The sequence below is a fragment of the Oncorhynchus masou genome, chromosome 3 (assembly GCF_036934945.1).
Source record: "Oncorhynchus masou masou isolate Uvic2021 chromosome 3, UVic_Omas_1.1, whole genome shotgun sequence".
Classification (NCBI taxonomy): domain Eukaryota; kingdom Metazoa; phylum Chordata; class Actinopteri; order Salmoniformes; family Salmonidae; genus Oncorhynchus; species Oncorhynchus masou.
This window is the reverse complement of record NC_088214.1, coordinates 48,817,028-48,889,116: the sequence shown is the minus strand read 5'-3', so window position 1 is coordinate 48,889,116 and position 72,089 is coordinate 48,817,028. Positions and strand designations below refer to the sequence as shown.

Below are 72,089 nucleotides of genomic sequence, written 5' to 3'. Positions count from 1 at the left end.
TTACGAATAATGAAAGAAAAGCATTGCAAGTTAGTGAGAGAGAGGTGGAAAATGTATTGCTATTGATCAATAATGACAAACCTTTGACCCCTGAGATGGAAAGATACTGAGGACGATAGCTGACTCAATAGCAACTCGTATCTGTCAAATCGTTAATCTGAGCCTAGAGGAAAGTCTTTGTCCTCAGGCCAGGTGGGAAGCCAAAGTCATCCCGCTGCCCAAGAGTGGTAAAGCAGCCTTTACTGGTTCTAACAGCAGACCTACTGCCAGCTCTCAGCAAACTGTTGGGAAAAAAATTGTGTTTGACCAAATACAATACTATTTCTTTGTAAACAAATTAACAGACTTTGAGCATGCTTGTTGAGAAGGGCACTCAACGTGTACTGTACTGACACAAATGACTAATGATTTGTTGAAAGAAAATGATAAGAAGAAGATTAGATTTCAGTGCAGCATTTTACAATATTGACCATAACCTGTTGTTTAGAAAACTATCTATCTAATAGAACTTTCTTTAATGGAAGCTTCTCTAATGTCAAACATGGAAAGTGGGGTGTACTGCAGAGCTGCCCCTTACTCTTTTCTATTTTTACCAATGACCTACCTGCCACTGGCATTAAACAAAGCACGTGTATGCTGATGATTCAACCATATATGCCTCAGCAACCACAGCTAATGAAGTCATTTAAACCCTTAACAAAGAGTTGCAGTCTGTTTTGGCATTCAGGTCAAATAATTCAATATTGGTTTCATCAGACCAGAGAATCTTGTAATAAACTGGTCCTGAACATCTCTAAAACTAAGAGCATTGTATTTGGTAAAAATCATTCCTTAAGAATCTGGTAATGAATGGTGTGGCTGTTGAACAAGTTGAGGAGACAAAATGACTTGGTGTTACCTTAGATTGTAACCTGTCATGGTCAAAACATATAGATTCAATGGTTGTAAAGATGGGGAGAGGTCTGTCCGTAATAAAGAGATGCTCTGCTTTTTTGACACCACACTACAAAAAGAAAGTCCTGCAGGTTCTAGTTTTGTTTTATCTTGATTATTTGTCCAGTCATGCCTAGTTATGCCTAGTTAAGCTGCTGGCCCGGAACAGAGCGACACTGATTACAATGAAAAGCAAGCAAGAGGGCTAATACAAATACTATGCATGCCAGTCTCCCTTGGCTAAGAGTTGAGGAGAGACTGAGTGCATCACTTTTTATAAGAAACGTGTTGAAAATTCAGAATTTTTGTATAGTCAACTTACACACAGCTTTGACGCACACATTTACCCCACCAGACATGCCACCAGGGGTCTTTTCACAGTCCCCAAATCCAGAACAAATTCAAGAAAGCGTACAGTATTATATAGAGCCATTATTGCATGGAACTCCCTTCCCTCTCATATTTCTCAAATGAACAGCAAATCTGGTTTCAAGAAAACATATAAAGCAACACCTCGCCGCACAACACCTCTCCCCTATTTGATTGAGATTTGTGTGTATTAATATGTAAGCTACGCCTTTTTAAAATGTATGTAGAGTTGTTCTGTCCTTGAGATGTTCTTGTCTATTAATGTTCTGTGCGATGTTATGTTTCGACCCCAGGAAGAGTAACTGCTGCTTTCGCAACAGCTAATGGGGATGCTAATACAATACCAAATAGTTAGCGTCAATTAATGGGCTACTAGTTCATTAGCTAGCTAGTTCTATTAAATCTTACAGCGAGCTGCAGACAGTGTGCTAGCAGTAGGCATGTTCTGGTTGAACTATCTCTACAGGGCATAGGGAACTGTATGCTATACTTTTTTTTAAACATTCAAATATGTCAAATATTTCTGGAGATATATTGCAATATTTCCTGTTTGTTTTCCTTTCAGACCCCCAGTAACTTACTCTCCCTGTCTAAAAAGGATGTTCCCTCTGAGCAGCACGGTGAGCAGGAATGTGGTCTTAGTCTGAGGCAGGAGGACCCAGAGAGCACACAGATTAAAGAGGAATATAAGGAGTTCAGGACCAGTAAGGGGAAAGAGCAGCTTCAAGGGCTGGAGCCTGATACTTGAGACTCCACATTTACTCAAAGTGACTGCAATGATCAGGACCCACCTCATCTCTCACATCCTTACCACACACATACTGTGGAGAACAGAGAGTGGGACTGTCTACCCACAAACACAACTGAAGAGGTCAAAACAGAACATGATGGACAGGGCTATAGAGTAACAGAACAAACTAATGACTCTAATCCCCTATCTGCAGTAAATCTGTGCTGTTCTGCAGCTCAATGGGGTGGAAAGTGGAGTACTATTTCCAGGATCTACACTACTTAAACAAAGTCATGGGGGGAAAAAAATCCCATACCAGGTGTGTGGAAAGACTTGTTTTTATGGGGCATTTTGTTTCATCCATCATGTGCAAGAAGTGTGGAGAAGACTTTGAGTCCACAGAACACATGATCAATCACCTGCAGAGTCACAATACAGAAATATATTCTTGTAATGTTTGTAGTAAACACTTCTCCTTTGAGTCTCATCTAAAACAACAGAGGCGTTATCAATGCAAAAAATGAGGCAAATGCTTCATCCATGTGGGACACCTGAATACACATATGAAGATTCACACAAGGGAGAAATTGTATCAGTGCAAAGAAATGTTTCCGCAGTAAGCATAACCTGGACAGACATATAGCGATTCAGACATATTCTAATTTGAAAATACATAAGACACAGGGGAGAAACAATATCAATGAAAAGAATTTTGGAAATGCTTCATTCACAAGGGACACCTGAATATGCATATGATGATTCACACAGGGGAGAAATCGTACCAGTGCAAAGAATGTGAGAAATGCTTCAGCTGGAAGGAAAACCTAACCTAACCTAACCTAAAACCTCACATATGAGGGTTCACACAGGGGTGGAATCATACATATACCCAGTATGTATAAAATGCTATAACACTGCACAGGTCCTAAAATTGCACACATTTCCCAGTCACCGTAAGGAATGTTCACAATAGTAAGAAGTAGGCCTACACATAAAAATTCCTTTTGAGTAAAATGCGTTAGTCCCAGAAGATGACTATCGTAAACCATCACGCTCTACAGGCCTTTTGTTTGGTGGGGCTTAGGACATAGAATCTAAAATCCAAAGATGATATTACTATTGGGGTACTTCATTTATTAATTTGTGTTTCTTTGAAGCAATAGTGACCTGCCCAAATGTTTCAACATGGTCCTTTCTTAACATCCTACTCATGGTTTACGCCAAAGTGGATATCTAGAGGAGATACAAATAAAAATGATTCCTTTAAACTTGCCAGTAAATGTCCCTCTGTTTTCCAAAAGCCATGAAGATCAGAATCACAGAAGTTCAAATTCCAAAAATTTGATTGTTGAAGTGTCATATGCTTTTCTCTAGAGTTGCAAAATTACCTGTAATTTAGCAAAGTTGCAAGGATTTTCAGAAACTGGTATTTAACACCCACTTTTGGAAACATATGGAAACTTTGGGAATTTATACTTACTTAGTTATTTGTCAGATTATTTATATCTGTGTCAAATGTTGTCCATGAGTTTCTATTGGATAGACCATATGGTTCAGGAGAAAATAGCCTATTAATGTAAAAAATAAACACTGAATCAAGAAAATGTAGCTATGTTCAAATCGGGGACACGCTGTATTTGGCACTTTTATTTTGAAGGCAACAAACCTCTAAAAACCGGTGTGATGTGTATGGAAACGGGAGGAGGCGCTTGTCGATTAAGCAGTAACTCTGTCAAAACAAAGTTGTGGAATCAAAAGTGCAAACACAGGATAGGTGTGCGAACTAAGTTGACGCACATTGACAGGCAACAGAATTGGAATGTGTCGAGTGGACGATGAGGGGGTTTCCAGAATGGACAGCCTATGGAAGGTGGATGGACGCAAGGACGATGGCACCCGATGAATACAAAGATGATTCTGACCCAATGGGAGTGACATTTTTGGAGAGAATGGATTCTTGCCTTCTGGCTGATCTATATGTGGTGTACGGCTGGGTGGAGAAGAAGTTGAGGACTGTTGAATCAGTGAAAGTAACTCGAAGTGGACTAGTGATGATTTTTTTTGTGTTTCAGTCATTCAGAAATAGAGGATGCTCCACACCACATGCCTCGGGACAAGAATTGTGATTTTCTTTGCTCTCCGGAGTAGGGCGCCATTGAAATGAGTGACAACTGGGAACATATTGAAACAGAAAAGACACTGTGTGTCCTGCTGAGTTTTAATGCAGACTTTACCCGACAAAGTCCCGTTAGGATGTGTCAGTTATCCCATGAGAACTTTTGTCCGGATCCATTATGGTGTTTTAGGTGCCAAGCTGATGGTCATGTTGCAGCAGTGTGTAGGAGGGAGATTCCTTAGATGAGAGAAGTGTGCAGGAGGACATGAGAGTATGTGTAGTATCTGTGGAAAAAGCTGTGTGTGTTAACTGTAGGGGTACCCATGGTGTTGGAGATCAGAAGTGTCCGGTGAGAGAAAAGCAGTTCGAGGTTGCCAGGGTCAGAGTAGTACAGATGGTGTTGTCTGAGGCAGTGAAGACAGAGTACTGGAAGATGGGTCCAGGGCAAGGGATCCTAAGAGGCTCCCTTGTGAGTAGGCCAAGGCCAATAGAGAATGATAGGAATAACATGTGGTTCAGTAAGGGTTCGTTCAGAAGTGGAACATAAATCACAGAAAATAGATGTTGTGGTGGCAGCTGCAGAGAAGTACTTGGGTGTACGATATTTTACTGCAGAAGAGTTACAAGTTGTGTTGAATGATAATGTCCCGCCCTCCCTGGCTTCCGGCTTGGTGTAGGATCAGATAGGGCCAAGTAGTGGACTAGTGGTGAGGTTTTAATGGGTGTAGCGCAGTGTTTCCCAAACCCGGTCCTGGGGACCCCAAGGGGTGCACGTTTAGTTTTTTTTCTTAGCACTACATCGCTAATTCAAATCATCAAAGCATGATGATGAGTTCATTCTTTGAATCAGCTGTGTAGTGGTAAGGCAAAAAACAAAACGTTCCGCAATTGGGGTCCCCAATTGCCCTATACCAATTAGTTCTACATCACATTAGTCATCTAACAGATTCCCATCCAGAGCAACACTCAGAAGCAACCAGGGTCATCGCAACGCTCAAGGGCATGTTGACAGATCTCCCACAAGGTCAAAAACGGGTAATCGAACCAGCGACCCATCAGCCACCAGCCCCCAACCGCCAGGTCACCAGCCCCCAACCGCCAGGCCACCAGCCCCCAACCGCCAGGCCACCTGCCCTCTAAGACCACCCCCCACAGTTCCCCAAGAGCTGCCCCTCAACCATCTGAGAACCCCCCCCCCTAATCTGTAGCCTAATAAACTGCATGCTTTCCCTAGTCATAGTGGGAGGACCACACAACATATTATATTTAACTTGGCAAGTCAGTTAAGAACAAATTCAGATTTACAATGATGCCTACACCGGCCTAACCCGACGCTGGGCCAATTGTGCACCACCCTATGGGACTCCCATTCACGGCCGGTTGTGATACAGCCCGGGATCAAACCAGGGTCTGTAGTGATGCCTCTAGCACTGTGATGCAGTGCCTTAGCCGGAACCCAAACCGGCTGCGCGCGTGCGCCATCGTGCGCTATAGTGCATACATTTATTTTGTCCCCCTTCACCAAACGCGATCACGACACGCAGGTTAAAATATCAAAACAAACTCTGAACCAATGACATTAATTTGGGGACAGGTCGAAAAGCATTTAACATGTATGGCAATTTAGCCAATTAACTTGTACTTGCCGGCTAATTTGTCCTATTTAGCTAGCTTGCTGTTGCTAGCTAATTTGTCCTGGGATATAAACATTGAGTTGTTATTTTACCTGAAATGCACAAGGTCCGCTACTCCGACAAATTAATCCACACATAAAACGGCCAAATGAATCATTTCTAGTCATCTCTCCTCCTTCCAGACTTTTCATCTTTGAACTTATATGGTGATTGGCATCTTTCATAGTATTACCATGAAGACAGACAAAACAGTTTGTATTTCAATCACCCACGTGGGTATAACCAATGAGGAGATGGCAAGTGGATACCTGCTTCTATAAACCAATGAGGAGATGGGAGGGGCTGGACTTTCAGCACGATCTGCGTCAGAAATAGGAATGACTTCTATTTTAGCCCTTGGCATCGCAGACGCTCGTTGACCCGCACCAGCAGTGTGGGTGCAATAATTAAATAACATGGATTTCTAAATTTATTTTGCTATGCTCACGCACACGACATGTGCGGTCTGGTCAGCATGTTAGACCCTGCTCCACTTGCGTGACACCCAAGTTTACTTTGATATGATGGTTATTACATCAATATTTGCTCATAACATGGTGAGTGAGTGGGCTGCATAATAATTTATCGCACAATTCAATTTACCGACACAAAAAAAATCCCACAATATTGAAAGAACAAATTGTCTGTCGGCATTTATAAAGTTGTAACGTCATTTCATATTTCCATCAACCCGGTCGTGACATTTTTCATGCGTCAGGTAATTCATCTGCATGATAAGTTTGGATGGAAACGTGGTTAGTGAAGAAAAATTCACACCCCAGAAACGTTGGCGCACACAGCCCATACAGTAGACAGCGGCGTGGACCTCTAACGAACGTTTGCGGATCGCCATAATACCATAGAAGGAAACCGGAAAAGGTAAAGAACAGAGGATTGTGGGAAATGTAGCAAATTGTTAGCATATGCAGCATCCAGTTGTAAGGGTAGTAGCTAGACACGTTAGCTGTATCACAGAATAATTTATCTATATATATTTCGCGGTGCAATATTACCGCCAACATTGTCAAAGCCTCATAATGACCCCAGCTTCATTGGGCCTCTCGTTTATTCTTGCCGTCAGTATTTTTATTGCAAACCCAAGTCCCTCTCATGCCTGGGATTCAGACCTTGAGCTGTTCGACCTGGTGGAGGAAATTCAACAAAACTTTTACGAATTCCTGTCTGTTGAACAGGTAACGTTAAGTCATCGTTAAGTTAGTTCTTTTGTAACCTATAAACGTTGGCTAGCTAGTAAATGTTTGTCTAACCTGAAGGGCTAAGTAGGTAGCTTGCCGGCTTGCCATTGTGCCATTCAGGGATCTGTTTCGATATCGGGGCCTGCTGTAGTTTTTTTTTTTTTTAGCTAACTAGCTAACGTTTACTAGTTACGTGTACCGGGAGAGGAGCAAAACCATGCCGTGTCAGGTTGCTTGTTTCTTTTCACATTTTCAGTTGTCCATTCCTCCCTCCACTCAAGTGAGGTACTGATTTAAAAATGGGTAAATATCGTTAGTTCTTCATCTTGCAAGGAACACTTGCAGGATCTCTGTTGCTTCACCAGCCAAAGTGTGCAGCACTGGAGCATGTTTTTGGTCCAGCCCTACTCTATCATATCCGATTCAACTACTCCGTTTCAGCTGTGCATCAGCACCTTGATTAGCTGAAAGAGGTGTGTTGAAGCAGGGCTGGAACAACAGTCTGCATGCCCAGCATCTCTCGAGGCAGAGGGTTGGCCACCGTATGGACATCCTTCAATGCTCCAGTCAGACCCATCAGAATGCCATGTCCTTGTGGAAAGTGTTAGCCCCGGGGGTGGTTACTGTCCACTGGATAGGATTGGGAAGCTTAGACCCTGGTGCCGTGGGGGTTGTCAGTCACCACATTGGAGGCAGAATGAGAGCATACATACTGATTTATTGCCATAAACCGGTGATTGTGTGATATCTCACCACACAATACCCTCTGAAAGGTGTCATGAACGTGTAGTTTTACTGTTCATCTCTCCTGACTCCAGGATGCCTCGTCAGTGGACATCAGAAAGGCCTATCGCAGGCTGTCGCTCACTTTGCATCCCGACAAGAACAAAGACGAGAATGCTGAAACCCAATTCAGACAGGTCAGCCCACTCACTCACCTTCTGAACACTCCCTAGTCCCCCATGTTTTTGGGGTGGACTGAACTTCACTCCACGGTGAAGGAAGTTTCTGTAGACTCCACCAATGGGGGGGAAAAGCAGAGACGAGGCTTTGTGGAATCTAGGTCAATACTTCAAAACATGTAAATTATGAAACGCCTATTGTGTACCTATGTTTGTCCTCTGAAGTTGCATGCCTTTGTTTGTTGAAATCCATACTTCAATAAATTCAATCAAATACTACCACTGACTGTTTACTCATTGCTGTTGCTCTAAGATGGCAACTCTGCGCCATGTGCCAGTTAAATCTCAACAGTGACACACTTGGTGGTTGTATTTGATTAACGTTTATTGAAGTATGGATTACAGCAAACAAAGGCACGTAACTACAGAGGAATAACATGGTTGCAAGGTAGGCGTTTCATAATTTGCATCTCTTGAAGTATTGACCTCGGGAGAATCAATGTAGTCGGCACTCGTTTCCACAAAGCCTGTGCTCCACTCCACTGGTGTAGTCATCAGACACCCTAAACCATGGAGTGTGGTTTCATCCCTTAGAGTTTAAGCCCAACTTTAACTTGTTTGATCTACATCTTGGAAGTAAGCTGTGGACACCTTACAGAGAGATTCTGCCATTAGAAAAGGTATTTAAGTGAAACACTTATATGCAGTGTTTCATGGCAGTAAAATTAGTTGGTGAGGTATAGTCCTTTTCATACACTGCAATCTTAAACTGATTGATTAGTTGATTGTAATTTGTCTATTGCCTTACTGATCATATTTTCTCCCATAGTTGGTGGCCATCTATGAAGTACTGAAAGATGATGAGAGGAGAGAGAGGTCTGTTTTACAACTTCTTCCTGCTTTGGGTTGTCCCTTTGGGTTGTCCCTTCTGAAAGTGGGAGGAGTCTGTCAAATTCATATTATCATACACAATTTTGTTGAGAACATTAGTATTCTGTTTTTATTATGTATACTATATTCTCACCATGTTATTCCCCATAGTCCACTTTGTATGTATTTCCTATGTATGGTTTGGGTCGGCACCCCTAAAATGTACTATCAGGGAAATCCTCAAACCACTCATCACCACCTATTGCTTTGGGTCCTCCCAACCACAGGTATAATGATGTCCTGGTCAACGGGCTACCGGACTGGAGGCAGCCAGTGTTTTACTACAGGCGGGTGAGGAAGATGAGCAATGGGGAGCTGGGCTTCCTGCTCTTCCTCATCCTCACTGTGTGCCACTACGCAGTCATCTGGTCCATCTACCTGGAGAAGCAGCTGGTGAGGGGACCGTGCATGACCTTTGACCCTTCTCTTAGTTCTTTACTGAATAGCTGTTATTGAAGGTGGTTTTTAACCATTCCACAGCTTTCATTCAAGTCATTTCACTTGTTTTTCCCCCTGGGGTAGTTATTGCTGGGAATAAAAGCCTTTTTCTGTGTAGGACAGCAGAAATGTACAGGTGCAATTTAGGACAGGGTTTCTTAGCTTTGGCCACTGCATTAACTCATGTGTCCTATTCACAATGCTCATTTAAATAGTCCAAAATGCAACTTATTGAATTATTCCATATTTCTCTATCTGCCATAGAATAAATGTAAGTTATTTGCAGTAAAATGGTTTCCTTCAATCAAGTACACTGCAAACAAAACTGAGTGTTTGAGTGAGCAAAGTAGGCTACTGATAACCTGACCTCTTTATCCCATATGGTGCTTCTCTTACTAGGATGAACTTCTGAGCAAGAAGAAAAAGGAGAAGAAAAAAAAGATGAGTAGCAAGAGTGCTGAAGAATCACGGTTTGTTGGACAGGATAAAATTGAGAAGTGAGTTGAGCTTTTGTCACTACACATTTCTAATTTCACATGTAAATAGACAATTGGTGAATAATTTGCTGTTCCAATGAAGGCCTGACTTTTGAAACGGCGGAACTGAATGTTGTAGAAATCCAGTGCTATTTACATGTGAAAATATCATGGAAAACACATTGGAATGTTGGTCATTTATCCTGTTCATGTGTTTGTATGTAATAATAAACATGGCCACAGTTCCTAATATGTCCATTTCCTGTCAGGTCACATGACAAACCTCATTGGCAGGATATCCTGCCACTCAAGCTGAGCATCTGGCTGTATCTCTCTGTCAAGTCCCTGCCCCATGTCATCCAGGTAATCCTACAACTCATTCAACCAAACTACTTAACCTCGGGATTTTTTTATTTCACCTGTATTTAACCAGGTAAGCTAGTTGAACAAGTTCTCATTTGCAACTACGACCTGGCCAAGATAAAGCATAGCAGTTCGACACATACAACAACACAGTTACACATGGAATGAACAAAACATAGTCAATAATACAGTAGGAAAAAAGTCTATATACAGTGAGTGCAAATAAGGGAGTTAAGGCAATAAATAGGCCATGGTGGCGAAGTAATTACAATATGGCAATTAAACACTGGAATGGTAGATGTGCAGAAGATGGATGTGCAAGTAGAGATACTGTGGTGCAAAAGGAGCTAAATAAATAAATACAGTATGGGGATGAGGTAGATAGATGGGCTGTATACAGATGGGCTATGAACAGGTGCAGTGATCTGTGAGCTGCTCTGACAGCTGGTTCTTAAAGCTAGTGAGGGAGATGGGAATCTCCAGCTGGATGTTGATTTTGACCTGAAATATACAGTGCCTAGTGAATGTATTCCCTTGCACAGTTTCTATAACTTTATTAATGTAAAATAAATGATGCAATTTCATAAGATCTTATCCATATCACCAGTGACAATTGTCATCCATTTTGCCTGTGTTACAGGATGCCAAACAGTATTACGAAGATTATAAGGAGATGAAAATCAGAGAGAAAGAGGAAGCGGAAGCCATGGCACTGGAGGAACAGGAAGCTACAACAATAAGTAAGGACTTGTAGTATTTTATTGCGTCCAGTAGACCATTTCTGCTGAATTGTGACTTTAATTGTTCACTTTTGCCTGGTCTTTATTGAAAAAATGTTTATTTTTTACATTTATTAACCTGCCTGGTAAAATAAAGGTTAGATGCATCAAATGAAATAGGAAATAATGACATTTAATTTCTATAGCGAAATACTTTTCCTGTAATCATTCAGGAACTACAATACATCAGTTGCATTTACCCTCGCCATGTTTTGTAGATGTGCTTGTCTTATCCCAATCCTCACTTGTCATTCCACAGAAGAGAAACGACCCAAAGTGAAGAAGCCGAAGTTTGAGTTCCCCGTTTATGAGCCTTCGCTCAAGGTCGCAGACAGTGCCTACTCACCAGTATACGACCAGGGAACGTCCATCGAGGAGATCGAAGACCAGATGGATGACTGGCTAGAGGATAAGAAGTCTCAGAAGAAAAAGGTGGGTCCGTAATATTTTCCTGCTGCGAAAGGATTTGTTCCACGACATTACCAAAGCTCTGCACTTTTAATTCAGGCAAAATGGATTATAAAGATCACGTTTTATTTGCCATTTGTAGGTGTAACTGGGAAGTTACCATAGTTTGATATGTCAAATAGATTCTAGTTCTATGATCAAGTGAGGCAAATTGCATGAGGCAACATGCCAAATGGAATAGATTTTAGATGGTCATTGTTAAAGAATGTTCAACAAAAATGGGTTTTCCTCCAACAGAGATTGCTGAAAAATCAGAATTTTGGTCAAGTTTCTGGAGTTTTTCAGCCTTAGACCACCGTAAGCCACAATGGCCTTATTTGGAATTTATATGATCTAGTCTTGTTTGTTGTTTCCTCAGGCACCTGAGTGGTCAGAAGAGGACATCACTCTTCTGACAAGGAGTATGGCCAAGTTCCCTGGGGGTACACCTGGTCGCTGGGAGAAGATCGCACACGAACTAGGAAGATCGGTGACAGATGTCAGTCTACATTGGGAATGGGTGGTGCATGGAAAACTCAGATGGATGTGAATGTTTTGTCAGTCCTAGGCAAATATATGGCAAAATTAACATTTGTGTTTGGAAATTTAGGAGACTACTAGCTTGCGCTCATCATAGAGTATCAATGAAATATGCTAAATATTGTGATCCTTTGCAGGTTACTGCAAAAGTCAAACAAGTTAAAGACGGTCAAACCAACACATCAGGTAAATGGGCTTATTATTTTTACTTGATTTTTCACAGTATAAACAGTGCATTCAGAAAGTGTTCAGACCCCTCGACTTTTTCCACATTTTGTTACGTTACAGCCTTATTCTAATATGGATTAAATAGTATTTTTTTCCTCAAGCTACACACAATAAATACGCCATAATGACAAAGCAAAAACAGGTTTTTAGATTTTTCTAAACTGAAATACCACATTTACATAAGTATTCAGACCTTTTACTCAGTACTTTGTTGAAGCACCTTTTGGCAGCGATTACAGCTGATGACGCTATAAGCTTGGCACACCTGTATTTGGGGAGTTTCTCCCATTCTTCTCTGCAGATCCTCTCAAGCTCTGTCAGGTTGGATGGGGAGCGACGCTGCACAGTTATTTTCAAATCAAATCCCCTTTTGAATTGAATAACATTTTCAGGTCTCTCTAGAGATGTTCAATTGGATTCAAGTCCGGGCCCTGCCTGGGCCACTCAAGGACATTCTTCTCAATATGCATCAAATTAATCACCTGATCGGATTGTCATGGAAAGAGCAGGTGTATATGGGACTATCCAAATACCATTTGCTCACATGAATCTGTTGGAGTGAAAGCCACTCCTGCGTTGTCTTGACTGTGTGCTTAGGGTCGTTGTCCTGTTGGAAGGTGAACCTTCGCCCTAGTCTGAGGTCCTGAGTGCTCTGGAGCAGATTTTCATCAAGGATCTCTCTGTAATTTGCTCTGTCCATTCCCTCGATCCTGACTAGTCTCCAGGTCCATGCCGCTGAAACGCATCCCCACAGCACAATGCTGCCACCACCATGCTTCACCGTAGAGATGGTGCCAGGTTTCCTCCAGATGTGACGCTTTGCATTATCCTAACCTCAATTCTAAACCTAATCATTCCAAGCAGTTGCTTATCAACAGATAGTTTGTTGTTAGTATGATCATCTACACATGTATAAAACATTAAGAACAACTTCCTAATATTGAGCTGCACCCCCCTTTTGCCCTCTGAACAGCCTCAATTCGTCAGGGCGTGGACTCTACAAGGTATCGAAAGCGTTCCACAGGGATGCTGGCCCATGTTGACTCTAATGCTTTCTACAGTTTTGCCATGTTGGACTGGATGGCCTTTGGGTGATGGACCATTCTTGATACACACAGGAAACAGTTGAGCATGAAAAACCCAGCAGCGTTGCAATTCTTGACACAATCCGGTGCGCCTGGCACCTACTACCACCATACCCTGTTCAAAGGCACTTAAATCTTTTGTCTTGCCCATTCACTGTTTAAATGGTACACAATCCATGTCTCAATTGTCTCCAGGCTTAAAAATCCTTCTTTACCCTCCACCTCTCCTTCATCTACACTGATTGAAGTGGATTTAACAACGATAATAAGGATTCTAGCTTTCACCTGGTTGGATTGTCATGGAAAGGTGTATATGGGACTATCCAAATACTGTAACCAACTTTATCTCCAGAGGGGCAGCATTTTAACTTCTACCTCTCTGATGCAGGGCTGGTGAAGCTCTCGGAGCTCAAGGCTCAGGGCAGCGCAGCACTCTCAGGAAAGGGATCCAAAGCTGGGGCCGGAGCTGTACCCGATAGCGTCATGACCCAGCGAGAACACCCGCAACCCCAGCCTCTGGCAGCAGCCACAGCAGAGTGGATGGAGCCCAGTGGAGGAGGGGATGAAGGAGAGGGCATCCAAGCAGGAGGTGTCAGGAGGAGAGGCAGAAAGACTGGGGGTGGAGGGGTGGGGGGCGAGGAGAAAGCCAAGGGGCGCAGACAGAGGGACTTCGACCCCACAGTTGCCACCGAGGACAGCGAGGAGGAGCAGAGTCCGCCCACCTCCTCGGTCCCACAACCCTCCAAGGAGAAGGCCGCGGCGGCTGACGACGTCTGGACCCAGAACCAGCAGAAGCTTCTGGAGCTGGCCCTGCAGCAGTACCCGCGAGGCACCACGGAACGCTGGGACAGGATTGCCAAGGTGGTGCCCGGGAAGAGCAAGGTGAGAGCTGGTCCCCCACAATGCAATATTGCAGGGTGTGTCAAAACATTTGGTCGACCCCAGTTTTTGTCGTGTGTGTGTACAGTTTATCTATCTATATAATCTATATTGTCTGTGGTGTTATGTCTAATTTCAAGACAAATTTTGATGAGATTTGTTAGCGGTAGGTAGGTAGAATTAACATGGAAAGAACCCAACTTAAATTGTCATGAATAGTTGAGATGGTAAACGTGATATAATTTTGGATGGTGACAGACCTATAACCTTTTCCCCTACTTATTTTTCAGGAGGAGTGTATGATACGTTACAAACTTTTGGCTGAGCTGGTGCTGAAAAGGAAGCAGGCCAAGAGCTGACTCCGCCAAGGACGGCCATCTTGAAATCACTTTCTGGCTCCTAGTCCCTTTCCTTAGCTACTATCCACTTCAATGTGATCTGAAAAGCCTGGATAGATGAAGGCAATATAGTGAAAAAATCCACATTGCATATTGTTGGGCCATATTGCTTTTACCTGTCCAGTTCCTTCAGATCTGTGAACAGGACAGGGAGAGGAGCAGGGGGAAGGGCCATCCTCATGTCTGTCATGTGCCTTAGCTCCACCCAAAGCATGCCATCCAGCCTCTGAACTGCTATGTGAGGATTCAAAGCACCAACAAAAAACGTCTATACTTTTTTTTGTACTTCAATATGTTTTGACTTCTGCTTTGCGCTGTCATTTGAATTCACACATGTACTGAATATAACTTCTTTGAGATGAGGAAATAAACTGTTTTATTTATTTACATGGATGACAATGTCTTTGAGACCCATTTTAGTGTAATGCGTCAATGTACTATGTTTGAACGAAAAGTAAGATATGAAAATGTAGAAATTTTTCGAAGACATATGAATATGGGGTTGAGTAAGTACCTAATGAAGGAGGCAAAAGTACAGAATAGGCCATTTTTATTGGGGTATTTAGACTTTACAGTATACTATTTATCTTTTTTTTAAATGTATACATTTACATTTAAGTCATTTAGCAGACGCTCTTATCCAGAGCGACTTACAAATTGGTGAATTCACCTTCTGTATAGGCATGTAGTCTGACCTGAATCATTGTACATCATGAAATTGGGCAGGTTTCAAGTGTGATTCAGAGGTAGTCTAGGCAGGGGGGAAATGTTATGTCCACCTCCCTCCCTACCGAGGCAGTGCTTTGATAATCCTCCAAGAGTCAACACCCACACTGCTACACAGCCTGTGTTTACTGTGTTAGTACTCCTTATCTTTTGAGTTTTGAAGTCAGACTAATTTGGTGAATATGAATCCTCATTGTGCGCGCTGTGGGAAAATTGTTTATGCCACAGAGAAAGTCAACTGCCTGGATAAGGTGAGACCTGCTGAACTGTCTGTGTTGTTGTCATTTTAGGACTACCTCTGATGAACGTACTAATGGGTGTCTTTTTGAGATATCTGATGGTTTTGCCTTTGTATTGACACTCTTATGCAGTATTGGCACAAAGGATGTTTCCACTGTGAGGTCTGCAGGATGACTCTCAACATGAAGAACTACAAAGGCTATGAAAAGAAGCCCTACTGTAATTCGTGAGTCGTGTTGTTCCCTTAGCCTCCAAATGGTATTTCCCTACTGAATTTTCACCAACTGCTGTCTTTGAGAAACCCTCTATGTACTTTTGTGCTGTATTGTAGTTTTAATAGGTGTGTTCTATTCAGGTCATTTGAATAATGTTGTTGGTAAATATTACAGGTGTAATTGGTTTACCCTAAAGTCGGTTTCCCAGACCCAGATTAAGGAACTAGTGTTGTCTGCAAACGGTTTGTTGCTCCCACAAGTGAAACTTTACAGAGCTTTTTAACGATAAATGGCAAACGATGTTTCAACCAACATGGTCTTCCTCTGTCGCTTTGTTAGGCTAAAAATCACTTGTGTGGGAGCCGAAAACAGTGCACGGATTCACTCATTCCCACTGTCCTTATAGAATAAAATACAATTGAATCACTTTAATTTTGAAGTAAATTCAGTTGTGGCAACTCGGATAAGATTTAAAGATATAGTAAACATATTTATAACATCCTTGCAGGCACTATCCAAAGCAGTCATTCACCATTGTTGCAGATACTCCTGAGAACCTTCGACTGAGACAGCAAAGTGAGCTTCAGAGTCAGGTATGCAGTATACACACCTTTGCCTTTTGAACCAGCATTATTCCCTCTTACATTTAAAATCTGTGTGCCAAAAAATATGACAATCAAAAACAATTGTGACCATAAAGTTGTTTTTCAATCAATATATTAATTCAATATAGTCGTGGAGTGGATTGAATGGAGGGGAGTGAAACTACGCAGTTTAATTTGCCTGCACATGTAACAAGGTGTGACGTTATGGGGGTGTATTCATTGGGTAGCTTAATGGGTTGCAACAAAAGGTAAACAAGCATTTCTTATTGGAAAAATGCAGGTAGGCCCTGCTCCGTTTGCTTCCGATTTGAAAACAGCCCAGGATGAGGGGGAATGAGCTAGCGCTCAACTCTGCTGGCTGCTGAAGGATCCCCCTGGCTTCTCCACCTGCCCATGCACTTTGTGCTGCCATCTCACACTTGAGGGTTCCTGGCACTATTCCCTACTCAAGACTCACTTCCACTATGCTTGACAAAAGCTGACCTCTAGATATTTTACATAGAAGGTTTCCCGTCCCTTCTATGGAGACAGCGCTTTATGTAACAGTGTCAAGAAGCATATTTTAGCATCGGGTGTTGGCTTCTGACTAACAGAGCATTTAATCAATAAGGTTGACTTATGTATCTATTGAATCTGTCTAGGGGACAATGCCCTTTAAATACCCTCAGGTTAAAGGCGCAATCTGCCACTCTTTTGGTAAACAGCTGAGATAAGCCTGGAGCAATGTAACCACTCTCAAATGTATAGACAGAGCTATGGATGCTCAGACTGACCATCCATGACATCAACATTATAGTTTTAACAATGTGTTGAGGCTATACAGTATTTGTTTACAAATACATTGTTTTCAAAGAATGGCTTAAAACAAGCTTATATTTGGGGGTTTTGATGGGGTATGATAATTCAACTAAGCTCATGAGGCATTTTTAAGTTATATTCTTCCAGAATAAATTGGTATATACAGTACATTGGGAAAGTATTCAGACCCCTTGTATTTTTCCACATTTTGTTACGTTACAGCCTTATTCTAAAATGGGTTAAAACTACACATAATACACCATAATGACAATGTGAAAAAAAAAACGTAATACTGTATTTACATAAGTATTCAGACCCTATAAGACTGGAAATTGAGTTCAGGTGCATCCTGTTTCCATTGATAATGCTCAAGATGTTTCTACAAGTTGGAGTCCACCTGTGGTAAATTCAATTGTTTGGATATAATTTGGAAAGGAACACACCTGTCTATATAAGGTCCCACAGTTGACAGTGCATATCAGAGCAAAAACCAGGCCATGAGGTCATAGAGCTCAGAGCATTGAAGGTCTCCAAGAACACAGTGACCTCCATCATTAAATGGAAGAAGAAACACCAAGACTCTTCCTAGAGCTGGCCGCCTGGCCAAATTGAGTAATCGGGGAGAAGGGCCTTGGTCACCTCAGGGGAGAAGGACCAAGAACCCAATGGTCACAGGGAGGTGACCAAGAACCCGATGGTCACTCTGCCAGAGCTCCAGAGTTCCTCTATGGAGATGGGGGAACCTTCCAGAAGAACCACCATCTCTGCAGCACTCCACCAATCAGGACGTTATGGTAGAGTGGCCAGACGGAAACCACTCAGTAAAAGACACATGACAGTTTACCAAAAGGCACCTAAAGACTCTCAGACCATGAGAAACTAGATTCTCTGGTCTGATGAAACCAAAATCGAACTCTTTGGCCTGAATGCCAAGCGTCACGTCTGGAGGAAACCTGGCACCATCCCTAAGGTGAAGCAAGGTGATGGCACATCATGCTGTGGGGATGTTTTTCAGCAGCAGGGAATGGGAGACTAGTCAGGATCGAGGGAAAGATGAACGGAGCAAATTACAGAGAGATCCTAGATGAAAATCTGCTCCAGAGCGCTCAGGACCTCAGACTAGGGTGAAGGTTCACCTGACAACGGGACAACAGGACAAAGGTTTTGAATACATGTGTGATGTTTCAGTTTTATAAATTTGTTTAAAAACAGATTTTTTACTTTGTCATTATGGGTTATTGTGTGTAGATTGATGAGGAAAAAAACGATTTAATCAATTTGAGTACGGCTGTAATGTGGAAAAGGTCAAGGGTCTGAATACTTTCCGAATGCACTGTATCCTGAACAGAAATATAAACACAATGTCAACGATTTTACTGAGTTACTGTTCATATAAGGAAATCAATCAATTGAAATACATTCATTAGGCCCTGATCTATGGATTTCACATTGCTGGGCAGGGCCGCAGCCATGGGTGGGCCTGGAAGGGCATAGGCCCATCCACTGGGGAGCCAGCCAATCAGAATGAGTTTTTTTTTTTCCCAGAGGGGTATTATTACAGACAGAGATTTCATCAGCTGTCTGGGTGGCTGGTCTCAGACATTCCACAGGCGAAGAAGCCGGATGTGGAGGTCCGGGGCCGGCGTGGTTACACGGTGGTCTGCGGTTGTGAGGCCAGTTAAACGTACTGCCAAATTTTCTAGAACGACTTTGGAGGCTGCTTATGGTAGAGAGTTTAACATTAGATTGACTGGATGCAGCGGTGGTGGACATTCCTGCATTCAGCATGACAATCCTTCAGACGTGGCAATATGTTGTGTGACAAAACTGCACATTTTAGAGTAGGCTTTTGTGTCCAGCACAAGGTGCACCTGTATAATGATCATTCTATTTAATCAGCTTCGTGCTATGCCACAATTGTCAAGTGGATAGATTATCTTGGCAAAGGAGTAACGCTCACTAACACTTTGGAGATTGTTGAGGACACAACAGTTCACCTGACAAGACTGAATCCAAAAATTGCAATGTTGATTTGATGTGCATTTGACATTTACTGTACTTTTTGACAACAAAATCTGAAAATACTCTGTTTACATACTGTAACATGATAATAATATGGGTGCAGCATAAGACAAAATGACAAGGGTTTGGGTGAGAGGACTAACTGGTATCTCGAAGTGGCCACACACCTCTCCAAAATGTGCACAGTTCCTAAGCCATTTCAATGCACAAGAGTCTTCTACTAAACTCATTAAAAAAAGAAACGTCCTCTCATTGCCCTCCGATCACTGGTCCGTTTCTTTTTTTTTGCTGAGTTTATAAGGTGCTTTTTGGAGTTCTCCTAGCTGTGCCATTGAGGAACTACAGGAACAAACTTGTAGCCTAGTTGTTTAGTTTGAAAAACAACCCGGCATCCCCGCCAATCACAGGATCATTATTGTTGTTTACAGCTGTCAGTCAAAACCCATACAGCGCTGTGAGCCTGAGCTCTGAGGTAATTTATAGGGTGTTAAGACAGCCACTGCGTTCCAATTTACGCACTGATAAGTGCCCAAATCTGCCATTTTCAACCTGTATACGAGTGTAAAGGACTACGGAAATGTACATAAATTACAGTAAATGGACAGCATGTATTCGTGCTTTTCTAGTTTTAGGACAACAAAGCGTGTTCGGGTTGAATTACGGCCATAGTCTCTCTTGGCATTGGTTTTGGAGACTGCATGGTTGAATAATAGTATAATTAATGGCCTTTGCCTAGGCTTGTTACAATCTACTGAAGTGCGTTAACCCAAAGATTTTGGGAAATACTTGTTACCAAGTGTGCCTATGGACTGGGATACTGGAGTTAGAGACAGGGGGTGTTGCACTGTCATTGTTTGATAGAATACCTTATTATTGACTTTCCATCCAAGAGTATAGTAACTGTATACTGGGATACTGGAGTTAGAGACAAGGGGTGTTGCACTGAGAGAGTATAGTAACTGTATACTGGGATACTGGAGTTAGAGACAAGGGGTGTTGCACTGCGAGAGTATAGTAACTGTATACTGGGATACTGGAGTTAGAGACAAGGGGTGTTGCACTGAGAGAGTATAGTAACTGTATACATTTCACAGCTAACCGCTCAAGCTCTCCCCAATCTGCAGGTGAAGTACAAGAAAGACTTTGAGGAGAGCAAAGGACGAGGCTTCAAATTTGTGCTGGACACTCCTGAGCTGCAGAGACTACGACGAGCCCAGGATCAGATCAGTAATGTAGGTTCAAGTGTCTCTTTGCCCATCCACCGGAGGGAGGAAATGAGTTGGGAGCTATACGTACAGTGCCTTCAGAAAGTATTCATACCCCTTGACATATGCCACATTTTGTTGTGTTACAGCCTGAATTCAAAAGGGTTTACATTTATATATTTTTCCCTCCCATCTACACACAATACCCCATAATGACTAAGTGAAAACATGTATTTAGGCATTTTTGCAAAAAATAAATAAATACAGAAATATAATTTACGTAAGAATCACCTTTGGCAATGATTACAGCTTTGAGTCTTTCTGGGTAAGTCAGAGCTTTGCACACCTGGAAATTTGCACATTATTCTTAAAATTATTCAAGATCTGTCAAGATGGTTGTTGGTCATTGCTAGACAGCCATTTCCAAGTCTTGCCATACTGTAGATTTTCAAGCCAAAATTGTAAATGTAACATTCAATGTTGTCTTGGTAAGCAACTCCAGTGTATATTTGGCCTTGTGTTTTAGGTTATTGGGCTTCTGAGTGGTACAGCGGTCTAAGGCACTGCATCTCAATGCTAGTGGCATCACTACAGACCCTGGTTCAATTCCAGGCTGTATCACAACCGGCTGTGATTGGGAGTCCCATAGGGCGGTGCACAATTGGCCTAGCGTCGTCCGGGTTAGACCGTCGTTGTAAATAAGAATTTGTTCTTAACTGATTTGCCTAGTTAAATAAATAACAAATATATTGTCCTGCTGAAAGGTGAATTTGTCTCCCAGTGTCTGTTGGAAAGCTGACTGAACCAGGTTTTACTCTAGGATTTTGCCTTTGCTCTATTCTGTTTCTTTTTATTATGCCGATGACGAGCATACCCATAACATGATTCAGCCACCACCATGCCTGAAAATATGAAGAGTGGTACTCTAGCCTACATCGCCTCCAGAAGGCATTCATACCCCTCTAGGCTGGCGTGTTTTTTTTTTAACCCACATGCACTAAAGTAGTTAGAAACAGTTTACTTAGGAAATATGTTGTCTGGATCCACACATTTGTCAGTGTTTCCTAAAAACAAAATGTGCATATTTAGCTGATGCATAATCTGACTGTTTCACACAGTTTCCTATTATACCAATAAAAATAATTAACCCTGGTTAATTTAATGTGTCCTCAGAATACACTGATAGCATGTAAACTTGTCTGTGTCTCTTGCAGGTGAAATACCACAAGGACTTTGAGGTGATGGGCCCACAAGGAGTCACACATGGTGTTCATGCACCTTACCTTGTGCGTGGCCAGTTGCGTCAAAACGTCCGAACAGAAAATACAGGGCACAAGGGTGTGCGCCAGTACATAGTGGAGATGGCCCGGAGGCCTGGTGTCATCGTAGGTGGGTTTTAATCTTGTATAGACATTTTATTTTTGATGTCTGGGTCTTGAGGTTTGGTCTGGGTTTTTTATTTTTTTATTTTCTGTAAGCAGGAAGTTGGCCTGCTATTTATGATGAGGTCATAATCCTGAGTCTAACTTTATATTTAATCTTTATTCATGCAGGGTGGAATCCCATTGAGTCCAAGGTCTCTTTTACAAGGGAGCCCTTCAACCATATCACGTTTTTAAGTTGTTGTCTTGGGTTCAAATTGTTCATGATGAATCACAGTAACAAACAAAATATTCAAATTTCCTTGGTATTTGTAGCCGCAGCAGCAGCCAACAGTTAGATAGCCATCAATATTGGGTTAGTCTTAGCATGCTGCTGGATAATGGAGTCAGCCCCGTGTTTAGGCAACAACTGAACCAATAGTGTCTACTGTAACAGACTGTCTGCGGTGTGTCTTTGCAGCTCCTGTGCTGCCAGGCGCGTACTACCCCAGTGGACACGTCCAGGGGCACAGCTACATGCACCAGACCAGTATGCACTCCTTACGGTCTCTGCAGGTGAATTAATCTATTAATATAGTAGTCATTTATCTAGCAATCAATCAAGTCTGTGACAGGCATCAGTGATACAAAGAGTGTTTGCTCTTGACAATAGAAATCAGCATCATGCATCCTAATAAATATATCCTTTCACACTTGATGAGCCAGACCAAACTGTACTGGGCAAGCATGGTTACGCATAAACAATAGTTGCTGGAACCATGCTGGAAAGGTTCATATGAAAATAAAATTTGCCAGCCAGCCCAGAACAGGTTGTGTTGACATCAATAGTGAGTCTGGTCAAACATAGCCTACTGTTTCAGTTGATGTGTTTTTGCACCCCGACTGGGTAGAGTCCCCAATTGGCACCCTTTTCCCTATTTAGTGCACTACTTTGGTCAAAAGTAGTGCAATATTAAGGAATAAAGTGCCATTTGGGATGTAGCTGTTGTCTCACCTTGGTGCTATCTTGCCACAGAGTGTGTACAGAGCCCTCTACGATTACGTGAGCCAAGACACGGATGAGGTATCGTTTCGGGACGGTGACATCATCCACAGCGTGCAGCCCATTGATGGGGGTTGGGTGTACGGCACGGTGCAAAGGACTGGCAGGTCTGGGATGCTCCCTGGTAACTACATAGAGGGTCTCCACTAAGGCTTACCAAACTAACTCAAGGCCTGGAACACACTCAAGTTGTACAACTGTTTGTCTGCACAAAAATAATTGAAGGCCTCAATTCAATCAGATCGAGTGTAAACCCTCATTGGCCAACATCCGCATAGTGTATAACTGCGGTATAAGATGACAAATCGGTGAGCGGCTGCTTTTGTGTCACCAACCACTCCTTTTCTTATTATCCCTACCGCGATAGAAATATTGACAGGGGCTAGTGCATGTTTTCATGTTCGTTTTGATGGGGTGATTTATAGCCTATCAGTCTAGTCAAGGTGTAGATAGAACATGATATAAAGTTGTGTGTGGTTTCATTGCATCAAATGTCAGTGACCGGCGCAGTGGTCTAAGGCACTGCATCACAGTGCTAGCTGTGCCACTAGAGATTCTCGGTTCGATTCCGGGAGACCTATGGGGTGGTGCCCAATTGGCCCAGCGTCGTCCGGATTAGGGGAGGGTTGAGCCAACAGGGATGCCCTTGTCCCATTGCGCACTAGCGACTCCTGTGGTTGGCTGGGCACGCTGACACGGTCGCCAGGTGTATGGTGTTTCGTCTGACACATTGGTGCGGCTTCCGGGTTAAGTGGGCATTGTGTCAAGAAGCAGTGTGGCTTGGTTGGGTTTCGCAGGACACATGGCTCTCGACCTTCGCCTCTCCCTAATCCGTACGGGAGTTGCAGCGATGAGACAAGACTGTAACTACCAATTGGATACCAAGAAATTGGGGAGAAAACGGGGTAAAAATAACATTTAAACATGTCAGCGTCTGCGATAAGGTAACACAAGGAGCCGCTATGACTGCTATGCTGATTTTGGTTTCGCTAATGATAGAATCTAGCCCAACAGTAGTTGTACAACCTGAGTGTATACTGGGTCTGACTGACTTATGTAGATAAGATGCACCATGACACTCGAAGCCTCTGTATGGTGATGATTTACATCAGAATATACAAGTGGTAATAGCAATTGAAATAATGTTTTTGGAAATATATGAACAAGTAAAGATTCAAATTCTGTACATGTTTAAAAATGAATGTAACTGTCATTTGTGTGCTGATAGTATATAACATGTTCTATTCACAGCAGTGTGTGCACTACAAAGTATGTTAACAATTTGAGTGTTCCATCTTCAAATCTAAAGTTGTAAACATGACAAAATTCCAGTACGTAATGTCAAGCTACTGTATGCAACCTGTCACTCGCACGTCTTCGATTCCATGTCTTCAATTCAAATGCAGGCAAAAGGTTTGCAGATAAATGTTAAATGTATTAACATGAAGTGTTTTCTTGTTTAATAGTTTCCCTACCTTTAAAATAAATGAAAGATGACTGATACACAATTTCCATGTGGTTATTTTGGTGTACATACGGCTAATTTTAGCACACAGGACATCAGGAGCACCTGCCAGCAAGCTGTTGCAGTAACTGCACATAGAAGAGCCCTTAACCTCTTTACACTCGTGGGAATGGGTCTATATGGATAGGGCTACATGAAAATGCATAACCATGGTAGCAATTGAAAGGGAACAGTTTTGAGATTATGGGGAAATTATTGGACCAAAAATGTGGACAACAGTTCACATTCAACACATTTGTTGATGGCGAAATCAGAAAATACTCTAGATACATTCAGTAACATAAGAATATTCCTGTAAGATGTAGGGTAGGTGAAACATAAGAAAATAAGGGTTTGAGTGAGAGTAACTGGTGTCTCCAAGTGGCCACACACCTCAAGTGTGCACAATTCCTAAGTAATTTCAATCCACTTTTATGACTTGAGTCTTCAACTATTGTGCTTTTTTGAACTCTCCTAGCTGTGCCGTTGAAATAGAGCAAGCACACATGCAGTTGTTTTGTTTGGGCAACAACCCTGCATCCCCGTCATCACACAATTACTGTTATTTTCACAATCGAAAAACAGTGCATTATAAATCCAGTCTGGGACAGGTGGGCATCATATGAAAGCTTGTTCTATTGCCAACATTACCAACAAATGTATAAAATACAATATTACAGTGTTACATGCTGACTAGACTGGACACGTTGGGTGCGCGAGTGTCGCAAAATAAATTTAGGAATCCATGTTATTTAATTTTTGCACCCACACTGCTCGCGCGCGCCAACGAGCATCTGCGATGCCAAGGGCTAAAATAGAAGTCATTCCTATTTGACGCAGATCGCGCTGCAAGTCTTGCCTCTCCCATCTCCTCATTGGTTTATAGAAGCGGGTACCCACGTGCCATCTCCTCATTGGTTATACCCACGTGGGTGATTGAAAGACTAAATGTTTTGCCGGTTATTGTGGTTATACTATGAAAGTGTATATGCCAATCACCATAGGTTCAAATATGAAAAAGCCTGGGAGGAGAGATGCCTTGAAACGATTTGGTTGGCTGTTTTATGTGTAGATCAATTGTCGGAGTAGCGGACCTTGTGCATTTCAGATAAAATAACTACTCAATGTTTATATCCCAGGACAAATTAGCTAGCAACAGCAAGCTAGCTAAATAGGACAAATTAGCCGGCAAGTACAAGTTAATTGGCTAAATTGCCATACATGTTAAATGCTTTTCAACCTGTCCCCAAATTAATGTCATTGGTTCAGAGTTTGTTTTGATATTTTAACCTGCGTGTCGTGATCATGTTTGGTGTGGGGGGACAAAATAAATGTCTGCACGATAGTGCACGCGCGCATCCGGTTTGGGTTCCATGTGTGCATAGGAGTCATGAGTGCCTGTGCCGTGTTCAGAAAAACCCAGGGCATAGGACCATGTCCATTATCTTCCAAGTCCATCAGTTCAGAGTTACTGGGTTAAAGTTCATGTTTAGGGATAGTGTCCCTGATTTCTGGATCCACTCATTTGCCTTTCACCTTTGAAACCCTCTCCTCTCGCTTCTTCACATGTTTTGGTACTTTGTTTTTTCCTCTTTTGCTATTTTCTTATTTTCCTAAAATGCCTAAACAAGTTTGGATATAGCTAGAATATTAGATTAAATATGTTGTGAGTGATTTAAGGTAACCCAAGTACAGCCTGGAAGGAATCCAAGTATTTTTGGACATTTGCATGATAAATGCTGAACATTTTTCAAATTAGTTTAATTTCGTATAGACCATGTTATAACCTAAGAAAGTAGAGGCCAGTCCTATTAAAATGTATTCAGATTACAGTTACAGGGTTACAATATCCACTGGAGGTCAATTTTGTATTTACATTTCATCCAAAGTGATACTCATCCCTCCAATGCAATAACATAAAAGGTATGTTAATAGCAGTTAAATATCGCAAGATTAATTGACAAACACATTCTTGTCGTTAACAGTCACAACCCTAATGGAAACGTACCTTCTTGGCGATCTGCTCGTTCCTTGCATCAGATTGGCTCTGGACTTGAGGGCAGCATGCAGCCTGGGAGACGGAGTTGCCTGTCAGGCGTAGTTCATGGCTTAAATGTCCCACGAGCGCAGCAGGCCAGGTACTTCTGTGCATGCTCAGGCACACAAGCTCCCTCAACATGAACTTCTTATGGCTGCAGGGGCAGTTTTGAGTAGCTTGGATGAATAAGGTGCCAAGAGTAAACGGCCTGCTCCTCAGTCCCAGTTGCTAATATATGCATATTATTATTACATTTGGATAGAAAACACTCTGAAGTTTCTAAAACTGTTTGAATGATGTCAGTGAGTATAACAGAACTCATATGGCAGGCAAAGACCAAACCGTTTTTAATAACCTGCCCAGGGACTGCGGTTGAAAATTAGCCGGCTGGCTAAAACCGGCACTTTTACTGAAACGTTGATTAATGTGCACTGTCCCTGTAAAAATAAACTCACAACTTAACAGGAAGTGGGAAATCTGAGGTTTGTAGATTTTGAACTCGGCACCTATCGAATACACAGTGGGATATTGGTTGTTGCACTTCCTAGGGCTTCCACTAGATGTCAACCATCTTTTAGAACATTGAATGAGGCTTCTACTGTGATGTGAGGCCGGATGAGAGCTCTTTGAGTCAGTGGTCTGGCAGAGAGCCAGGTCCTGGTCATTTCACATGAGAGCGATCTGCGTTCCATGGCTTTTCTACAGATAATGGAATTCTCCGGTTGGAACGTTATTGAAGATTTATGATAACATCTTAAAGATTGTTTCTATACTTAGTTTGAAATGTTTCTACGACCTGTAATATAACTTTTTGAACTTTTAGTCCGACTGGACCTGCACGAGCCTTTGGATTTGTGTACTAAACGCCCTAACAAAAGTAGCTACTTGGACATAAATAATGGACATTATCGAACAAATCAAACATTTGTGGAATTAGGATTCCTGGGAGTGCATTCTGATGAAGATCAAAGGTAAGAGAATATTTATAATGTTATTTCTGATTTATGTTGAATCCAACATGGCGGATAATTCTTTTTTTTCTTAGGGCCGTTCTCAGATTACATGGTTTGCTTTTTCCGAAATATGACACAGCGGTTGTATTAAGGAGAGGTATATCTATAATTCCATGTGTAACACTTGTATTTATCAATATTTATAATGAGTATTTCTGTAAAATTGATGCGGCTATGCAAAAATCACTGGATGTTTTTGGAACTAGTGCCAATGTAAACTCAGATTTAAAAAAAAAACATAAATATGAACTTTATCAAACAAAACATACATCTATTGTGTAACATGAAGTCCTATAAGTGTCATCTGATGAAGATCAAAGGTTAGTGATTCATTTCACTATTTGTGCTTTTTGTGACTCCTGTCTTTGGCTGGAAAAATGGCTGTGTTTTTCTGTGGCTTGGTGGTGACCTAACAAATCAAATCAAAATCGTTTGTGGTGCTTTCGCTGTGAAGCCTATTTGAAATCGGACACTGTGGTGGGATTAACAACAAGATTACCTTTAAAAACGGTATAAAATACAGGTATGTTTGAGGAATTTTAATTATGAGATTTCTGTTGTTTTGAATTTGGCGCCCTGTACTTTCACTGGCTGTTGTCATATCGATCCCGTTAAGGAGATGGCAGACCCAAGTTTTAACAAGACAGAGAAACCAGACATGCTCGAAGGTTTCCGTTTTGGAGGTCTCTCGGTTGGCCGGGCACAGTGGCGTGTGCCCCGTAATCCAAGTCACTGGCAGGCTGAGGTTGGTTTTAGTCTATTCAGATGTGGGTCGAAGTTCCAGAGTTTAGAATGTTGAGATGTGTGTAGAGGTTATGTTAGAATTTAGACGAGTATCGTATCAAATAATGTAATGCGGATAGGCTGTGAATGGCCTCACACACCAGTACGATAGGTGGTGGTGTATGCACCTAAAAATTGGATGCGCTCAGACAACCAAATCCCAAAGAAGACACTCACTCATTGCTCACATGGAGCACTCCAAACATAAGACTATGAAAAAAATGTCATAACTCATAAATGGTTATGAAATAAACCAAAACTTGTTTTTCACAAGTGTAGCAAGTTGTGAATTCTGCAAAAACATTCCCACCCCGAAACTGAGAACAGTAATAGTTGAGTCTACCGTGCCGGAAGCAACTCCAGCATACATTTTCAGGACCCAGGTTCACTCAAACATCTTTTATTTTTTACTCTTGACCGTTGCAGCTAATTTCGGGATTGTATATTGATTCGTTAAATAGTTCTCATCTTATATATTCGTTTGCCTCTGAATTGTTTGATCGAACTTTTCGCCACAAGCTCCTGATTTCAGAGCATAAAAACTAGTTTTGTCGTGAATTAGTCCAGGGTGCATGTGCGCCCAGCTATATCCTGTCCCTGGCTAAAGGGCAAACTCATTGTCAAACTACTTAAATACTGCACCCTCAACTATAAAACTCCTTTGCTAGTTATACAATCATGTAACTAAGAAATTCGCTGTAAAGAAACTTGAAAATTAGTTATTGTTTTGTTGAAGTCATGACTAGTTCGAGCAATATGTAGTGGCATAAAACAACGGTGACGAAGGATATCGCTGCTACTTAACGCGCATCCAAGTTCAGTTTTGAGATCCACCGGTGTCACTGGCGTAGGGTTAGCTGGACGTTTCTAACTGGTTTTGGAACAGTGAAAACGGGCCGCCTCTCCCCGCCCGCTTGACTGGATGACTTTGCCAACACAGCAAGAAACAGTAACTTCTCCCTTGTTTCATGTTTCTCTCATGCAGAAAGCTGGTGATGTTTGTTGTTGTTTAGTCAGCAGCCAGCTTCCTTTCGACATATGTCTATCCAGAGCCCCAAACACCAGTGAGCCAAGCCCTGCTGCTGCCCGAAGACATCTACTCACTGCTGAAGGAACTGAGGTAAGTTCACGTTCTGCAACATATCTGAATGTATCGGTCAAACAAAAGGCAGTATTTGTCATTCAATTTTGGTGAGACAAAAAAGTTGTCCGAAAAGGGAGAACAGTACCGATAGTACAATGAGTGCAAATTTATACAGTTGACCCCTAAAACACCATCTTAATTATCTGATTTAGTGAAGACATTTAGCAAAGTCCCAGGTCATCATTGACAGCGTCCTACAGAGTTCGAACCTGCAAAGCCGCACAGTTTAGGGACAGCAGTCTACGACTTGATAACATTTGTGGTCTCTGAATTAAGCTTGTCAACTGTATTGCACCAAAAATTGCTCTCCTTTGGTTTTGTTCAGTGTTTGGAAATTCACTTATATGAAATATTATTTTTTTTAAATCAAGTCTTAAATATATACTAATTTACTCTGGTCTTAGGCGGTACTTTGACGAGCCCAAATTCACATGCTGGCTGTCTCTGATTGAGCACAGCTTCAGGGACAGTTTCGTTTCCTGGAGACACAGAACACAGGTTCCACAAGGGAGGCAAGAACTTTTATAATCTCATCCTCTTCAAAAACCTGCTGCACATGGGAACAGGCTCTCATGATGACTTGTTTTCAGATTTGTTTTATACGTTTGGAGAAGGTATTGTACAAAAGTTCACAAACTGGAGTTCTCCATTTTTTTAAATTTAAAGACTTATTTGCGTAATCTTTTTCCTCTCATCTTGAATAAAACAATTGAGTCCCACCGAAGTACTCATAGTATAATATAAATTTTAGGAAACAAGACCACCGCAGACACCAACACTAGAGTAAATTAAATTAAGGGATTAAATTGAAATTAAGGAGTGGAGAATTGCTTGTGATGTTTATGGTAAATATGTCCTGAAAAGACTGACCCCAACTCCGACTAGCACACAAAAGGGATTAACAAATTCTAACAGTTTATTTTCATAGCGAGTATAGATTTCAGCATCTATATAAAAACAACGTTACAGATAGTAAATATTATATACTTACTGTACAACAAAATAGGCCCCTTGTACTGTATGCAAAAATACTGTACCAGGATTTCAGTCTAAAGGCAGTTCACACAGTACATACTGTAGTTCTTCAGCCTGAAAAATTGGAAGGGTGAGGGTTATACAATTCAGACTTGGTAAAATATTTTGCTGCTGTACCAAAATAGGGTCAATTTCAGAGTGAATTCTGTGTGACTAGACAAGCCTCTTGGCATCATGCTGTGTTAACATAAGACACATTGTTTAAATAATCTCTTGCACTTTTTGTCAACAAGAAAAATGCTTAAAACATTGGGTTGAGGAGGTGCAGTATGGGTGATCTTATGTATACATTAACTAAGCTACTCTGGTCCAAGTGTTAAATGGCTGCTAATATTTCTAAATCAGCCTTCAGTGATAAATGTTTAATGAAACAAGATAAAACAAGGAGATATGACATGCTTATCAGGCACAATATTTGGGGGCAGATTGCATCTTTCCTGGAGAGGGTATAGGTCAAAGACAAAAAAAGTATCTTTAAATGTTATCCAGCCCTTAATCTGTAATGTGAATGAAATGTGCAGTGGTAACAATCGGATACCTATACAGTGCATTCGGAAAGTATTCAGACCCCTTGACTTTATCCACATTTTGTTACTTTACAGCCTTATTCTAAAATAAATTACTTAGTTTTCCCCCCTCATAAATCAATCATCTGAAAAACTATAGCAGATAGCTTGCTACAGCCCACCACCTACGGTGCATTCAGAAAGTATTCAGACCCCTCGACTTTTTCCACATTTTGTTACTTTACAGCCTTATTCTCAAATTGATGAAATACATAGTTTTTCCTCAAACTACACACAATACCCCATAATGAGACAAAGCAAAAAACTGGTTTTTAGAAATGTTTGCAAATGTATTAAAAGGAGTAAAAGGACAAGTATTCAGACCCTTTGCTACGAGACTCGAAATTGAGCACAGATGCATCCTGTTTCCATTGCTCATCCTTGAGAGGTTTCTACAACTTGATTGGTGTCCACCTGTGGTAAATTCAATTGATTCAACATGATTTGGAAATGCACAAACATGTCTATATAAGGTCCCACAGTTGACAGTGCATGTCAGAGCAAAAACCAAGCCATGAGGTCAAAAGGAATGGTCCGTAGAGGCCAGAGACAGGAAGGATTGTGTCAAGTCACAGATCTGTGGAAGGGTACCAAAAAGAGTTGAATGTCCACAATCATTCTTAAATGAAGTTTGGAACCATCAAGAGTCTTCCTAAAGCTGAAAAACATCCCCACAGCATGATGCTGCCACCACTATGCTTCACCGTAGGCATGGTGCATTCAGGCCAAAGTATTCATTCTTGGTTTCATCAGACCAGAGAACCTGATATTTATCATGATCAGAGTCCTTTAGGTGCCTTTTTGCAAACACCAAGTGGGCTGTCGTGCCTTTTACTGAGGAGTGGTTCTGTCGGGCCACTCTACCATAAAGGCCTGATTGGTGGAGTGCTGCGGAGATGGTTGTCGTTCTGGAAGATCTTCCCATCTCCACAGAGGAACTCTGGAGCTCTGCCAGTGACCATCAGGTTCCTGATCAAGGTCCTTCTCCCCTGATTTTACATTTACATTTAAGTCATTTAGCAGACGCTCTTATCCAGAGCGACTTACTCAGCAGGTTCACCTTTAACAGGACAAACACCTTAAGCACCCAGCCAAGACAACGCATGAGTGGCTTCATGACAAGTCTCAATGTCCTTGAGTGGCCCGGACTTGAACCCGATCGAACATCTCTAGAGAGACCTGAAAATGGTTGTGCATCGACACTCCCCATGGAGTGGGAGAAATTCCCCAAATACAGGTGTGCCAAGCTAGTAACGTCAGACCCAAGAAGACTCGAGGCTGTAAACGCTGCCAAAGGTGCTTCAACAGTTTGAATACTTATGTAAATGTGAATTATGTTTATTTGTAATAAATTAAGATTCTAAACCGGTTTTTGCTTTTTCATTATGAGGAGTGTAGAATGGGGGGGGACTATTAAATACATTTTAGAACAAGGCTGTAATGTAACAAATGTGGAGAAAGTCAAGGTCTGAATACTTTCAGAGTGCACAGTATGTATGAATGCCAAAACTGAATTCTGACCTGGATAGTGAGACTGACCCAAGAAGAGGTATATATATATATATATATTTTTTTTTTTTAAATGTGAAGTAACAGCAATTACAAACCATGAGCAATGACTCAAAAACAAACTACTTTGTCCAAACCAGCTGCACTTTAAATATTTAAATACTTCATATACTTTCAGACAATATAAATAATTACATTTTCCACCATTTTAAAATCAGTACCATGAATATTAACTATCCAAAAGGCTCACATGCCAAGACATGTTTAACAAATACATCAGGGTAAGCATGTGCCTGATGTATTTATGGTACTATATTCATGGTACTGAGAAATGACATGTTTTCCCTGATGTATTTATTAAACATGTCTTGGCATGTGCCTTTTTTTTTGGATAGTTTTCATAAACTATCACACTGCATTGGCCCGATTTCACTGCAATAACATTACAGGCTATTCTCACTGATAATCGCGTCAGATCAGAACCCACAATTTGTGAAGTCATGGAAAAATAAGTAAAGGACAAGGCACTGCTTTGGAGCTTAGCTAGAGCCTTAATGTGTACCCTAGCCTCATCACAACTGCATACAAATATTGCATTAGAATCTTGTAATTGTCTCTCCCTTGCGGGCATGTTTCATGGAAGGAATAATTCAGAAGCTGCAGAATATTTAATTATAATATTCTAATAAAAGTCTTAACTTAAAACAAAATAATTTACCATAGAAACTGTTTGGTAGCACATACCGTCCCCAAAGCCAAATAAGATAAATAAAAAGACTACCTGGGTGAAATATCTAGAGACTATATCAGTTAGACAAACCTAAATACAGTCGAGAGCTTTTAAAAAAAGTTAGTCTGAGACAGACTTTGGACCGGATTCAATTAAAAGGCACGTTGTTAAGGCACTACACTGTTGACAAACTTCCCTGACGTTCGAAGATCGCGTCTCGGGCGTAAATAACCTTCAAAAGTGAAGTGCTCTACGATTATCAACAACGGGCCTTTGATTGAATCCCAGGCGCTATTCAACTTAATAGCAATAAGTCCTTTGTATGGAAAGTCTTACAGGAGTCTAAAGAAAAAAGTTAATGTAGAGAATCCAATAAGACACCAATCCACTGGGCTACACTGTTTTCCCAAGAGTTAGTTCCAACACAGCTTAATTGAGTTCAGAGCATCACATCTTAGTGCAAAGCTCCACAATGGAAGTCGCTTGGGTTTTTGTTGAATGTTTACATTTGCTCTTTCGTTACGTCATAAATAAATGCTGATCCATGTTGATACAACATCCAACTCAAATCAATCCCGAGCTGAGTAGGACAGATACCCTGCTATGTAAGACACATTGTGTATTCAATGTCTTCTCCTCCTCCAATCCCTTCAATTTAGTTGAACCTGTAATGCAGCATGGGAAATTGTATTTCGTAAGTCAGGGTTATTGGGTAAAGGGTCAACACAAGGTTATCAGGATGCAAGGAAGGCGGGATTTAAAGGTCTAGCAGGAACGCCTACAAATGTTATTTTTAGCTGGTCCCCTTCAATGTGTGCACATACAAGTCATTACATACAGTTCCTTCTGAAAATATTCAGACCCCTTGACTTTCCACATTTTTACAGTCTTATTCTAAAAATTGATTAAATAAAATGTTTTTCTCAGCAATCGACAATACCCCATAATGACGAAGCAAAAACAGGTTTAGAAATGTTTAAATTTATTCAAAATAAAAATCTGATTATTTACACAAGTATTCAGACCCTTTGCTATGAGACTCAATTGAGCTCAGGTGCATCCCATTTCCATTGATAATCCTTGATCTCACGTCACCCCGCTCCTCCGCTCTCTCCACTGGCTTCCAGTTGAAGCTCGCATCCGCTACAAGACCATGGTGCTTGCCTACGGAGCTGTGAGGGGAACGGCACCGCAGTACCTCCAGGCTCTGATCAGGCCCTACACCCAAACAAGGGCACTGCGTTCATCCACCTCTGGCCTGCTCGCCTCCCTACCACCGAGGAAGTACAGTTCCCGCTCAGCCCAGTCAAAACTGTTCGCTGCTCTGGCCCCCCAATGGTGGAACAAACTCCCTCACGACGCCAGGACAGCGGAGTCAATCACCACCTTCCGGAGACACCTGAAACCCCACCTCTTCAAGGAATACCTAGGATAGGATAAAGCAATCCTTCTCACCCCCCTTAAATGATTTAGATGCACTATTGTAAAGTGGCTGTTCCACTGATGTCAGAAGGTGAATTCACCAATTTGTAAGTCGCTCTGGATAAGAGCGTCTGCTAAATGACTTAAATGTAAATGTTTCTTCAACTTGGAGTCCACTGGTTGTAAGTTCACTCGATTGGACATGATTTGGAAAGGCACACCTGTCTATATAAAAAGGTCCTACAGTTGACAGTGCATGTCAGAGCAAAAGCCAAGCCATGAGGTCAAAGGAATTGTCCGTTGAGCTCAGAGACAGGATTGTGTCTAGGCACAGATCTGGGGAAGGGTACCAAAAATTTCTGCAGTATTTTTTAAATTTTATTTAACTAGGCAAGTCAGTTAAGAATACATTCTTATTTACAATGTCTGCCTACCCCGGCCAAACCTGGACGACGCTGGGCCAATTGTGTGCTGCCCTATGGGACTCCCAATCACAGCCGGTTGTGATATAGCCTGGAATCAAACCAGGGTCTGTAGTGACGCCTCTAGCTCGGAGAAGCAGAGAACCCATTGAAGGTCCAAGAACACAGTGGCCGCCATCATTCTTAAATGGAAGAAGTTTGGAACCACCAAGACTCTTCCTAAAGCTGGTGCCCGGCCAACCTGAGCAATCGGGAGAGAAGGGCCTTGGTCAGGGAGGTGACCAAGAACACAATGTTCACTGACAGAGCTCCACAGTTCCTCTGTGAAGCTGGGAGATCCTTTCAGCAGGACAGCCATCACTGCACTACTCCACCAATCAGACCTTTATGGTAGTGGCCAGACAGAAGCCACTCATCAGTAAAAGGCACATGACGGCCTGCTATGGAGTGTGCTAAAAGGCACCTATACTCTCAAAGACCATGAGAAACAATATTCTCTGGTCTGATGAAACCAAGGTTGAACTCTTTGGCCTAAATTCCAAGAATCACATCTGGAGGAAACCTGGCACCATCCCTATGGTGAAGCATGGTGGTGGCAGCATCATGCTGTGGGGATGTTTTTCCGCGGCAGGAACTGGGAGATCAGTCAGGATCGAGGGAAATATGGACAGAGCAAAGTACAGAGATCCTCAATGAAAACTTGCTCCAGAGAAGACTCAAGGCTGTAATCGCTGCCAAACGTGCTTCAACAAAGTACTGAGTAAAGGGTCTGAATACTTACGTAAATGGGATATTTCAGTAGTTTATTTGTAATAAATGTGCAAAAATTTCTAAACTACTTTTTGCTTTGTCATTATGGGGTATTGTTTGTAGATTGAGGATTTTTTTTTTTTTTAATTGATGCATTTTAGAATAAGGTTGTAACGTAACAAAACGGAAAAGGTCAAGGGGTCTGAATACTTTCCGAATGCACTGTACTCTCATACATGCAAGAGGGATGGTGGGATATTGAGAGGCTACAGATTGAACGCCATGCACTGCTAGTGCCATGTTTTTCTGGTTATTTGGGAACGTAGGGGGAATACGTGCTTTCCTTAAAACTCATCAATCTTCTTCTGCAGGTATTTGAGGATGGAGTCCACCCCTTGCGAAGAGCCCCACACTCTCTTCAGCGCCTCGCACTCACGTTCATTGGCTTGCTCCAGGGCGGCCCGGTTCGCGTTTCGCACCAGTGCTTTGGACTCCCGCAGGACCTACAGTGCAACAAACAGAGCCCCCCCCACCCGGCAAAAAAAAAGCAAAAGGAAAGGAATATGACTTATGGATATGGATATTGGCATAGATTTGTTTAACATTTAACTCTGGGACATGACACAAGATCCCCTTTTTGTCAACAATGAAAAGATTCAGGAGAAATTCCATAACATCCAGATATTGGTGACATGATCTCAATTTAACGTATTGCTAAAAGCATTATATTCATTTAAAAACACACTCTTGGTTAGGGCCAGGATGATACCAGTATCGCAATACTCATTTGTATCATGGCAAGGAAACAAAACACAAAGCATATTTAACTTCTTTAGGAAAACAGCCCTAATGTTGGAAACAAATCATTATGTTGTCATCCAGTCACATTTATTTATTTTCCAAGTTTGACACACAATATTTTACATACGGAAGGTTTTTAAAAATGGACCAAAGAGTTTGGACTGCGTTTTGTTGAATTGTTTTGCCATGGACAAAAAAAATGGTGATACTGGTATCCCGGGAGACTAAAATATAACAATTCAAGCGAACACTACGGCTAGGAGAGTGTGTGTGTGTGCAGAGCATTTGGAAACTATTCAGACCCCTTGTTACGTTAGCCTTATTCTAAAATCGATTAAATAATAAAAATCCTCAAGCTACACACAAAATACCCCATAATGACAAAAGCAAAAATAAATGTATACATTTTTGAAAATATATATAGAAATACCTTAATTACATAAGTATTCAAACCCTTTGCTATTAGACTCCAAATTGAGCTCAGGTGCATCCAACTTCCTTTGATCATCCTTGACGTCCCGACAACTTGATTGGTCAACTTGACCTGTGGCCAATTAATTTGATTGGACATGATTTAGAAAGACACCTGTCTATATAAGGTCCCACAGTTGACAGTGCATGTCAGAGCAAAAACCAAGCCAGGATTGTTGTCGAGGCACAGATCTGGGGAAGGACAAACAATGTCTGCAGCATTGAAGGTCCCCAAGAACACATTCTTAAATGGAAGCTTGGAACCTAAAGGCTCGTTCTAGAGCTGGCCGCACGGCCAAACTGAGCAATTGGGAGAGAAGGGCCTTAGTCAGGGAGGTGACCAAGAACCTGATGGTCACCGACAGAGCTCCAGAGTTTCCTCTTGAGATGGGAGAACCTTCCAGAAGGACAACCATCTCTGCAGCACTCCACCAATCAGGCCTTTATGGTGGAGTGGCCAGATAGAAGCCAATTCTCAGTAAAAGGCACGACAGACCGCTTGGAGCTTACCAAAAGGCACCTAAAAGACTCAAGACCATGAGAAACGAGATTCTCTGGTCTGATGAAACCAAGATTGAATGCCAAGCATCATGTCTGGAGGAAACCTGGCGGTGGCAGCATCATGCTGTGGTGATGTTTTTCAGCGGCAGGGACTGGAAGTCGAGTCAGGATCAAGGGAAAGATGAATGGAGCAAAGTACAAAAATCCTTGATGAAAACCTGCTCAGGTCCTCAGACTGGGGCAAAGATTCGCCTTACAACAGGACAAACACCCTAAGCACACAGTCAAGACAACGCAGGAGTGGCTTCGGGACAAGCTTCTGAGCCCGAGCCCTGACCTAAACCCAATTTAACATCTTTTGAGAGACCTAAAAATAGCTGTGCGGTGACGATCCCCATCCAGCTTGAGAGAATCTGCAGAGGAAAATGGGAGAAACTCCCCCAATACAGGTGGCCAAGCTTATAGCGTCATACCCAAGAAGGCTTGAGGCTGTAATCGCTGACAAAGGTGTTTCAACAAAGTACTGAGTAAAGGGTCTGAACACTTATGTAAATGTGATAATTTTAAAAACAAAAACGTATTTGCAAAAAAAACGACTGCTTTTCATTATGGGGTATTGTTTGTAGGTTGCAGGGAATTTAAAAAAAAATCAATTTTAGAATAAAACTAACGTAACAATGTGTGGTCTGAATACTTTCCGAAGGCACTGTAAATGAGTGTCAGTGGGAAAATGTTTTTTGATGAGACATAAAAAGCAAGAGAACAAAAGACCAAAGTGAGGGAGAGGGGCAGGGTCATACTGTGTGGAAAAGAGACGCCACAAAATATAAAAACAATTCAAAATAAAATGAAAAGGATGACTTACAACTGAATTACAAGTGACTAGCTCCCTAATGCGAACCATCACCTCCTGAGTGAAAGTCCCGGGCCACAGCACCTGGGACACGAGGCCTTTAGCGCAGGCCTCCTGGGCTGTCAGCTTCCGCCCACTCAGCAACATCTCATTGGCCTGGGAGAAGACAAGAGTAGGGGAGAGGATGGGGTTAAGCAGGAAAAAGTACTGGTATGGTAATAGTATTAATAGTTTAAAAGGGAGTGGGGCTGTCCCACTGACAGGATATTCTCCATGGCAGGAAAACCAGCCCAGTGAGTGCTCCACTTAAATAGTTCCCCACTACATCTGGACCACTCCCCCTCGGATTTTCAGACAATGCCGTATGAACTCACCGAGGCCACGCCCATGATGCGAGGGAAGGTGAGGGAGGCGCAAGCGTCGGGTGTCTGTCCGTAGGTGGTATAGGGCGTCTGAAACCAGGATTTCTCGTTGGCCCAGACAACGTCACACAGCGGGAGGATAGAGGCTCCGAGGCCCACCGCCGGTCCATTCACGGCTACGATGATGGGCTTCTTGAATTGGATGAATGTGTTCACGAATGTCCTGAGGATGGAGATGAGACTGTCTGCATAACCGTCTTCTGTGGCATCAAATCTTATTTGTCACATGGTTAGCAGATGTTAATGCGAGTGTAGCGAAATGCTTCTAGTTCCGACAATGCAGTAATAACCAACGAGTAATCTAGCTAACAATTCCAAAACTACTATCTTATATACACACACACACAAGTGTAAAGGGATAAAGAATATGTACATAAAGATATATGAATGAGTGATGGTACAGAGCGGCATAGGCAAAATACAGTAGATGGTATCGAGATGGTATCGAGTACAGTATACATATGAGATGAGTATGTAAACAAAGTGGCATAGTTAAAGTGGCTAGTGATACATGTATTACATAAAGATGCAGTAGATGATAGAGTACAGTATATACATATGAGATGAATAATGTAGGGTATGTAAACATTATATTAGGTAGCATTGTTTAAAGTGGCTAGTGATATTTTACATAATTTCCCATCAATTCCCATTATTAAAGTGGCTGGAGTTGAGTCAGTGTGTTGGCAGCAGCCACTCAATGTTAGTGGTGGCTGTTTAACAGTCTGATGGCCTTGAGATAGAAGCTGTTTTTCAGTCTCTCGGTCCCTGCTTTGATGCACCTGTACTGACCTCGCCTTCTGGATGATAGCAGGGTGAACAGGCAGTGGCTCGTGTGGTTGTTGTCCTTGATGATCTTTATGGCCTTCCTGGGACATCGGGTGGTGTAGGTGTCCTGGAGGGCAGGTGGTTTGCCCCCAGTGATGCGTTGTGCAGACCTCACTACCCTCTGGAGAGCCTTACGGTTGTGGGCGGAGCAGTTGCCGTACCAGGCGGTGATACAGCCCGCCAGGATGCTCTCGATTGTGCATCTGTAGAAGTTTGTGAGTGCTTTTGGTGACAAGCCGAATTTCTTCAGCCTCCTGAGGTTGAAGAGGCGCTGCTGCGCCTTCTTCACGATGCTGTCTGTGTGGGTGGACCAATTCAGTTTGTCTGTGATGTGTATGCCGAGGAACTTAAAACTTACTACCCTCTCCACTACTGTTCCATCGATGTGGATAGGGGGGTGTTCCCTCTGTTGTTTCCTGAAGTCCACAATCATCTCCTTTGTTTTGTTGACGTTGAGTGAGAGGTTATTTTCCTGACACCACACTCCGAGGGCCCTCACCTCCTCCCTGTAGGCTGTCTCGTCGTTGTTGGTTATCAAGCCTACCACTGTTGTGTCGTCCGCAAACTTGATGATTGAGTTGGAGGCGTGTGTGGCCACGCAGTCATGGGTGAACAGGGAGTACAGGAGAGGGCTCAGAACGCACTCTTGTGGGGCCCCAGTGTTGAGGATCAGCGGGGTGGAGATGTTGTTGCCTACCCTCACCCCCTGGGGGCGGCCCGTCAGGAAGTCCAGTACCCAGTTGCACAGGGCGGGGGTCTCGAGATTGATGACGAGCTTGGAGGGTACTATGGTGTTAAATGCCGAGCTGTAGTCGATGAACAGCATTCTTACAAAGACTAAACTAAATCAAAATAAAGTGGCACACACTCCATATACGTCAGAAGTTTACATACACCTTAGCCAAACACATTTAAACTCAAGTTTCACAATTCCTGACATTTAATCCTAGTAAAAATTCCCTGTCTTAGGTCAGTTAGGCTCACCACTTTATTTTAAGAACATGAAATGTCAGAACAATAGGAGAGAATGGTTTATTTCAGCTTTTATTTCTTTCATTCACATTCTGGGTCAGAAGATTACATAGACTCAATTAATATTTGGTAGCATTGCCATTCAATTGTTTAACTTGGGTCAAACATTTCGGGTAGCCTTCCACAAGCTTCCCACAATAAGTTGGGTGAATTTTGTCCCATTCCTCCTGACAGAGCTGGTGTGACCAAGTCAGGTTTGTAGGTCTCCTTGCTTGCACACACCTTTTCAGTTCTGCCCACAAATTTTCTATAGGATTGAGGTCAGGGTTTTGTGATGGCCACTCAAATACCTTGACTTTGTTATCCTTAAGCCATTTTGCCACAACTTTGGAAGTATGATTGGGGTCATTGTCCATATGGAAACCACATTTGCGACCAAGCTTTTAATTCCTGACTGAGGTCTTGAGATGTTGCTTCAATATATCCACATAATTTAATCTATTTTGTAAGTGCACCAGTCCCTCCTGCAGCAAAGCACCCCCATAACATGATGCTGCCACCCCTGTGCTTCACGGTTGGGATGGTGTTCTTCGGCTTGCAAGCCCCCCCCCTTTACCTCCATACATGATGGTCATTATGGCCAAACAGTTTTGTTTCATCAGACCAGAGGCCATTTCTACAAAAAGTACGATCATTGTCCCCATGTGCAGTTGCAAACCGTAGTCTGGCTTTTTTATGGCGGTTTTGGACCAGTGGCTTCTTCCTTGCTGATAGATGTCGATCTAGGACTCGTTTTACAGTGGATATAGATACTTTTGTACCCGTTTCCTCCAGCATCTTCACAAGGTCCTTTGCGGTTGTTCTTTTCGTACCAAAGTAGATCATCTCTAGGAGACAGAACGCGTCTCCTTCCTGAGCGGTATGACGGCTGGGTCGTCCCATGGTGTTTATACTTGCGTACTATTGTTTGTACAGATGAACGTGGTACCTCCAGGCATTTGGAAATTGCTCCCAAGGGTGAACCAGACTTGTGGAGGTCTACAATTTTTTTTCTGAGGTCTTGGATATCTTTTGATTTCCCCATGATGTCAAGCAAAGAGGCACTGAGTTTGAAGGTAGGCCTTGAAATACATCCACAGATACACCTCCAATTGACTCAAATGATGTCAATCAGAAGCTTCTAAAGCCATGACATAATTTTCTTGAATTCTCCAAGCTGTTTAAAGGCACAGTCAACTTCTGACCCACTGGAATTGTGATACATTGAGTTATAAGTGAAACAATCTGTCTAAACAATTGTTGGAAAAATGACTTGTGTCCTAACCGGCTTGCCAAAACTATAGTTCGTTTACAAGAAATTTGTGGAGTGGTTGAAAAACGAGTTTCAATGATTCCAACCTCAACTGTATAAACTCCCAGTAATTTCATTCGGGCATCACAATGCCTTATGTTTTTTATTACAAAGACTGCCCCTACAACACACAGCTAACGTTCTACTCATCATTTATTCCACCTGTTCAAAATAACCGATTATTCGAGACAATTGTCTACAAATCTGTCACTTGCACTGATCTGAAAGAACTGACCAGAGATGAAATCAACCATTCCACCATTTTGTTTTCTCCAGTCAGTGCAGATGATGTAAGAGGGACAAGGACACGACACATTTTTAGACAATCGAGAAAGGGCCAACGTGAGCCTTCAAACGTCAGAAAGGGACAAAGTTTTTGTTTTCATTTCTTTTTTTTCCCTCTGAAAACAATCCACATACAAAATAGAAAACAAAAGTACACCCTTCTGACCTACCTAATGGTCTCAGCCATCTTGATGCTCTCCTTCTTGCGGTCGTCGGTGAGCAGTCTAATGAAGTAGATGAAGTCCAGGCCGAAGCAGAAGATGCTACCCACGGCGCTCAGCAGGACCAGCTTGCTGTCGTCTGCCGCTGCTGTGGCCATGGCACTCTGCATCTCCTTCATCACCTGAGGCAGCCATGAGGGAGACAATTAGGCCAATTACCTAGACACAGATGAAGCTTAGTCTGAGATTAAGAAGCACTTTAGATGGAGTTAATATTGGAAATACATTTTTGGTACAGTACAAGGCTTAATCCAGGACACCAACCCAATATTTTTTATAGGACCAGTATTTGACTTTCGTTTCAGATATTTTGCATACATTTATATTTGACTACCAATTGTTTGGAAAAGTTGGCATAACTAAACAATGAAGTACTACTATTTTTGGCCTGTCATACAGTGTAGAAGAAAAAGAAAGAAACGCACACCTACAAAGACGAGGTGCTGGCTAGCGGAGTAGAAACTTGAAAATAAAAATGAGTGCCGCACACTCTTGGAGCTCAGATGCAAAAATTTAATACCAACGTTTCGACAGCCAAGCTGTCTTCATCAGGGTATAATCACAAGCACTGCGGGATGACTCGTTTATATAGTGTCAAAGGACACAGGTGTCTGTAATCATGGCCAGGAGTGGCCTAATATCATTGGTTAATAATCAAATATTAAAATGTCATACAAAGAACAGCATACAAACAAATGGATAGCATACGATCATAGATTAATTTGACTACACAAGCTTACACACAATTACAATGGCAAAGTCACAATAATCACAAGAATGGCTTCAGATCAAAGTCTACGTTGAGACCGAAGGGCGCAAGGGTCTTTAAATTAAAGATCCAGGCAGCCTCTCGTTTTAACAATAAATTATCAAGGTCACCCCCTCTCCTAGGGAGGGTGACATGTTCGATGCCAATATAACGCAGAGACAAAATCGAGTGGCCTGCCTCCAAGAAGTGGGCCGCAACTGGATAAGTCAAGTTTTTACACCTAATGGTGCTACGGTGCTCTGAGATACGTACTTTAAATTCGCGCTTTGTTTTACCTACATCATTTTTACCACAAGGACAAGTCAAAGATAAATAACTGCCTTAGTGGAGCACGTAATAACACCTTTTATTGGGATCGATTTCCCTGTTTGTGGGTGTTTGAAGGATCTACATTTATAAGTGCCATTGCATTGAGCACAGCCATTACACTTGTAATTTCCATCCAGTAGGGGTGCAAATAGACGTTGTTCAGGAATATCTTGTGGTGGTAAATCAGTGTGCCAATTGGTCTCTGAGATTTCTGCCCCGCGAGAATACGACCAAGGGAAGGTCCGAAAACACATTACCAAGACTATCATCGAATTTTAGGATGTACCAATGTTTGAACAATTCCCTTAAATTTGTTCAGAGCACTTTGAATAACGGGTAGTTAGAACGCAAGAATGCGTCTTTTTGCGAGACTTACCTTAAAAAGGTCATGTCTCGTTTTGTTTTGAATTTTCTCAATGGCAATATTAATCTGATCATTCTTGTAGCCCCTCTCCTTGAACTTGCTTTGCGTCTCAGCCATATTTCTGTCGAAATCGGACTGTTTTTTGCAAATTCTTTTGATTCGACAGAATTGGCTGTAGGGCAAACTGTTTTTCAAGGGAAGTGGGTGACAACTATCAGCCCTCAACAAACTGTTACGATCAGTAGGCTTCCTGTAAAGATCAGTGTATAAAACATTATCTTCACACAAGATCAGAAGTGTAACAATTTTTGTTAGGGCAAAGACAAGACAGGCATGACTCACATCGGGGTTAAGTGAGTTGTTCTCCGAGGACTTGGTGGAGAGCAGGATGTGGGTGAAGCCATCCTGCTTCTTGACGACAAGGTCCCTGTAGCGGTAGGCACTCTCAGTCTGCCGGACGCTGAACCGAAGGCGCTTGTCGAAGACTGAGCGCTGCTCCTCGAAGCGCCGTTTCCCGGCCACCCCGGAGACTGCAGTGACTCCTGCCACTGCACTCTGCAGGCTAGCTGTCCCATTGGCCGCCAGAGCCTCCATGAGTGTTGATGTACCTGGTGGATAAAAAAATGGTGACAAAATATAATGGTGACACAGCCTTTAACATGGTCTGTTTAAATAACCAGGTAAATTAAATCTTTGGTACTACCTGAATGGTTTACTTAGGTTCTACTCAACAGCAGATGAACAGTCCACCAACTGACTTAATTGACATAACTGTGTACTCATTTGTTTGTGGAGAAGGGGAAGAAACAACATTGTAAAGAACTCTGTTTGCATGGCAATGTCCACAATCACTCACCTCTGCGATTGTGGTCTACTTAGACCAGAGCGAGAAGTTGTAGGCTACATATTTTAAAAAATCCTCAAACTACTTCTAACATCTTAATTCACCGAGACCTAGGTTCAGTATATATCACAACAACAGTTATTGAAGTCTATTGAAAAAGCCTAGAGGACGATTACATGCCAGCGGGAGCAGAAAATATTTTTGGCATCTCAGATTGTTCTGGCAATTCTCAGATAGAAACTGGGAGGAAGGATGTTACACATGTTTTTTACATTCGTATCAAACAATCCTTTTCTATGAAATCATGATGAAAGTGGCCATTTTAGGCCCTTTCCAGACCTACAGTGTCTTCAGAAAACTATTCACACCCCCGGGACTTCTTCCACATTTTCTTGCGTTAGAGCCGGAATTTTAAATGGAATCAATTGACATGTTTTCACTGGCCTACACACACACACACACACACTACTCCATAATAGCAAAGTGGAATTGTTTAATTAATTTGTAAAATTTCCTAAAAGGAAGTGCTGAAATGTCTGCAGTCAATAAGTATTCAAACCCTTTAATGGCAACAATACCCCATTATGACAAAGCAAAAACAGGTTTAGATTTTTTGCAAATGTATATAAATAAAATGGATTAAAATGTTTTTACCCCCCCAATCTACAAACAATATCCCATAATGAAAAAGCAATGTTTTTTTAAATTTAAAAATCTTGCTGTTTTGTTTTAAAAGTATCACATTTACATAAGTATTCAGACCATTTACTCAGTACTTTGAAGCACCTTTGTCAGTGATTACAGAGTCTTCTTGGCTAGTTTAGTTTATTAATTCAACCATAAAAAAATATCAAATTTCAATTATGATCTTGTCTCATTGCTCCAATTCTCCAATGGGCTCAGGGGAGGCGAAGGTCGAGTCATGACCCACCAAACCGCAGTCCTTAACACCACCTGCTTAACCCGGAAACCAGCATGGAGGCGCCCGGCCCGCCACAAGCAGTTGCTAGAGCGCAATGAGCCAAGTAAAGCCCCCCCAAAGTCTATTTTCAGGTCTCTCCAAAGATGTTCGACCGGGTTCTAGTTCAGGCTCTGGCTGGACCACTCAAGGACATTACGATACTTGTTCCAAAGCCACTCCTTTGTCTTGGCTGTGTACTTAGGGTTGTTGTCCTGTTGGAAGGTGAACCTTCGCCCCGGTCTGAGGCCCTGAGCGCTCTGGGGCAGGTTTTCATTAAGGATCTCCCTGTACTTTGCTCCGTTCATCTCTCTCTCGATCCTGACTAGTCTCCCAGTCCCTGCCGTTGAAAAACATCCCCACAGCATGATGCTGCCACCAACATGCGTCACTGTAGGGATGGTATTGGCCTGGTTTCCTCCAGACGTGACACTTGGCATTCAGGCCAAAGAGTTACATTTTGGTTTTATCAGACCAGAGAATGTTTCTCATGGCCTGAGAGTCCTTTAGGTGCCGTTTGGCAACTCCAAGCAGGCTGTCTCATGTGCCTTTTACTGAGGAGCAGCTTCCATCTGGCCACTCTACCATAAAGGCCTGATTGGTGGAGTGCTGCATAGATCCGTAGTTCCCAAACTTTTTATAGTTCCGTACCCCTTCAAACATTCAACCTCCAGCTGCGTACCCCCTCTAGCTCCAGGGTCAGCACACTCTCAAATATTGTTTGTTTGCCACCATTGTAAGCCTGCCACACACACTATACGATACATTAATTAAACATAAGAAGTTCGTCACTTCCCACGAGCCGGGCTGTGACAAAGAGCTCTTATTGGACCAGGGCACAAATAATAATAATTTTGCTCTTTATTTAGTTAATCTTACATAAAACCTTATTTTCTCATCAAATTGTGAATGAGAAGGGTGTGCTTGAAAGGATGTAAATAACTCTGCAATGTTGGGTTGTATTGGAGTCTCTGTCTTAAATAATTTTCCACACAGTCTGTGCCTGGATTTCGTTTTCATGCTAGTCAGTGCCAAGAATCCACTATCATATAGGTAACATGGTTGCAAAGGGCATCAGTGTTTTAACAGCGAGATTTGCCAAAGCAGGAAACTCAGCGCAGCCATATCTGGCAGTAAATTCTGATAACATTTTCACAGAACCGCTTGTTGCAATTTTGATGAGGCTCTTGTTCAGATATCGTTAAGTGAACTGGAGGCAGGGCATGAAAGGGATAACGAATCCAGTTCTTTGGGTTGTTTGTGTCGTCCATTATGGGAAAGTACCTGCGTAATTGCGCACCCAACTCACTCAGGTGCTTCGCTATATCACATTTGACATTGTTCGTAAGCTTGACTTCATTTGCACACAAAAAAACCTATATGTTGTCCTAGTTAATGCAGACAGAAGAGCTCCAACTTCTTAATCATGGCCTCAATTTTGTCCAGCACATTGAATATGTATAGTTGCGGAGAGTCTCTAATCCTAGATTCAGATCATTCAGGCCAGAAAAAACATCACCCAAGATAGGACAGTTGTGTGAGAAACTCGTCATCATGCAAGCGGTCAGACAAGTGAAAATTATGGTCAGTAAAATGAGCTAGTCTCTCAATAAAAAAATAAATGTACCCCTTGATAACCAGCACACTTCTGTATGTTGTAAAAGCGTTACATGGTTGCTGCCCATATCATTGCATAGTGCAGAAAAAAGTTAGCCGTTTTCACTGTAGTGTCCAAATGTCTTTCAAGCTGTCAGGCATTCCCTTTGCAGCAAGAGCCTCTCGGTGGATGCTGCAGTGTAACCAAGTGGCGTCGGGAGCAACTGCTTGCACACGCGTTACTACTCCACTATGTCTCCCTGTCATGGCTTTTGCGCCATCAGTACAGATACCAACACATCTTGACCACCAGTCCATTTGATGTCACAAAGCTGTCCATTACTTTAAAAATATCCTCTCCTGTTGTCCTGGTTTCCAGTGGTTTGTAGAAGAGGAAGTCTTCCTTAATTGACCCCCCATGAACGTAACGGACATATACCAGGAACTGTGCCAGGACCGCCATGTCTGTTGACTCATCCAGCTGTAACGCATAGAATTCACTGGCTTGTATGCGAAGCATTAACTGTTTCAAAACATCTCCTGCCATGTCACTGATGCGTCGTGAAACAGTGTTTGATGAAGTCATTGTCTGTATAGTTTTTTGGGGCCTTTTCCCCAGCTTTGGCCCCAGCCATATCTGCGGCATCAGGAAGAATTAAGTCCTACACAATAGTAAGGGACTTGCCTGTCCCAGCCACTCGGTAGCTCACAATATAAGACTCCTCTAGCCCCTTCTTATTAAGAGTATCTGTTGCTTTTATACATGTCTTACTACTCGAAAGTCATCTTAATTCTTGCTCAAAAAACTCCCGTGGCATGTTTTGTTTCTAAATGCTTGTGCAAGAGTGAAGGTTTCATCGAGTTGTGAGATATAACACACTATGTGCAAGAGTACTGTGGCTGAGGAAAGGCACTACTCCCAATATAAGTGAACCCCAAATCAATGTAGTTCATCATATTTGCAACTCTTCGATGGTCCAACATCCATGTCTGTTGTTTGGTGCTTTCCCGGGTAAGGGGGCAGTAGCTCTTCGTCCGCATCCATTTCACAACTGTCAGTGTCCATGCTGGCTAACAACAAATGTAGAATTACTGATGCTAGCATTGGATGTGCTCGTGGAAGCAGAACAACTTGTCATGGACAGCTGCAGTGCTGCTGGTCGTAGCAGTACTACCAGTAGAGCTGGTATGTGTTTCTATGGACATGGGCCTTACAGCAGCATCAATATTGGCTACATATGGACCGTTAGTGGAATTCCTACGAGAGAGTAACGGTTAATGTGACTGGATGTTAATTGTTTGACTAGGCTACCTGTTGTTATCTCGCTGAACACAAGATGATTACATTTTTTGGCAGTGAAATGAGGCTAATCAGGCGAGAGAAAAAAAAACTCGCCCTATAGCCCCGTTGGAAAATCTGGACTGTTTGAAAATGTGAATCATATTTGGCGTATCCCCGACGGCATCGGGTTCTTGGTCACCTCCCTGACCAAGGCCCTTCTCCCCCGATTGCTCAGTTTGGCCAGGCAGCCAGCTCTAGAAAGAGTCTTGGTTGCTCCAAACTTCTTCCATTTCTTGGGGACCTTCAATACTGCAGACATTTTTTGGTTAGTTTCGCCATATCTGTGCCTCGACACAATCCTCTACGGACAATTCCTTCGACCTCATTGCCTGGTTTTTGCTCTGACGTGCACGGTCAACTGTGGGGCCTTATAGACAGTTGTGTGCCTTTCCATATCATGTCCAATCAATTGAATTTACCACAGGTGGACACCAATCAAGTTGTAGAAACAGCAATGATTATTAATGGAAACAGGATGCACCTGAGCTCAATTTCAAGTCGAATAGCAAAGGGGCTGAATACTTGTATGTGAATATGGTATTTGTTTAAAAATGTTTACATTTGCAAACATTTCTAAAAACCTGTTAACGCTTTGTTATTATGGGTATTGTGTGTAGATTGAGGGGGACATTTATTTTTTAGGATAGGCTTTTAAAATGTCACAAAATGTGGAAAAGGTGAAGGGGTCTGAATACTTTCCAAATGCACTGTAGTTACTCCACAATACTAACAAATGACAGAGTGAAAAGAAGGAAGCCGGTACAGAATAAAACATATTACAAGACATGCATCCTGTTTGCAATAAGGCACTAAAGTAAAACTGCCAATCATTTGGAAAATAAATTAACTATGCCCAGAATAAAAAGCGTTATGTTTGAACCAAATCCAACATCACGTCACGGAGTACCACTTCATATTTTCAAGTATGATGGTGGCTGCACAAGGACAAATACACACTGGAGTTGCTTACCAAGACGATATTGAATGTTCCGGAGTTTAGACTAAATCAGTTAGAAAATACACACTGGAGTTGCTTACCAAGACGATATTGAATGTTCCGGAGTTTAGACTCAGTTAGAAAACACACACTGGCTGAAATGACTGCAACACTCAAAAAAGAGCTGCAGTTAGTTTCAGAGTGGGTGGCAAGGAATAAGTTAGCCCTAAATATTTCTAAAACTAAAAGCATTGTATTTGGAACAAAACACTCACTAAACCTCAACGAAATCTTGTAATAAATAATGTGGAAATTGAGCAAGTTGAGATGACTAAACTGCTTGGAGTAACACTAGAATGTAAACTGCCATGGTCAAAACATATTGATGCAGCCATGAAGCCATGACTACACTGAAGTCTATTATTCCACATCAAGTAACTCATACAAGCAGTAAAATTTGATTTAAAAAACACACACACACAAAAAAAAAAAACACCTTATGGAACAACCGGGACTGTGAAGCAACACAAACATTGGCACAGACACACGCATGGTAACATACGTACTATACATACACATGGATGTAGTACTGTAGACATGTGGTAGTGGTGGAGAAGGGGCCTGCGGGCACACAGTGTGGTGTGAAATCTGTGGATGTATTGTAATGTTTTAAAATTGTATAAACTGCCTTAATTTTGCTGGACCCCAGTAAGAGTAGCTGCTGCTTTGGCATCAGCTAATGGGGATCCATAATAAATACAAAAAATTGTCAAGACTTAGAAATGTCTGTCTAGCAATGATCAACAAACAACTTGATAGAGCTTGAATATTTTTTTTAAGAATAATGTGCAAAAATGACACAATCCAGGTGTGCAAAGCTCTTAGAGACTTACCCAGAAAGACTCCCAGCTGTAATCACTGCCAAAGGTGATTCTAACATGTATTGACTGAATTCTTATGTAAATTAGATATTTCTGTATTTCGTTTTCAATCAATTATCTAACATTTGTAAAAACATGTTTTCAGTTTGTCATTATGGGGTTGTGTGTAGATGGGTGAGATGTATTTATTTAATCAATTTTGAATTCAGGCTGTAACACAATTGGGAATAAGTCAGGGGGTACGAATACATGCCTCTTGTAAAACCTTATGATCTGTGAACCGTACATAGAGCACACTATAAGGAGTATGTTATATTTTGAAATACACATTCATTTATTTAACATTAATCTCAACAACCCTTTTTGATTTTGTTCATTTTAAAAGACATATAGTTTGGAACGATGTACTTGTAGAGTATATCACTTTTCCAGAGTGGGCTCTCCGCCTATTCTGAAGTTTTGATCAATTTTATGGGCACCACCAACACAGCGAATGGATTACAAGGAATGCCCTCTGCTGGTGACTTGCTGAATGTGCAATCCTAAAGGAGGGCTGAGATTGGTTAATGACCTATAATGTAAATGTTCATGTATAAAAAAAATGGGTCACATCGTTACAAGTACCAAGAAAGCCCACTCTGGAAATGTGATGCGTTTGAAGAGTATATTGTTCCAAACAGTATATCTAAAAATAAGCTAAATCAAAATGGGTAGTTTTGATATCCATTAAAATAGTTCTAATGTTGAATAAATTAATGTGAAAATTTGTATCTCAGAATCTAGACATACTCCATATGTTAGAGCACACTATTAGGAGTATAATGACACACATGTCTGTATCATGTACAGTTTACAGATCATAGGGTCTTATAGGATGCATGTACAGTGGGGAGAACAAGTATTTGATAACCTGCAAAATCAGCAGGTTTTCCTACTTACAAAGCAAGCATGTAGAGGTCTGTAATTTTTATCATAGGTACACTTCAACTGTGAGAGACGGAATATACAACAAAAATCCAGAAAAATCACACTGATTTTTAAGTAATTAAATTTGCATTTTATTGCATGACATAAGTATTTGATCACCTACCAACCAGTAAGAATTCCGGTTCTCACAGACCTGTTAGTTTTTCTTTAAGAAGCCCTCCTGTTCTCCACTCATTACCTGTATAAACTGCACCTGTTTGAACTCGTTACCTGTATAAAAGACACCTGTCCACACACTCAATCAAACAGACTCCAACCTCTCCACAATGGCCAAGACCAGAGAGCCGTGTAAGGACATCAGGGATAAAATTGTAGACCTGCACAAGGCTGGGATGGCTTACGGGACAATAGGCAAGCAGCTTGGTGAGAAGGCAACAACTGTTGGCGCAATTATTAGAAAATGGAAGAAGTTCAAGATGACGGTCAATCACGCTCGGTCTGGGGCTCCTGCCTACAGACAAAAACTAAAAAAAGAAGCTCCCACGCTGAGGTCTGTCCAACGCTGGTCCGACCAAGCTGACTCCACACTCCAAGACTGCTTCCATCACGTGGACTAGGACATGTTTTGTATTGCGTCAGATAACAACATTGACGAATACGCTGATTCGGTGTGCGAGTTCATTAGAATGTGCGTTGAAGATGTCGTTCCCATAGCAACGATTAAAACATTCCCTAACCAGAAACCGTGGATTGATGGCAGCATTCGCGTGAAACTGAAAGCGCGAACCACTGCTTTCAATCAGGGCAAGGTGTCTGGTAACATGACTGAATACAAACAGTGCAGCTATTCCCTCCGTAAGGCTAAGCGTCAGTACAGAGACAAAGTAGAATCTCAATTCAACGGCTCAGACACAAGAGGCATGTGGCAGGGTCTACAGTCAATCACGGACTACAGGAAGAAATCCAGCCCAGTCACGGACCAGGATGTCTTGCTCCCAGGCAGACTAAATAACTTTTTTGCCCGCTTTGAGGACAATACAGTGCCACTGACACGGCCTGCAACGGAAACATGCGGTCTCTCCTTCACTGCAGCCGAGGTGAGTAAAACATTTAAACGTGTTAACCCTCGCAAGGCTGCAGGCCCAGACGGCATCCCCAGCCGCGCCCTCAGAGCATGCGCAGACCAGCTGGCTGGTGTGTTTACGGACATATTCAATCAATCCCTATACCAGTCTGCTGTTCCCACATGCTTCAAGAGGGCCACCATTGTTCCTGTTCCCAAGAAAGCTAAGGTAACTGAGCTAAACGACTACCGCCCCGTAGCACTCACTTCCGTCATCATGAAGTGCTTTGAGAGACTAGTCAAGGACCATATCACCTCCACCCTACCTGACACCCTAGACCCACTCCAATTTGCTTACCGCCCAAATAGGTCCACAGACGATGCAATCTCAACCACACTGCACACTGCCCTAACCCATCTGGACAAGAGGAATACCTATGTGAGAATGCTGTTCATCGACTACGGCTCGGCATTCAACACCATAGTACCCTCCAAGCTTGTCATCAAGCTCGAGACCCCGCCCTGTGCAACTGGGTACTGGACTTCCTGACGGGCCGCCCCCAGGTGGTGAGGGTAGGTAACAACATCTCCTCCCCGCTGATCCTCAACACTGGGGCCCCACAAGGGTGCGTTCTGAGCCCTCTCCTGTACTCCCTGTTCACCCACGACTGCGTGGCCACGCACGCCTCCAACTCAATCATCAAGTTTGCGGACGACACAACAGTGGTAGGCTTGATTACCAACAACCACGAGACGGCCTACAGGGAGGAGGTGAGGGCCCTCGGAGTGTGGTGTCAGGAAAATAACCTCACACTCAACGTCAACAAAACTAAGGAGATGATTGTGGACTTCAGGAAACAGCAGAGGGAACACCCCCCCTATCCACATCGATGGAACAGTAGTGGAGAGAGTAGCAAGTTTTAAGTTCCTCGGCATACACATCACAGACAAACTGAATTGGTCCACTCACACAGACAGCATCGTGAAGAAGGCGCAGCAGCGCCTCTTCAACCTCAGGAGGCTGAAGAAATTTGGCTTGTCACCAAAAGCACTCAAACTTCTACAGATGCACAATCGAGAGCATCCTGGCGGGCTGTATCACCGCCTGGTACGGCAACTGCTCCACCCTCAACCGTAAGGCTCTCCAGAGGGTAGTGAGGTCTGCACAACGCATCACTGGGGGCAAACTACCTGCCCTCCAGGACACCTACACCACCCGATGTTACAGGAAGGCCATAAAGATCATCAAGGACATCAACCACCCGAGCCACTGCCTGTTCACCCCGCTATCATCCAGAAGGCGAGGTCAGTACAGGTGCATCAAAGCTGGGACCGAGAGACTGAAAAACAGCTTCTATCTCAAGGCCATCAGACTGTTAAACAGCCACCACTAACATTGAGTGGCTGCTGCCAACACACTGACACTGACTCAACTCCAGCCACTTTAATGATGGGAATTGATGGGAAATGTAAATATATCACTAGCCACTTTAAACAATGCTACCTTATATAATGTTACTTACCCTACATTATTCATCTCATATGCATACGTATATACTGTACTCTATATCATCGACTGCATCCTTATGTAATACATGTATCACTAGCCACTTTAACTATGCCACTTTGTTTACATACTCATCTCATATGTATATACTGTACTCGATACCATATACTGTATCTTGCCTATGCTGCTTTGTACCATCACTCATTCATATATCCTTATGTACATATTCTTTATCCCCTTACACTGTGTATAAGACAGTAGTTTAGGAATTGTTAGTTAGATTACTTGTTGGTTATTACTGCATTGTCGGAACTAGAAGCACAAGCATTTCGCTACACTCGCATTAACATCTGCTAACCATGTGTATGTGACAAATAAAATTTGATTTGCAAGATCTCACCTCGTGGGGCATCAATGATCATGAGGAAGGTGAGGGACGACACGGCAGGAACCTGGTCAATGACCTGAAGAGAGCTGGGACCACAGTCTCAAATAAAACCATTAGTAACGCCGTCATGGATTAATATCCTGCAGTGCACGCAAGGTCCCCCTGCTCAAGCCAGCGCATGTCCAGGCCCGTCTGAAGTTTGCCAATGACCATCTGGATGATCCAGAGGAGGAATGGGAGAAGGTCATCTGGTCTGATGAGACAAAAATAGAGATTTTTGGTCTTAACTCCACTCGCCATGTTTGGAGGAAGAAGAAGGATGAATACAACCCCAAGAACACCATCCCAACCGTGAAGCATGGAGGTGGAAACATCATTCTTTGGGGATGCTTTTCTGCAAAGGGGACAGGACGACTGCACCGCATTGAGGGGAGGATGGATGGGTCCATGTATCGCGAGATCTTGGCCAACAACCTCCTTCCCTCAGTAAGAGCATTGAAGATGGGTCGTGGCTTGGTCTTCCAGCATGACAACGACCCGAAACACACAGCCAGGGCAACTAAGGAGTGTCTCCGTAAAAAGCATCTCAAGGTCCTGGAGTGGCCTAGCCAGTCTCCAGACCTGAACCCAATAGAAAATCTTTGGAGGAAGCTGAAAGTCCGTATTGCCCAGCGACAGCCCCGAAACCTGAAGGATCTGGAGAAGGTCTGTATGGAGGAGTGGTCCAAAATCCCTGCTGCAGTGTGTGCAAACCTGGTCAAGAACTGCAGGAAACGTATGATCTCTGTAATTGCAAACAAAGGTTTCTGTACCAAATATTAGGTTCTGCTTTTCTGATGTATCAAATACTTATGTCATGCAATAAAATGCTAATGAATTACTTAAAAATCATACACTGTGATTTTCTGGATTTTTGTTTCAGATTCCGTCTCTCGCCGTTTAAGTGTACCTATGATAAAAATTACAGACCTCTCAATGCTTTGTAAGGAGGAAAACCTGCAAAATCGGTAGTGTATCAAATACTTATTCTCCCCACTGTATAGGTCTAAAAAGGGCCTAAAATGGCCACTTTCATCATGATAAATGTAAAAAACATTTCAAACATCTTTCCTCCTCGTGAAGTTGTGAGAATTGCCAGAAAAATCTGCAATACCCAAAAATATTTTCCGCTGGCGTGGAATCTCCCTAGAGCCTTACCTTTCCCATTGAGTGTGCGTATTGATGCGGGGGTGATGGGGACTTGCTGAGGAATTAATGGGCTTTGGCTTTGAATCCTGGGCCGGGTCCCCATGCGCGCTCTTTCTTCCCCAGGCCCCAGCAACAACCCTGGAGGCTTTTCCAAAAGGGCTACCTCTGGGGGCACAGAGTCCTGCTCCTGACCCCCTTGCTCCAGACAGTGGGCCGCCTCGCTAGGCGACGACTCAGAGTCCGCCCGGCTGCTCATGGGGCTTTTGGGTACTAGGATTTTGATCCCGGACTTTGCCAGGTCCATGCTCCGACGCACCGTGCCCACCGGAGAAGCCGCAGGCCCACTTGTGAAGCCAGGTCTACAAATGTCACCGGTGGCCGAAACACTGTACTTTTGGCTCAAGTTAAGCTGCATATTCGTTCTAGTGTGTGCCACACCAGGGTCAAGTGGTGGCAACGGTTTCGAGATGGCCGTAGCTGCTGCGGTGGGGGAAGAGGCATTCCCGGGTTTTACTAGAGCATGGCTTCCTGCTCCACTGTGTGGCTGAGGCCTGCAGATCTGTTTGCGGGCGTTGTTTCTTGAACTGTGGGTCGTGCTGGGAGTGCTTCGAGTGGAGCGCAGTAAAGTACTGTCTCTCTGTCTTTCGCCGTGTTGCCGATTAAAATCGTGAATGAACTCCACACAGGCAGAGAGGTGCGTCTCGGGCTCCCAGGTGTCCCCCTCGTAGCCATAGCCCCTCCAGCGCACCAGGTACTCAATCTTTCCTTTCTTGTTCTTCCGTTTGTCCACAATTCTCTCAACCTGTAACAGAATTTTAAAAATAATTGGCAGTGGCAATGACGGGATTTAGGGCAGTCACTAAGTCACAAATCATGAAACTAAAACGTAACGGCTATAGCATACAATGGACTACGTGACGTGAGAAACAAATCAGCCATATGGTGAAATCATCTGTGATATTCCAGGGTCGTATTCACCAGACACCCAAATGGACAAAAAAGGACAAACAAGGCAGGACTCTCTAAACTGTCCAATAAGAAATGCTTGTTTTTGTTATCCATTTGCACTAATGAATACGACCCTGCTATAGCTTCTTCTAACACCCTAAGATCTCCAGTAGGATGTTTCTAACTCGGGGTAGACCTCAAAAATAAGGCAGCCCCACATAGGGGCGGCAGGGTAGCCTAGTGGTTAGAGCGTTGGACTGAGATGACAGGGATGTGAAATTGAACATTTGTTCTTAACTGACTTGCCTAGTTAAATAAAAGGTAACATATGTTGACCTAGCCTAGAAGGAGGTACCTAGGAACAGAGTTGCCATCTATTAAGGACATTTTCATTAACCACTGCCGCCCTCTGTATCATCAAGGACCCAGCCACAAGTCATGAACTGTTTTCATCCCAATGGTCTAGCCATAGTATTAGCCATAGACCACCAGCTCCAAAAAGGCTGTTTATATCCACAGGCAGTGACTAATGAATAGAAGATTTCATGGCTAATTGGGCCAGTTTTTTTGTATTGGCCTACTTTCTGATATTCCTCCTATAAGTTTTGATTTCAAAGATATATTGCTGATTATTTTAGTTATTTGTGTGTTTAACCCGAACTGTCTGTGTGTAAGATTGTCAATGTAGGCAATTTAACTACAGGTAAATGGCAAACTTGAACAAAAGACAACATCAGCATGTTGAGTTTGAAACTAAAATGTTCAATGTAACTTTAATCCATTACCTCGTATAGTATAGATAGGATAGGCTGGCAACTTGTAACAGTTCACCTATCATCCAGGACATATGTGAAAATGAATGTTCACCTTTTCATAAAAGCATGAAAAACTTTCAGATATGGAGCTATCCCAAAAACAGCTCATAGCTGCCATTTCCCATTACAAAAATGTATACTGAACAAAACTATAAAATGCAACAGTTAATATAAGGAAATCAGTCAATTGAAATGAATGAATTAGGCCCTAATCCATGGATATCACAAGACTGGGCAGGGGCGCAGTCACTTGGGAGCCAGGCCAAGCCAATCAGAATGTTTTCCCCCCTATAAAATGACATTATTACAGACAGAAATACTCCTCAGTTTCATCAGCTGTCCGGTTGGCTGGTCTCAGACGATCCCGCAGGTGAAGAAGCCGGATGTGGAGGTCCTGGGCTGGCGTGGTTACACGTGGTCTGCGGTTGTGAGGCCGGTTGGACGTACTGCCAAATTCTCTAAAACGACGGTGGAGGTGGCTTATGGTAGAGTGAACATTCAATTCTCTGGCAACAGCCCTGGTGGACATTCCTGCAGTCAGCATGCCAATTGCATGCTCCCTCAAAACATCTGTGGCATTGTGTGACAAAACTGCACATTTTAGTGGCCTTTTATTGCCCCCAGCACAAGGTGCACTTGTGTAATAATCATGCCATTTAATATGCCACACCTGTCAGATGGCTAGATTAACTTGGCAAAGGATAAATTCTCACCAAAGGGATATTAACAAAGATTTTAGAGAAATCAGCTTTTTGTGCTTATGGAACATTTCTGGGATCTTTTTATTTCAGCTCATGAAACATGGGACCAAGACTTCATGTTGCGTTTATATTTTGTTTAGTAGGTAGCCTAGTGGTTAGAGCGTTGGACTAGTAACCGAAAGGTTGCAAGAGCAAATCCCGAAATGACAAGGTAAAAATCTGTTTTTCTGCCCCTGAACAAGGCAGTTAAACCCTTGTTCCTAGGCCATCATTGAAAATAAGAATTTGTTCTTAACTGAATTGCCAAGTTAAATAAAAAGGTACAAAATATATATATATATAATAATATTTTGCGTCATATCTCCTGTACCAAACATAAAATGGAAAGTCATATCTACCCCTATGTTTCGATGGTCAAGGATTACAATCACAAACAGTTCAGATTATTATATAAAACGATGGACTGCCAGGCTAAGAAAGCAAATGCCACTCGCCAAATTCTTTTTCAGAAGAGAACATGTCCATTTTGGAGCAATTCACAAATTTACTTTATGGACTAAAGCTCATGTTGAAATATTCATGAAGAAAAACCAGAAAATGAGCAAATCCTCCCACAAATTATGCATTGGTGCAGCCTTTCAAACTCACTGAATACTAATGTTCTTTATATAGCACTTTTCACAACAATTATCAACACCCCGGCCTAGACTCCCTAAGACCAAGCAGCAGCAAAGGAAATAAAGAGAAGATGGAAGGAACCTCCTTCAGCTGTACCAAGTAGAAGGTTGGAATGCATATGACCATCTAGGCCAGACAAATTGTCAATTTAGGCAAGAGAGTATGGTAGAGTATGTGATGAAGATTCATGGCATGGATGACCAACAGGGTCATAGAAGATGACTCTCTAGCCAGAGGAGCTGTCCACATAGGCCGACAAAGATCTAATATTCTATGCTTCAATCCACTTCATCCCCATATGGACATAATTCGATAATGAGTCTATATATGGGCATTCTGAGAATGTGGCCATGTCATCAAAATCAGTCTCTTGATAGGCTGTGTGACATATTGTCTTCTTGTATAGCTTACTGCTGTGCATTTTATTCGGCCAGAAGATGCAGCAGATTCTGTTGCGACATCAACTGCTGAAAGACTCCATCCTCCTTATGTCATTCTTGGGGTTAGCAGTGTGCAGTTGCTCCTGCCTTAGCTTGGTATCAATGGTTGACTCCATTCATACATTTTCAGTAAAGCAGAATCCGAAATGGTTGATTCTGCATTACCCCAAACCCGAGCTTCATTTTCAAGCATTATGTAAGATTTAAAAAGTGTAATCCAATTTTCAAATCAACATAAATAATATTATATTGCGTACCAGTGGTGAGGCAGACAGTGGTGAAGCTGAGGCAGGCTGCAATGCAGGAGGTGAAGGAGACAGAGAGGGGAAGCAAGCCGAGAGAAAGGTTAGTAGTACAGTGGTTCCAAAACTTGAAATAGGGTCCCATGAGAGAATCTTTAAACACATAACTTCCTTCTCTTCAAATTGTCATAAAATACACAAGAGCCAACTAAGGGCCTTTTACAGTGTTAGAATGCACTGTCATGTTGGTGCGAGTGACTCTGAACTTAGAATGACTAGCCCCAAGTCGATATTATATATATATTTTTTTTCTTCTATTTTTTTGTTCTTGTGCATTTTGCCCCATTACTCCTGTATACTTTGTTGACTACAAACTTTATTTACCCAACCGTGGGACAGACTGTTTGTTCCCACACTCGGGACTCTGACTAATTGTTTACACAGACTTTTGGCCTCTCATCCTACCTCTCACCTCTCGCCAGCTTTATATTCATGTTACCTGATGAAATTGTTGTTACAATATGATCTTGTTGCCACCTGATGCACATTCAGATGTCATGAATCAGCACTGCAGAGCTCTCCCTGTCCTCTGCCGTGCCTTGATTGTATTACTGTTGATGATATCTGGAAATATGCATGTACACCCTGGCCCATCTACTGTTGCTAGCGCCAATTCTGACTTCTGAATTCAAGACTCTGCTTCACTGATTTCTGCTCTTGTAAAAGCCTGGGTTCTCTGCACGTTAGAAGCTTATTACCTAAAATGGATCAATTGAAAGTGCGGGTTCACGGCTCCAATCCAGATGTGTTGGTCCGGTCCTTACTGAGACGTGGTTAAGGAAGAGTGTTTTGAATACTGACGTTAACCTTTCTGGTTTTAACCTTTTCCGTTTTGCTGGTTTTAAGCATTTAACTTTCAAATACCTCTTTGTTGACTGTTGCTGGGTGTTATCGTCCTCCATCTGCACCGGCCTGTACCGGCCCCTACCTGCCCTAAACTCTCTCCTGGCCGCTTACCAAAAGTCTACATTTGTCCTGCTTGGTGACCTAAACTGGGACATGCTTAAAACAACCTGACCAAGTCCTAAAGCAATGGGACTCTCTAAATGTTTCTCAGATTATTACCAATCCCACAAGGTATGACTCCAAACACCCAGAAAAGGCTACTCTCCTCGATGTTGTCCTCACAAATAATCCTGATAGGTATCAGTCTGCTGTTTTCTGTAACGACCTTAGTGATCACTGTTTTACAGCCTGTGTTCGTAATGGCTGCTCAGTGAAACGACCTGTCCTGATGTCATAGATGCTTGCAATCGTTCAGGCAAATGAGAAATAAGTGCACTCAGGCTATCCGGAAGGCCAAAGTTAGTTTAAGGAGCAGTTCTCTCTCTGTTGGTCTAATCCCAAGAAGTTCTGGAAAACAGTTAAATACCTGGAGAATAAACCCTCCTCACAGCTGCCCATGTCCCTTAATGTTGATGATGTGGTTGTTACTGACAATAAGCACATAGCTGAGCTCTTTAATCACCACTTCATCAAGTCAGGATTCCTATTTGACTCCGCCATGCCTTCTTGCCCGTCCAACACTTCCTCATCTCCCACCCCTTTAATACGACTATCCCTGATACTTATCCCTCTGCCCCGCTACAAAGTTTCTCCCTGTAGGCAGTCTCTGAGTCCAAGGTGCTAAAGGAGCTCCTTAAACTTGACCCCCAAAAAACAACTGGGTCAGATGGTTTAGACCCTATCTTTAAGGTTGCTACCCCTATTATAACCAAGCCTGTCTCTCCTTTATGGGGAGGTTACCATTGCTTGGAAGGCAGCCACGCTTCATCCTTTATTTAAAAGGGGAAGATCAAGCTGATCCTAACTGTTATAGGCCTATTTCTAATCAACTGAATGGCTTCCTTGAGGTCTATAGTATTCTCTCGGGTATGCAATCCATCTGGATTCCGCTCAGTTTATGGACATGTCACTGCAACCTTAAAGGTCCTCAATTATGTCACCATTGCACTTGATTCTAAGCAATATTGTGCTGCTATTTTTGTTGACTTGGCCAAAGCTTTTGATACGGTAGACCATTCCATTCTTGTGGGCCGGCTAAGGAGTATTGGTGTCGGAGGGGTCTTTGGGCTGGTTTGCTAACTACCTCTCTCAAAGAGTGCAGTGTATAAAGTCAGAAAATCTGCTGTCTCAGCCACTGCCTGTCACCAAGGGAGTACCCCAAGGCTTGATCCTAAGCCCCACTCTCTCAATTTAGATCAACAACATAGCTTCCTACTGCCTGAGCTATCTCATCCATTTATATGCAGATGATACAGTCTTATACTCAGCTGCCCCCTCACCAGAAGTTGTGTTAAATGCTCTACAACAAAGCTTTCTTAGTGTCCAACAAGCTTTCTCTACCATTTACCTTTATTTTGGAGGTGCTCAGAACAAGGTCATGTGGTTTGGTAAGAAGAATGCCCCTCCTCCCACATGTGTGATTACTACCTATGAGGGTTTAGATCTTGAGGTAGTCACCTCATACAAATCAAATCAATTTATATAACCCTTCGTACATCAGCTGATATCTCAAAGTGCTGTACAGAAACCCAGCCTAAAACCCCAAACAGCAAGCAATGCAGGTGTAGAAGCACGGTACCTACAAGTACAAGTACCTAGGAGTATGACTAGACGGTACACTGTCCTTCTCTCAGCACATATTAAAGCTGCAGGCTAAAGTTATATCTAGACTTGGTATCCTGTATCGTAATCACCCCTCTTTCACCCCAGCTGCCAAAATAACCCAGAATCAGATGACCATCCTACCCATGCTAGATTACGGAGACATAATTTATAGAACGGCAGGTAAGGGTGCTCTCGAGCGGCTAGATGTTCTTTACCATTCGGCCATCAGATTTGCCACCAAAGATTCTTATAGGATACATCATTGCACTCTATACTCCTCTGTAAACTTGTCATATCTGTATACTCGCCGCAAGACCCACTGGTTGCTTATTTATAAAACCCTCTATGGCCTCACTCCCCCCTATCTGAGAAATTTACTGCAGCCCTCATCCTCCACATACAACACCCGTTCTGCCAGTCACATTCTGTTAAAGGTCCCCAAAGCACACACATCCCTGGGTCGCTCATCTATTCAGTTCACTGCAGCTAGTGACTGAAAACACTCAAACTGGACAGTTTCTCTTCATTCAAAGAATCATGGACACTCTTACTAAATCATGGACACTCCTGCTGCTGCTTTGTGTGGATGTATTGTTGTCTCCACCTTCTTGCCCTTTGTGCTGTCGTCTGTGCCCAATATTGTTTGTACCATGTTTTGCTACCATGTTGTTGTTAAGTTGCTACCATGGGGTGCTGTCATGTGTTGCTGCCTTGCTATGTTGTTGTCTTAGGTCTCTCTTTATGTAATGTTGTCTCTCTTGTTGTGATGTGTGTTTTGTCCTATATTTATTTTTTAATCCCAGGCCCCGCAGGAGGCCTTTTGGTAGGCCGTCATTGTAAATTAAATAAAACATTCATAAAATTTAGTGAAATACAGTATAAAGACCATTTAAATACGATGTAATATTATTAATATTATATTAACTGTGGTTTGTGACTGATATCCCCTTGTGGCCAATTCAATTGCAGTCATTCATTAGTAACAGTGACTTGTTTTAATTGCTTAATAACTCAAAATTGTTATTCGTAAAAACACAAACTAATTGGTAAGTCTACCTCTACTTTTTACTCCTCGGAACGGACAATAGCCACCAGGAGGCGTTTTAAATCTGAAAATGTTCTGGGCCCCAAACTATATAATTGTACCAAGTTTCATGCTTTTATGAAAAAGTTCACATATCACCTAAAATGTGGCACATAACTGCCTGGACTACTACGAACGTTAATAACTGGAAAGCATTCACATAATTACATATAGAATAGTACCTCTGTGAAAGCATAAACCTATGCTCCATTGATTTGTTTAAAAACCTGGCCACAAGACCGAAGTTAGAGGTGAGGCAAAACCCTCTTGCTGCAGAGACTGTAGCACCCAATCCCTAGCTAGGTAGCTCACTCACTAGCTTAGCTTAAGCAAGTTGGTCGGGTAAAATAGCAAAGAACACATGACATGCATCGTCGGTATCACTGCTAACTAACGTTGGCTAACGAACAGTCAGCAAGCTAGCTATCGTTAAGGTGGCCCAATTTCGATTTAGTAGGCAACTTCCTGGGCTGAAATTTTTATGAAGCTCAATCTAATATGAGGTGTCTTTCAAGCCAGGTGGCTGGCTAAGAAGCTAATTTAGCTAACTACACGAACAACAAAAAAACATTTCAGCTAGCTAGCTAGCAGTAGATAGTAGCTAACTCACCTCATAAAGCTCTTCCGAGGCCATTATAAGTTGCAATTTCTCTCGCTGCTTGGCTAGCAAATCTTATAGGGTTAAAAGGACCTCCAGATTTGATGAAGCCCAGTTTACGTTAGCTGTCTTTTGCGTGCTCCCAATCCTCGTAACGTTAGCTAGGTACTCAGGGTGGTGTTCGGTCCAGCCCAGCATGAGAACTTTTTTCTCTGGGTCTGTGTGCGGAACTATTTATTTTGCGCTCACAGCTGCGCATGTTTTGCGCATAAGAATGTGGTTTTGTAGCCTAGCCCGAGACTGAAAGACAGACTGCTGGTAGCTCAGTGGTGCATAGTCAATGTCTTTTTTACGCTTCTGTATTGATATATTCTGCTGTTTGATAAGTATGGAGTGAGATTTGTTTCTTTATTCTGTAAATATGTCTACCACGATCCGTGGTAAAACTATGATCTGTGTATATAATGATATATTTAGTAAATAAAACCATCAACGTAAATATTAAAAAAGACATTTCACAAATTAAACCATGAATGTGTACAAATATTTCACAAATATTCACCATTTATACAAGGAGTGGGTCTAATCCTGAATGCTGATTGGTTAAAACCATATTCCAGCGGTGTGTCTATTTAAGCAATAAGGCAGGAATGGTGTGGTATATGGCCAATATACCACGGCTAAGGGTTGTTCTTAAACATGACCTAACGCTGAGTGCCTGGATACAGCCCTTAGCCGTGGTATATAGGCCATATACCACAAACCTCCGAGGGGGCTTATTGCTATTATAAACTGGTTACCAACGTAATTAGAGCAGTACAAATAGACGTTTTATCATACCCATGGTATACAATCTGATATACCACGTCTGTCAGCCAATCAGCATTCAGGGCTCGAGCCACCCAGTTTCTTAACAAGAAGTTACCACCAGCTAAATCTATGACCCTAAAATGACTATTTATTCTTTTCCATCTGACTGCAATAAAACCACCATAAATCACAAATAAATCTATGATGTGTAATAAATTCAACATAGCTCACAAATAAAACTACAATTTGAACAAATGAAGAAGGATCTGTTTCCCAACACCATCATTACTAAAGTTGTACTTAGGGTTGCAAAGGGTCGGAAACTTTCCGGTAAATTTCCAGAATTTTGGGAAGTTACTGGGAAGTTAAGCCCGGGAGTTTGAGGAATTTTGGCAATTCTAGGTCTTGTGGCATATTTTGGTTAAACTGTCCCCAATTCAATGGGATTGCAACACTGCATGCACAGTGCGTTCTTCTATCACATGTACAGCTGATTCTCAAGATCTTGCACACTAATGAGATGCTATTGAGCCCACACTACTACACTGTCTGAGCCAAGGACTACATGCTTTCTGGTAAGTTTTGATTACAATACTGGGTGGGGTGAATATATTTTATATGACATACATGTGTTTTTTGTTAACTAGTAAATAGTAGCCTACAGTAAAGTGTGTTTAAATGATTTCTAACTTGTTAACAATTTCTGCTAGTTAGTTTTTGCTTCCATGTGGGTTTAGCTTGCTTGAGCCCGCAAACTGAGGAGTGTTAATTCACCTGTTTCCATACATGTTTCATTTTAAAACATTTATTTTAAAATTCAAAAGGCACTCTTGTTGCAAGTGCATGGCAACAGTTGAACAAGATGAATGAAAAAGGAAACCGCACACTGCTCTTGATAGTATCACTGATCTTTAATAAGCTTTACGTATCGGCCTCACAGCCTCCGTCAGAGATTTTTGACATTTATCTTACAAAGGAGTTGTTAATCTAACTGCTTAACTATTTATCTGTACATGGAATTGTATTTGGGGTTTTTTAAACTATTTTTTCTAATCTTTATAGGAAAATGCCACGGGCACTATCTGATGTGTGGAGACATTTCACTGCAACTAATGTAGAAGGAAAAGCTGTGTACATTTGCAAATACTGTGCCAAATCATATGTGAAGAATGCAACAAAGATGCAGAATCATCTGGCCAAGTGCATAAAGTTCCCTCAGCGCTCAAAACAAGCAGCCAAACATCTACATTTAAATGCTATTAATATTAATTAGCATATATTTCCGTTAACTCCCATATATTCCTGTTAATTCCCATATATTTCTGCTAATTCCCACGGAAAGTTTCTATCTCTGAATATTCCCCAAAATGTGCAACTTTAAAACTCTCGTTATTTACCGACTGCCTCTGACCACGCGTACAACAACTACCTTATACACAGACGAGCTCTACTAAACATAAATATTTATTCTATCTCTCTCTCTGTCACCGCCAATATCTTCACAACAAAGTTGAGTAGAAATACAAAGTTTCCCAACGTCTTTGCAATTGTTACAAACAAGTGAAAGATTAAACTGAAAACTGAGATGAAGGCATTAAAATGTAAATAGTCTACAGTATAGGCTACATAATTTAATAACATGTAAATCAATTTCATGTACATTCAATTGAGTTCTATTTTGCTAATTGTTGGCTACTGTATGTAATTTTCTTCCTCAGTATCTTTCGTGATGTGTAACAATATGTGCAAAATGATGTGCCAAGTCTTGATTTAGTGCATTATTATAGGGTAAGCTTTAAAATAAGCAGACTCAATATTTGCGGCCATAGGTGATATAATCTTTCTTGGAGCTGATCCGTCATCAGTAACCTATTGTTGAATAATTATAATTTGAAGGTTAAAATTTGAATGAATTTAGCTGATCTGAGAGCAGCATTGCCTTTCTGCCTTTGTCTCCCGAGAGGTCCCCACAGGAGCAACCAGGGTCAATGTCCTGCTCAAGGGCACGTAGACAGAATAAAATTAAATAATTAAATGCCCCACCCCCAAGATCCCCAAGCCCCCATTCCCCAATGCACCAACAACCAACAAAACGAACAAAAGAGAAAAAAGACAAAGACAAAGGTAAACAGAAAACAACAATGCAAAAAACAAAAGACATCAAGGACATCAAAAATCATAACAGCAAGGCCAAATTAATACATTTGTGTCACCTTGACCTGTTTCACCTGTCTTTGTGTTGTCTCCAACCCCCTCCAGGTGTCGCCCATCTTCCTCATTATCCCCTGTGTATTTATACCTGTGTTCTCTGTCTGTCTGTTGCCAGTTTTGTTTCGTGAAACCTACCAGCGTTTTTCCCCTTGCACCTGTCTGTTCTAGTTCCTGTTTTCTAGTTTCTCCCGGTTTTGACCTTTCTGCCTGCCCTGAGCCTACCTCCCGCTCTGTACATTTCCACACCACACTGGATTATGGACCCCTGCCTGCTCTGACCCCGAGTCCCAGCGGTCTGAGTCCCACCCGGACCCAAACCGCCTCAACACCATGGAGAGGAACTACAATGTGGGGAATTGTGAGCTTCTCACGGTGAAGATGGCGTTGAAGGAGTCTCCACTGGCTGGAGTTGCGGAACATCCTTTCATTGTGTGGACCGACCACAAGAACCTGGAATATCTCCACTCTGGCTTTTGTGCGACAACACTTTTGGTGGCCTACCATGATGCCTGACGTCTTTGCATTCGTCGCCGCTTGCACGGTCTGTGCGCAGAACAAGACTCCTCTGCAAGATCTGTCTGGTCTCCTCCTATTTACGTGTGGATGTGCATGTGTGTTCGTTTGAATGAGTGTGTATATGCATGTGTACACGCGTACAAACACCTGCGCAAAATCAGCCTCAGGCAAACAAGCATTAGATGTAACACCATTGCCCCTCAGTGTCATTCAAATGTAGTTTTTGTTCTGACTTTATTTTTTTAAACGTTATCTTTGACCATCATTCTATCCCCTGCCCAGCAACTCCACTCCCACTTGTCTCAATTCCACATGTCATGATCGTTATAAGGAGTGGACCAAGATGCAGTGTGGTATGTTTTATCAGGAAGAAAAACTCAATGAAAAACAATAAAGTGAAAAAAAACTAAACGTGATGCTCAATGTAGTGCTCGCAGGCAACTATACCTTGACAAGATCCCACAAAGCACAATGGGGAAATGGCTACCTAAATATGATCCCCAATCAGAGACAATGATTAACAGCTGCCTCTGATTGGGAACTATACCAGGTGAACATAGATATAACATAGATATATAATTCACCTAGATAACCTACCCTTAATCACACCCCGACCTAACCAACATAGAGAATAAAAAGCTCTCTATAGTCAGGGCGACACCACAGCCCAACCCTCAAATTCCCTCAGCTGGGGCGGCTCTAGTGGTTAGAGTGATGGGCTAGTAACTGAGAGGTTGCAAGTTCATAATCCCTGCGCTGACAAGGTACAAATCTGTTGTTCTGCCCCTGAACAGGCAGTTAACCCACTGTTCCCAGGCCATCATTGAAAATAAGAATTTGTTCTTAACTGACTTGCCTGGTTAAATAAAGGTAAAATAAATCCCATATGTCTCTGCTGCCCACCCTCTTTGGATTTCTATGCACCATATTCCTTTCAACTATGCAGTGATGATTTACGTACAATTTGAATCTATATAATTGAATAGAATCAACAGAGTTGAAGCTAAATACTTTTACTAAGATACAATTATGATAACTCCATGAAATAACTCTCCCATTTCAATTTACAATATAATTTAAAAAACAATACAGCTCTTTTATCAACCTGCACATTTAAGTTCAGCCATTATATTTGTTGTAATATTTGCTCTACAATGCAATTTGAAAAAGAGATACTTTGAAAAAGGTTTAATTTTCAATTAATCGAAAATGAGACATGGCAATCTGCACTAAGGCAAAAAGACCATTTTTAAACAATGGATGAGCTTGTTTTAGTAATCTAATTGAGAACCATTTAGGGTTCAAGTAAAACTTTTGAATAAGTGAAGCTTTTAGGGAGAGGTTTAGTGCTTTTATATTTAATCATCTCAACCCACCCAGTTCATATTCATTATATAGATAGGCATGCTTTATCTTGTCTGGTTTAGCATCCAAGATAAAGCTAAATATATTTTACTCATATGATTTGAAAAACTAATCATCAGCAGTAGGCAGCGCCATAAGTAAGTGAGTCAATTGAAATATGACTAAGGAGTTAATCAGGGCAATTTTTCCATAAATAGACAGGTATTTACCTCTCCATGGATGCAGGATCTATTTTTACTAGTTTTCTATTGAAATTCATTGTGGAGAGCTCATTTATATATTTTGTGATATAAATACCAATTATGTCTACGTCACCGTCAGTGCATTTTATAGGTAAACTGCAGGGTAATGTAAAAGTTGTATTTTTTTTAAAACTTCCAATACGTAATATTGTACACTTATCCTAATTAGGTTTTAGTCCAGAGAGACCAGAAAAGTTATCCAGATCTTCAATGAGACATTGCAGGGATCTAGCTTGCGGACTTAATATAGAATTTGAGTCGTCGGCATACATGGACACTTCTGTTTTTAAGTCTTGGATTTCTAATCCTCTAATGTTGCTATTTGATCAAATTTTAATAGCTAGCATGTCGATGGCCACAACAAATAGATATGGTGACAACGGACACACTTGTTCAACTCCTCTTGACAATTCTAAAGTCGAAGAACTATTTACTCTATTTACTATTTTACACCTGGGGTTGCATTATACATTACTTTTACCCATTTTATAAGAGACTCACCGAACGCGAAAAAATACAGCCATTTATAAATCAAATCCAGGCTTACTTTATCAAAGGCCTTTTCAAAATCTACTATAAATACCAGGCCTGACTTCTTAGATGTTTCTAGTAGTTGTCGTATATTATCTCCAATGTATCGTCCATGTAAAACCCTGTCTGATCAGGATGAACAATACCTGGTAAAACCTTTTCAATTCTGAGTGCTATGCATTTTGCTAGTATTTTTGCATCACAACATTGAAGTGTAAGAGGCTTCCATTCTTGTTTTTAGATACACTGGATCTTTATATTTGCCATCTGGGTCTTGTTTTAATAATAACGAAATCATACTTTCCTGTTGAGTACATGACAGACTACCATTTCTATACGAGTAGTTAAAACAAGCTAATAATGGAGCTTTAAGTATCTCAAAAAAGGCTTGGATATACACTACTGTTCCAAATGTCCTTGTTTTTGAATGAAAACCACATTTTCATTAAAATAACACCAAATTGATCTGAAATACAGTGTAGACATTGTTAATGTTGTACAGTGCCTTGCGAAAGCATTCGGCCCCCTTGAACTTTGCGACCTTTTGCCACATTTATTGGATATTTCAAACTTTTTTAACAAATCAAAAACTGAAAAATTGGGCGTGCAAAATTATTCAGCCCTTTTACTTTCAGTGCAGCAAACTCTCTCCAGAAGTTCAGTGAGGATCTCTGAATGATCCAATGTTGACCTAAATGACTAATGATGATAAATACAATCCACCTGTGTGTAATCAAGTCTCCGTATAAATGCACCTGCACTGTGATAGTCTCAGAGGTCCGTTAAAAGCGCAGAGAGCATCATGAAGAACAAGGAACACACCAGGCAGGTCCGAGATACTGTTGTGAAGATGTTTAAAGCCGGATTTGGATACAAAAATATTTCCCAAGCTTTAAACATCCCAAGGAGCACTGTGCAAGCGATAATATTGAAATGGAAGGAGTATCAGAACACTGCAAATCTACCAAGACCTGGCCGTCCCTCTAAACTTTCAGCTCATACAAGGAGAAGACTGATCAGAGATGCAGCCAAGGGGCCCATGATCACTCTGGATGAACTGCAGAGATCTACAGCTGAGGTGGGAGACTCTGTCCATAGGACAACAATCAGTATTATATTGCACAAATCTGGCCTTTATGGAAGAGTGGCAAGAAGAAAGCCATTTCTTAAAGATATCCATAAAAAGTGTCATTTAAAGTTTGCCATAAGCCACCTGGGAGACACACCAAACATGTGGAAGAAGGTGCTCTGGTCAGATGAAACCAAAATTGAACTTTTTGGCAACAATGCAAAACGTTTGAGTGATTCAACCGTGTATGTTTGAAGGTTTGAGAGAGTCGAACCGTGTGATTGTAGTACATTAGGTATTAAGTCGATGTACTAATACCAAGTTTGTATGACCTTCGGGTAAATAACAGGTGTGAGACCTAGGTTATGTTTTGAAATGGCAAAGGAGAAGTGCACGGTGTTTACTAGACAGTGGCTAGATTGAGACACATTCTAAGGCAGCACATAATTGAACCTGATAATTTCTATTGTATTCAAATTGAAACAAGTAATTGGAATACATTAGACAATGGCTAGTCAGGAGGCAGAGAAGGTGTTGAAAACATTGAAATCAGCATTAGAGACCAATGGAGTAAAATTGGGAACGATTGGAAGAAACAAGGGGGAATATTATACAGAGAATGAAGGTCGACGACATCCGATCCTCGTTTGCTAAGTCAAACGACACCGCTGGTTCTGATCACACTGCCCTACCCTGTGCTCTGACCTCTTTCTCCCCTCTCTCTCCAGATGAAATCTCGCTTCTTGTGACGGCCGGCCGCCCAACAACCTGCCCGCTTGACCCTATCCCCTCCTCTCTTCTCCAGACCATTTCCGGAGACCTTCTCCCTTACCTCACCTCGCTCATCAACTCATCCCTGACCGCTGGCTACGTCCCTTCCGTCTTCAAGAGAGCGAGAGTTGCACCCCTTCTGAAAAAACCTACACTCGATCCCTCCGATGTCAACAACTACAGACCAGTATCCCTTCTTTCTTTTCTCTCCAAAACTCTTGAACGTGCCGTCCTTGGCCAGCTCTCCCGCTATCTCTCTCAGAATGACCTTCTTGATCCAAATCAGTCAGGTTTCAAGACTAGTCATTCAACTGAGACTGCTCTTCTCTGTATCACGGAGGCGCTCCGCACTGCTAAAGCTAACTCTCTCTCCTCTGCTCTCATCCTTCTAGACCTATCGGCTGCCTTCGACACTGTGAACCATCAGATCCTCCTCTCCACCCTCTCCGAGTTGGGCATCTCCGGTGCGGCCCACGCTTGGATTGCGTCCTACCTGACAGGTCGCTCCTACCAGGTGGCGTGGCGAGAATCTGTCTCCTCGCCACGCGCTCTCACCACTGGTGTCCCCCAGGGCTCTGTTCTAGGCCCTCTCCTATTCTCGCTATACACCAAGTCACTTGGCTCTGTCATAACCTCACATGGTCTCTCCTATCATTGCTATGCAGACGACACACAATTAATCTTCTCCTTTCCCCCTTCTGATGACCAGGTGGCGAATCGCATCTCTGCATGTCTGGCAGACATATCAGTGTGGATGACGGATCACCACCTCAAGCTGAACCTCGGCAAGACGGAGCTGCTCTTCCTCCCGGGGAAGGACTGCCCGTTCCATGATCTCGCCATCACGGTTGACAACTCCATTGTGTCCTCCTCCCAGAGCGCTAAGAACCTTGGCGTGATCCTGGACAACACCCTGTCGTTCTCAACTAACATCAAGGCGGTGGCCCGTTCCTGTAGGTTCATGCTCTACAACATCCGCAGAGTACG

At 42.2% G+C, this 72,089-nt stretch overlaps 3 protein-coding genes across 4 annotated transcripts; 2 read left to right on the top strand and 1 right to left on the bottom strand.

The window, feature by feature from the left end:
• The first annotated feature begins 6,703 nt into the window (after nucleotides 1–6,703).
• dnajc1 (DnaJ (Hsp40) homolog, subfamily C, member 1) lies at nucleotides 6,704–14,875 on the top strand. The gene is made up of 12 exons (XM_064943220.1): nucleotides 6,704–7,014; nucleotides 7,836–7,937; nucleotides 8,749–8,795; nucleotides 9,077–9,242; nucleotides 9,687–9,784; nucleotides 10,033–10,126; nucleotides 10,767–10,866; nucleotides 11,165–11,337; nucleotides 11,732–11,851; nucleotides 12,030–12,078; nucleotides 13,594–14,087; nucleotides 14,375–14,875. The coding sequence occupies exons 1-12, from the start codon at nucleotides 6,859–6,861 to the stop codon at nucleotides 14,441–14,443; spliced, it is 1,668 nt and encodes a 555-aa protein (XP_064799292.1). The 5' UTR covers nucleotides 6,704–6,858; the 3' UTR covers nucleotides 14,444–14,875.
• Nucleotides 14,876–14,967: 92 nt separating this feature from the next.
• nebl (nebulette) lies at nucleotides 14,968–24,150 on the top strand. Its single transcript, XM_064943232.1, has 7 exons — nucleotides 14,968–15,459; nucleotides 15,580–15,674; nucleotides 16,172–16,256; nucleotides 20,213–20,320; nucleotides 21,508–21,682; nucleotides 22,136–22,230; nucleotides 22,691–24,150. The coding sequence occupies exons 1-7, from the start codon at nucleotides 15,391–15,393 to the stop codon at nucleotides 22,865–22,867; spliced, it is 804 nt and encodes a 267-aa protein (XP_064799304.1). The 5' UTR covers nucleotides 14,968–15,390; the 3' UTR covers nucleotides 22,868–24,150.
• Nucleotides 24,151–30,581: 6,431 nt separating this feature from the next.
• LOC135518211 (chromodomain Y-like protein) lies at nucleotides 30,582–63,837 on the bottom strand. Of its 2 annotated transcripts, none has more exons than XM_064943199.1 (7): nucleotides 63,600–63,837; nucleotides 55,421–56,213; nucleotides 44,123–44,388; nucleotides 42,288–42,460; nucleotides 38,634–38,844; nucleotides 38,272–38,415; nucleotides 30,582–36,136 (listed from the first exon to the last, which is right to left on the bottom strand). In XM_064943199.1, exons 1-7 carry the CDS (start codon nucleotides 63,621–63,623, stop codon nucleotides 35,978–35,980), a joined length of 1,770 nt encoding a protein of 589 aa, XP_064799271.1. In that variant the 5' UTR covers nucleotides 63,624–63,837; the 3' UTR covers nucleotides 30,582–35,977. The 2 variants fall into 2 exon arrangements, with proteins under 2 accessions (XP_064799271.1, XP_064799280.1); XM_064943208.1 differs by having other exon boundaries at nucleotides 38,314–38,415.
• Nucleotides 63,838–72,089: the final 8,252 nt, after the last annotated feature.

Bases quoted from the DNA above. Each gene is read 5' to 3' on its own strand.
- nebl (XM_064943232.1), top strand. From the start codon at position 15,391: ATGAATCCTCATTGTGCGCGCTGTGGGAAAATTGTTTATGCCACAGAG. The intron at 15,460-15,579 runs GTGAGACCTGCT...ACTCTTATGCAG, and splicing joins AAGTCAACTGCCTGGATAAG to TATTGGCACAAAGGATGTTT. The intron at 15,675-16,171 runs GTGAGTCGTGTT...ACATCCTTGCAG, and splicing joins AAGAAGCCCTACTGTAATTC to GCACTATCCAAAGCAGTCAT.
- dnajc1 (XM_064943220.1), top strand. From the start codon at position 6,859: ATGACCCCAGCTTCATTGGGCCTCTCGTTTATTCTTGCCGTCAGTATT. The intron at 7,938-8,748 runs GTCAGCCCACTC...TTTCTCCCATAG, and splicing joins CTGAAACCCAATTCAGACAG to TTGGTGGCCATCTATGAAGT. The intron at 9,243-9,686 runs GTGAGGGGACCG...TTCTCTTACTAG, and splicing joins TCTACCTGGAGAAGCAGCTG to GATGAACTTCTGAGCAAGAA.
- LOC135518211 (XM_064943199.1), bottom strand. From the start codon at position 63,623: ATGGCCTCGGAAGAGCTTTATGAG. The intron at 44,389-55,420 runs GTAAGGCTCTAG...TTTATCCACCAG, and splicing joins ACGCACACTCAATGGGAAAG to GTACATCAACACTCATGGAG. The intron at 38,416-38,633 runs GTGAGTTCATAC...GTCTTCTCCCAG, and splicing joins GCATCATGGGCGTGGCCTCG to GCCAATGAGATGTTGCTGAG.